Source organism: Blennius ocellaris (assembly GCF_963422515.1).
Source record: "Blennius ocellaris genome assembly, chromosome: 20".
Taxonomy (NCBI): Eukaryota; Metazoa; Chordata; class Actinopteri; order Blenniiformes; family Blenniidae; genus Blennius; species Blennius ocellaris.
The window spans coordinates 1,926,872-1,996,592 of NC_137669.1; the positions used below are offsets into that span (position 1 = coordinate 1,926,872).

Sequence of the window (69,721 nt, forward strand, 5' to 3'; positions counted from 1 at the left end):
GGGTGGTGTTGGAGGTTAGGAGGGTGGTGTCTATGAAGAGGGTGGTGTTGGAGGTCAAGATGGTAGTGTTAGAGGTGAAGAGGGTGGTGTTGGAGGTGAAAGGGTGGTGTTGGAGGTTAAGGTGGTAGTGTTGGAGGTGAAGAAGGTGGTGTTTGAGATTAAGAGGGTGGTGTATCTGAAGAGGGTTGTGTTCGAGGTTAAGAGGGTGGTGTTCAAGGTTAAGAGGGTGGTATTGGATGTGAAGAAAGTGTTATTGGATGTGAAGAGAGTGGTGTTGGAGGTGAAGAGGGTGGTGTTGGAGGGTGTAGCAGGGGACTTGGCACGTGTCTTCAGTCGGTGGATTGTGACGGTAAACTGCAGGAAGTTCAGTATCTGAGACGCTGTGCTTGATGTTTCATGACAATCCTCTCAAAGGCTTAATATAATATTAATATATAGATAAGAATACACATATAAAATACAGTAAGATAAGAATAATATACACAGCTTTAAGTGTAAACATATGAGTGCTGGTCCTCCCCATAAACCCGGTTCAACGGCAGGATAATTCAGTTGATTTTGGCCCTGATTCTCTCCTCTTGACAATCTTAAGAACGCTCAGATCATCATAAAATAATCTTATCAGATTTTCCTGCAGTGTGTGGTGTGTTAAGATTGCTCTCATCTGCTTGGAAGGGTGTCAGGACCGCTCCCATCTGAGATCGGGGATATTCAACATGTGGGATTGTTTTGTTTTTGTCTCATATTAGTTATTAGCTGAATATCATGTTTTTGTCTCATATTAGTATGTGAGACAAAAACATGATATTCAGCACCACAGATGTTGTGTACAGCAGGCGCTCAGTGTAAAATAAGGCACCTTGTGCAGCTGTGGATCCACTGCATGCCTTATTATAGTATTGCGGAATAAAAAATAAAAAAAGACAACATTACAGGCACGTGTAAGGAATTGCATATTTATTTAAATATTGGCAGATTTTTTTCAATTCCCTAAAAACATTTTTAAGGAAAGAATGAGAGAGCGAGCGTGAGAGAGAGATAAGTGGACGTCACTACACGCCATCCTGAACAAGTTCAGACTTTTACTGTCCCTGTGGGGATATTTGTTTTTATCAGCGTGTACATCATTATATGTATTGGGTGTATTTAAGAGTGCTAATGTGTAAATAAAGCTGCAGTGAATCCATTTGAAAACTGACACGGGGGAACCTCGGGTAATGTAGGAATGGACAGAACAGGATTTGAATTTTTTTAGGAAATGTTCTGCCTGTACAGCAAGATAAAGGTACTGTGTAATTTAAGTGAAATTGTGGAAAAACGTTGATGTTGTTGATGATCTCAACTGTGAGGACAGAATCTAAAACAAAAATGCAGAAAATCACGGTGGATGATTTTTAAATAATTAATTTCCATTGTATTGCATGACAGAAGTATTTGATGGCCTATCAACCAGTAACAATTGAGGCTCCCACAGACCTCTTGGTTCTTCTTTAAGAAGCCCTCCTGTTCTCCACTCAATACCTGTATTAACTGCACCTGTTTGAACTCGTTACCTGTATAAAAGACACCTGTCCACACACTCAAGCAAACTCCAACCTCTCCACAATGGCCAAGACCAGAGAGCTGAGCAAGGACATCAGGGATAAACCTGTAGACCTACACAAGGCTGGGCTGGGCTACAGGACAAGAGGCAAGCAGCTTGGTGAGAAGGCAACAACTATTGGTGCAATAATCAGAAAATGGAAGAAGTTCAAGACGACAGTCGACCTCCCTCGGTCTGGAGCGCCATGCAAGATCTGTCCTCGTGGGGCATCAATGATCATGAGGACAGTGAAGGATGAGCCCAGAACTACCCGGCAGGACCTAGTCAATGACCTGACTAGAGCTGGGACCACAGTCTCAAAGAAATCCATCAGTAACACACTCCGCCGTCATGGATTAAAATCCTGCACTGCCCGCAAGGTCCTCCTGCTCAAACCAGCGCATGTCAAGGCCCGTCTGAAGTTTGCCAATGACCATCTGGATGATCCAGAGGAGGAATGGGAGAAGGTCATGTGGTGTGATGAGACAAAAGTGGAGCTTTTTGGTCTAAACACCACTCGCTGTGTTTGGAGAAAGAAGGATGAGTACAACCCCAAGAACACTATCCCAATTGTGAAGCATGGAGGTGGAAACATCATTCTTTGGGGATGCTTTCTGCAAAGGAGACGGGACGACTCCACCGTATTGAGGGGAGGATGGATGGGACCATGTATCGTGAGATCTTGGCCAACAATCTCCTTCTCGTACATCTCGTTTGGGAGGTCTGCTCACCTGACCATAACGACTGCATTGCACCACCACAGGAGTAGGTGCAGGTACCGGCAACAGGGCCAAAGCAGGTGCCCGGGACCCAGTGGCAGCTGACGGCTTTGGTGGGCGTCCAGGTCTCGGGGGCTGCGCCACCTCCACTGGCTGCTCTGGCACAACATGGGCAGATTTCAGTCCACTGAAACCTGGATCTGTTTACCCCCCATGTCCACCACAAAGTTCTTCAGTCCCACCTCCAGGACATGAAATGGGCCATCATACGTTGGCTGAAGTGGTGAGCGGGTCATGCCGTATGAATACGTACTTAGCTGCCATCAGGTTCTTTGGGACATAGGACTGAGGCAGGCAGTGATGTGCTGGAACTGGGATGAACCTGCGGGCTGACTCCTAGAAGACTGGCGGCCTCGCTGTAACCAACCAGGGTTCAGATGGTTCTGGCAGGAACTCTCAAGGGCTGACCAAACACCAGCTCTGCAGATAAGTGGAGACCCTCCTTCAGGGCTGAATGCAGGCCCAACATGACCCATGGCAGTCGGGCGACCCAATTGCTGTTCGTGAGGGTGGCTCGGAGAGTGGCCTTCATTGTGCAATGGAAACGCTTCCATAGTCCATTGGCTTGAGGGTTGAAAGCTGTCATCTGGTGTAGCTGCACCACCAGGCCTTTAGAGGCCGTCCAGCTCCTGACGTCCTCCTGAAGACCACATCCTGTAGCTGTAAACCTGTGGCAGCTGTCCTGAAGGCCTGGACGTTGGTATCAGTCTGCTGGTCGCTGGCCATGGCAGCATAGGCCACTCCAACATGCACAGAGTTCACGTGTGCCCGGGAGAGGCAGTCAGCCACAGCATTGTCTTGCCAGCCACATGCTGAATGTCTGTGGTGAACTCTGAAATGGCCGAAGATGGCACTGCTTCTGCCCTGACCATGGATCCGAGGTGTTGAACATGGCGAAGGTGAGGGGCTTATGGTACACAAAAGCAGTAAACTTCCGGCCTTCCAACAGAAACCTAAAATGACGGATGGCGTGGAAAAGAGCCAAGAGTTCTCTGTCAAACATGCTGTATTTCCTCTCATAGTCACGCAGTTGTTTACTGAAAAAGGCCAGAGACTACTACGCTTCTGCCTCCCACTGTTCACATACTGCCCCCACTGCGTATTCTGAGGCATCGGTGGTGAGTGCTACCGGTGCTGTTGGAAATGGGTCCACAAGCATGGCGGTGTTGGAGAGTGCAACCTTGGCCCCCTCGAAAGCCAGGAACCTTTCTGCAGACCAGTCTATGTCTTGCTTGGCCTTTTTGCCCCTCAGCGCTTCCACCTTAGCTGGTAAGGGCACCGCTCCCTGTGAGGATACATGGTGGCCCAGAAACTCAATTTCTGACAGCCCAAAACAGCACTTAGCTGGGTTCACGATCAACCCCTGTTCATTGAGTCTCTCAAAAAGCTGCCACAGGTGTAACAGGTGTTCCTCAGGTGAGGTGCTGGCCACCAAGATGTCATCCAGATATACAATCAGAAAGGGCAAGCCCCTTAATACAGAGTCCATCAAGCACTGGAATGGTTGTGCTGCACCTTTCAGACCAAATGGCATCCATCGAAACTCAAGAGGTCCAAAAGGCATGATCACTGCTGTCTTGACCATGTCCTGCGGATGGACCGGTACCTGGTGGTAACCGCTCACCAAATCCACCTTGGAAAAAGTCACCTTTCCTGCCAGGTGGATGGAAAAATCTTGGACGTGTAGAATGGGGTATCGATCATTAGCAATCACCGGTCGGTGTTTACAGTGTATGACACCAATCATGGAAAAAAATCACCCCAAAGTAAAACAGAGTCTCAGCCGAGTGAAGACAGAGGAAACCATTAACGCATTAAAAAATGACTTAATGGCAATAAACTGGGAAACTGTTTACAAAGAAAAAGATATAAACTCTAGAAATATTCACATCATTATATGATTAAAAACTGTCCAATTAAACAATACAGCAGAAAACAAAAACATATGGATTGACCCTGGATGACACAAGGATTACAGAATGCTTGTAAAAAGAAGAATATACTATGCAGACAATTCATCAAACTGTTGGAACACAGCCTTAAGCCTGCTGGTTCCTCCCGGTCCTTTGATCCTATACTTGGTTGTTTAAAAAGGGTCTCAAGACAGCGAGATGTTTTACTATTTATTTAGCAAATAAAGTAAAGATAGCCATATGTAATGTGCAACGCTGGACCTCAACGTCCCACACAGGAGGACCAGCAGTGTCCAACTTCCATGGTTGGACATTTTTCTTCTGGGTGAGGGCCACACCCCGACAATAGGTTGGGCTTCAACCATTGGTGGAGGTAAAATCACTGCTTGGTGTGACGTCAACTTCAACAATCTAAATATCAGGAGTGTAGTCATGCCAAGAGTTAGGTGATGTCGCCCTGCCATTTGTCTTCAACAGCGTGGTACTGCCCCTCAGTGTGGTACCACTCCTCTTGGTCCTGGGGTCATACGTGGGGTAGTTTCGGTTATTTGATAAAAAATAAATAAAAAAAAGATGTGCTAAATAAACTACATTTGATTACACATTTATAGAATTAATAATACACACATTTTCTGATTAAGAAAAAGAACTCAATGTTCTGAAAAAAAACTGTTCAGAAAATATTCAAATTAGGTTGGAGGCTTGGAAATAAACTGGAAATTAGCACATGAGCACTTTCAATGGAATCTCACAAACACAAATATTCCCTTCAAACTGATTGTTCTTCTTGGATATGTTTAGGATTCTATGTCGTTAAGTGATTCCGTTTCCTCGGATATAATATCGATTCTATATTTTTTTCTCACATTTTCATTACTCTATGCCTATATGTCTATATCTTTCTGTGTTGTGTCGTAGCACACGGTATCTTTTACATGTCCGGGTTGCTGATTTGATCCTCTTCGTGCAGGTGATGTTGCTGTATTTATTTATGTTTTTTTAATGCGTCTACTTTTAAATGTTTATGATTCTAATCTTCATAAAATGTGTCTAAGTATATATGTCTATGTGTCTGTCTGGTTCTTCCTGGAACGTGTCAACCGTTTGTCCTCGCCCAGAGGCTCCAATTGGCTGATTCAGGAGACAAACTGGAGCTTTGGCGCTCATTGGCTGTCGAGTTGCCTCCTGAAATTCGAATTTGTGCCGGGCTTGTTTTTGTTCAGAGAGAGAAGCAGAAAGAAGCCGCGAGGGGAAGCGGAGAGAAGCGGTGAGGACAAGCGGAGAGAAGCCGTGAGGACAAGCGGAGAGAAGCCGTGAGGACAAGCGGAGAAAAGCGGTGAGGACAAGCGGAGAGAAGCGGTGAGGAGAAGCGGAGAGAAGCCGTGAGGAGAAGCGGAGAGAAGCCGTGAGGAGAAGCGGGGATAGAGAAGCTTCCAGCCGCTCGTGGTCAGCGGCTTTCGGAAAAGATGGATCCGTTCACTGAGGTGAGAGAGTGCGGATCTGGTCTCACTTTATATAAAACCTTCATTCTTTGAACAGCAGTGCAGCATGTTGATGGTTCCAGTTACATTAAAGTATGATCCCTGTTAGCAACATGTCGCTAAAGTACCCGTTGTCCTCTGGATTCAACTGGTAATGTCAGTGTGTCTGAGTGTCGAATGAATTAGAATAATGGCAATACATTTTCATTGTATTGCGCTTTTAAAACAGTCAAGGAAGTGAACATTTCATTTAAAGCACACAGCAATGATCATGTTAACACTGGTAATGAAAGTTAAGTCGCACAATGTGTCGAAGAGTGCAAAAATATACACAAGGCAATATTTTGAGTTTATTGTTTAGGGTGGGGTCCTTCAGATCAATGAATGCTGAACAAAGTCCTTCAGACTAATTAATGCTGAACAAAGTCCTTCAGATCAATGAATGCTGAACAACGTCCTTCAGATCAGTGAATGCTGAACAAAGTTCTTCAGATCAGTGAATGCTGAACAAAGTCCTTCAGATCAGTGAATGCTGAACAAAGTCCTTCAGATCAGTGAATGCTGAACAAAGTTCTTCAGATCAGTGAATGCTGAAGAAAGTCCTTCAGATCAATGAATGCTGAACAAAGTCCTTCAGATCAGTGAATGCTGAACAAAGTTCTTCAGATCAGTGAATGCTGAAGAAGGTCTTTCAGTCCATTAATGCTGATGGTATATGTTGGGACTGACAGCCGACTGACAGATGTGTGATTCTTGATTTGTGGATTAACAGTGAGGTGCTTTCAGAGTCAGCAGTGAGTCAGTCCTGAGGAATTTTGCTCCATGTGACCTCAGTTTTTCCACTGGAGGAGCTGCTGGGTGTGTTGTGACCTGCTCCGTTAATGCTCAGTGCAGTAACGCTGAAGGGAGGGCGTGGAAAGAAAACGGTCATATTTACTTGGTGCCTGTCCCTTCCTCTCTGCTGGAGAGAGTCTGCTGTTGGTTCTGCTTGACAGTCCTTCACTGTCTTTCGCCCGGCCACCGCCCCCTGGTGTCCCTCAGCCCCTCCCTGCTTGGCCTCCTCACGGTTCTGGAGGCTGTACATGGCGGCCGGTCACATGTCTCAAGTGGCGAGTCCTTTCTTGTAGCAGCGGTTCGGGACTTCAGAGCGTCGCAATGCCTTTAATCATCTAAATCAGGGTGTCAAACTCATTTCCACCGAGGGCCACATCAGCAACATACTGGCTGCCCTCAAAGGGCTAAATGTAACTGAGACAGTATAAATGTAACTAAATGTAAAGAAATATAATGTAAAATAAATGTAACAGCTCCTTAATTATAAATAACTCTGGCTTTATTACTTATTCATACTACAAATATTACATATGCACTTGCATAGATGTAAAAAATATATTTGCTGGTTCCTCTGTTAAAGGTATAGTAGAGGATTTTCTTCTTCCGGGTGGATCATCAAAATAATTGGTCCTCCCAATTGTCAATCATTCTGGTGATATATGACGTAAGCCCGTCGTACGTGCTCGTCCCTGCGCGCAGCTCACTCCACACGGTTCTCATCATGCCGGTGGCCGACCCGACGCATTATTCTCGGACATTTTTACACAGTTTCACCCCCTCTGGTGCAAATCTTCTTGTAAAGTGAGCTTATGTGAGCGATGCCGACTTGTGACTTGTAAACAGAGCGTGCACGAGGAGAACTGGGCTCGTGCATGTCTCTCGCACGCGTTTTAGTAGGCGTTCCGTCTCGGGAGCAGGTACAGCGTTGCGCATGCGCATTTTTTTCAAAAGGTGGAGAGGGCGGTTCTTTCCAAAAATTCCTGAAAATCCTCCTGTATACCTTTAAGTCTAACTTTGTCATACTTCGCTCTGCTTGGTGTCAAAATGTGGACTTATATTGTCTCTTTGACAACCGACACGCCTCAGAACACAAAAGACAGCGTTTTTTTCTCCTTGAAGCACAAACATGTATTCTCCTTCCCATCTTTCATGAAACAGCTTTTCACCTGCATCAATTTTTCTCTTCCTGGACATTTTAGGATCATTTGCGGTTCTCAATTCTACTTGTTGAAAATTGCATTGATGTTTATACACTGCAGTCTTCACGGGTAATATAACATTTATTTATTTATTTGATCGAGACAACACACATTAATAAACAATACAAATTGCACAGAAATTGTAAATGTGCCAGATTGTAGTAAAACTACAAATGTACATGTTTAGCATTATAAAGATAATACAATCGTCATGCGTTGTGGGAAATAGTTTATGGTCAATGCAGCTTTACACAGAAGTGGCGAGCTCGAAGAAACAAACCTCACTACTTGATAAAATTATATTTTACTGTGGGGGCAAACGTGCATAAACAACAGTCAATTTTGTTTTTTTAAGCGGTTTAAATTTTTTTTATTATTATTATAATTTTTCTTGTTAACGCCGCTCTGCCCGGGGCTTGTGCTGCGGCTGAAGGGAGCAGTCGCTCTGCCGCGCAGTGCACCTCGTTGGGCCCTCGTCCCGCCGTGTCAGTGCTTCAAACACAGCAGGGGAGGGGGGGGGGGGGGTTTGCTTCTCGCCACCGCATGGGGTTTCTCATGGGGGGGTTGTCCGCCGTCTGGCGGAACACGGGTTGGTGTGGGGAACATCTGGATGTGGACAGAACTACTTCCTTTTTTTTTGGAGTGTGAACTTTTATTTTGACATAAGGTCAGCTAGATTTTCAAAGTAAGTAAAAATGTAATCATATCAAGTTAAAAAAATAATCTTGGAGGTCTGAATCCGTGTCACGAGTCACAGAAGAACAGGAAGGAGAGCTTTTCTGGAGCGAGGATAGTCTTTGAACTTCTGCTTCAATCTCTGTGGTGGTGAATGGCTCGGGGTCCAATGGAGCAGATGGTGAAGAAGGCAAAAGCGAATGCCGGTAGCGACCACACGGCGACGGCATATCCACACCACTCTATGATCTCGCACAGGACACCCACTCAAACATCCCCCCATAGGGGATCCTGTAGACGCGCTCTCCAGGCTTCCTGAGGCTACGCAGCACATGATCACTGTGGATGTTAATGATCATTCCACACACAAACAGGAGAAAACCTGAGAGACACATTGAACAAGAGACGTATTGTCCTGCTCCTCACAAGTCCACTTAATGTCTGCTGAGGCTCGGCGTCCCGCTCTTCTTGACGGATGTCCCACCGGGTCACGGAGGTTCTTGGATAGAGGAAACTTTTTTTTTATTATAAAAAAAAAGACATTTTTAAATACATTACAGTCATTCCAATGTGCTTTTACAGAGAAAATAGAAAAGCCCAACATATCCACATGAGCAGCAGGTTTGTTTGTGACTGTGGAAAGAAAAACTCCCCCAACAGGGAGAAACTTTGTAGAAACCAGAGTCAGAGGTGGAGGAATTCTGCTGACCGGTTGGGGTGAAAGGATAGAGGAGGGGAGGGGAGAGGAGAGGAGAGGAGAGGAGAGGAGAGGAGAGGAGAGGAGAGACAGAGAGATAGACTTGGTGGGGAGATACATACATGCAGAACTACTTCCGCGTCAACCAAAGCACATGTAATTACCGTATTTTATAGAATGTTTGAACCTGCGCTTACATGTTCCAATTAGACGTGCACCCCAAGGCTTGCACTGACCGTCTGTTAGGAACAATATGGTATTTATTTTAAGACAATCACACCTTTAAGCCCTTGTGGGCCACATTTGTCCTGCGGGCCTTGAGTTTGACACGTGTGGTCTCCAGCTTGTGGTTGGGAAACTGGTGGTGTTTTGGGGGGAGAATAGTGGCGAGGTCGATGTGGATTCTGTGCAGTCTGCACCGAGTGAATGTCCAGACAGACGGTTCCCTGTGTAGTCGACTGCAGCCTGTTTGTGCCTGTCTCTGTAGAAACTCTTGGAGCGGACTCGTGCACGCAGAGAAAACCTGCAGAAGAAGTTGTCGGAGCGTCCGGCAGCGGCGGGGGCCAAGCGCCTCAGAGAGCCTCTGGGAGAAACCAACAGTCTCCTGAGCTGCTCTGCTGCACATCAAGGTGGTTGGAGTCTCCTATTCTCTTCTCTGCCCTCTCTCCTCTCGTCTCTGTCCTCTATGCCTTCTTTCCTCTCTCCTCTGCCCTCTCTCTTCTCTAACCTCTGTCCTCTGTCCTCACAGTCCCTCAGGTGTCCACCAAGCCGTCGTCCTCTAAGCGCCAGTGTTCTGGGGAGACCCTGCATCCTGCCGATGGGGAAGAGAACCAGCACCCTGCGGCGGTCCGGTCTGTGGTCTGTCTGCTCTCAGATTGTCCCACAGACAAGAAACCCCCGTTGGGTCCGTCCGGTGGCCCGCCCCGCTCCTCCTCCTCCTCCTCCTCCTCCTCCTCCTCGGCTCGAGCTGCCTTACAGCCAGAAGCAGAGCCCATGGTCACATCAGCTCCTGCTGCTCCCCGCAGGGAGGTACAGGAGGAGGAACCTGCTCCCTCTGCTGCTGGCATGAAGTCGCGTTTGCAGAGGCTGATGGAGCAGAGGAGGTGCTGGGACGGAGATGGTACGTACCACTACATTTGAACCCGTATCTGTTTTCTTCACACTGATGGTGGTTTCTTCTAAAGTCAACACGACTTTACATGACCTAAGCCAGTGTTTTTCAACCACTGTGCACACTGGTGTGTGTGAAATGATCCAATTTCACATTTTTTCTAAAGAAACATTTACTCTCACAGCTACTGTGGCAACCGCCACAGAACAATTGCTCTGAGTTGAGATTCTATTCTGCCAGCTGAACACCAGAGGCTTTCATTTTGACCTGAACAAACACAATCAGAACTTCATAACAGGATGAGACTCCACACAACACATTTCTCACTCATGGTTGCACACCAACATCCAACAAACCAAACTAGATGAAATAACTAACTCTCTGAACCGAGGAACAAAAACACAACACAAGCACAAACCAACACACAACAACCTCAACAATAACCCTCAATAACCTCTGGCAACACATAACCTGAACTCCCATCATGCCCTGCAGCGACCAACTCCGTGATGCTACAATACTCTTCACCACTAGAGGGCAGCACAGAACTTTGCTGGTGAAATGAAAGTTAACAGAGTCAGTGTGGTTAATCTCCACCTCCTGCTACCATCTTGTATCAAAGTACTGTGTCAGTGACAGTGATGGAGAAGTTTTTGAAAAGGAAGAATGTGAACCAGGATCTCAGTTCTTCATCCATCAGGTCCAGGTTTCACACTGAGGGAGTAAAAATATAAAAAAAGAAATTGGGAAATACTTTTTTCTGTATTTATTTGATTCCTGTTGATAAAACTTTGATGAGAACGACTTTATATTGTTAATAGAGGCTACAGAGTTTCACATTTTAACATTTTCGGGTGGTGGTGTGCCTCCAGATTTTTCCAAAGAAAAAAGTGTGCTTTGGTTCAAAAAAGGTTGAAAAACACTGATCTAAGCTATACTATCACACACACACACACACACACACACACACACACACACACACACACACACTTTCTGCTGGATGGCTGCAGACTGATCGGGGAAGGCGTGTTGAAAGGGTTAAATGGATGGACAAGATGAGATGCTAACTGCTCTGTGTTTGCAGACGTTCCAGAGGCAGACGACGAATGCCCCCCCCTGTCAGTTCGGAGCAGAGCAGTGGAGGTCCCAGCAGTTGTTGCCCCCCCCACTGCTTCTTCAGAAGCCCCGCTGGGCAGAAGAGGCAGGCTGGCCCACCTTGCTGCCACCATCGGATCCTGGGAAGACGACCTGAGCCTCAAGGAAAAGCAGGGAGAACCCTCAGGCCCTGGGTTCACCGTTCCAGCGCCCCCGGGGGCAGCTCGCAACAAACACGGTGCAACAAGTTGTTCAGCGGCAATTGGCAAACAGGTACGCCAACTCCCGAGTCCTGTTTACCCGGCAGCCGTGCTCTCCCCCCACTCCAGTTAGTAGTCCTTCTGCTAATGCCAGGGTAACAAACATGGGGGCCTCCGTAGTGGACCCCAGTGAATTTGATCCCTAATAGAATGTTGTCATTAAAGAAGTTTACAAAGTCATTACTGCTCAGAGTTAAAGGGATATGAGGTTCGACAGAGCTGGGACTTTTTGTTAGTCTGGCTATAGTGTTGAAGAGAAATCTAGGATTGTTCTTATTTTCTTCTATTAAGGAGGAATAGTAGGTGTTTCCTGTTTTGCGAAGGGATTTTTTATAGATTAACAAAGCATCTCTCCAGGCTGTTCGAAATACTTGACTATAAAGCCAGTTAATGTAAATTAACAGAGGGTTGTGGGGAAAAACCGTGAGTTGATCAATGTCAATATCGTAAGTGAGGACATGATCAAGCATGTGATTAAGATAATGAGTGGGTTCATTCTCTTTCTGTAAAATCCAATCGTGTCCATTAATGAGCTAAATGCATTGTTATGGTTTTCATTGTCAACATCTACATGAATATCATAGTCACCTACTATGATGACTTTATCTGAGCTCAGTACTAAAGTCGAGAGTCTGAGCATTCAGAGAGAAATTCCGAGTATGGTCCAGGAGGACGGTACACTATGACATGACATGATATAAGTAGAACTGGCTGTTATGTTTTTCGGTCATAATGCACAAGATTTAGAGTGAGATTATCAAAGGATTTCTGGTTAGTTTTAGGTCTGGGATCGAGAAGAAGACTTGAGTTATAAATAGATGCTACTCTTCCTCCTCGTCCAGTATCTCGGGATATGATGATTAACACGAGTGGTAGGAGTTTCCTCGTTGAGGCTGAGATAGTAATCTCTTTTTAACCAGGTTTCAGTGAGGGTAAATAAATCAAATTTGTGATTTATGATCACTCGTGGTAATATGATGATGTATAGAATGTTCAAATTATTGAGTTAATTTCATTTCTGTGATTCGTTGATTTATTTCCAACCTGGCCGACCTGAAGGAATGACGAGGATACCGTGTCAATCGACAATCAATAACGTAGCATGTCCTACTGATCCTGTAGGTCCAATGTAATCCAACGTGGAGCTTCTTGTGCTCGGTTTGTAATCAGAACTTCTCAACATCTCGTGTCTGTAAAATCAGAGAATATCACCTCGAACTGTTTCGTGTTCAAACAATGAAACCGTCTCAAAGCTGCTTTTCTTCAGTTTCAAGGTTGAATCATTTTCAATCATTTGCTTCTCAAACAATCTTTCTCTTTGCATGTTATTCCAGCAGACTTCAGATGGGGGTGCTCCATCCAAACCCCAGAGGACCCCTGCCTCATTCCAGACCCCCATCTCTTCACCCAGCCACCAGAAGCCACCGGCCTCTTCAGGCAGCCCCCAGAAGCCCCTGGCCTCTTCTTCCGGCTCTGAGAAGCCCCCTGCCTCTTCATCCGGCCCCCAGAAGCCCCCGGCCTCTTCATCCGGCTCTGAGAAGCCCCCTGCCTCTTCAGCCGGCCCCCAGAAGCCCCCGGCCTCTTCATCCGGCTCTGAGAAGGCCCCCGCCTCTTCATCCAGTCCCCAAAAGCCCCCAGCCTCTTCATCCGGCCCCCAAAAGCCCCCCGCCTCTGAATCCCAGAAGTCCCCCATCTCTTCACCCGGTCCCCAGAAACCCTCTGCCTCCTCCACCTCAGTGGCCCGAAGCCCCCCCACAGGTCTCCGGGCCCAGATGGGCCCCTCTCCTGGTGAGTTGAAGATGTTGAGGATTGGGTTTTTATTAATGAACCAGTTTGATTGATCTGAAAGGATCAGTGTTTGCGCTGAAGCGCCACACAGATTTAAGTCAATAAACATGAAAAAACGAATTGAAAACTAATGTCGATGAATCAATGTAAAGAGTCTTGACGCTGGGCCCTGAGGGACACCGTCGGCTCTACCACTCCTTGCTCTCCAAACTTAGTTCTCCTGTTCAAGACCAGATTTATTCAGGTTTTCTCTCGCCTCACTTTTTAATCTCCAACATTTGTGCTTGAAATCAGAACAAAAGTTTTCTTGTGAAAAGCATCCAAATGTGTAAAGAAATGTATCTAGAAAGGAAACCATGTGAATCCACCTCCACCTAACCCTAGCTCTCCTCTTCCACCCTAACCCTCCACCTTGACCTAACCATATACGAGTCTCAACCTGTTCACTGCAGATTCACTTTCTGCTCTTCACTGGCAATTATCATTAATACAACCACAGCTACAGGTTGGACTTGACGTAGAACTCTAACCTGACGTCGAGCTCGGACCTGATGTAGAGCTCTGACATAGAACATAAAGCTGTGACCTGATGTAGAATGTAGGGCTGTGACGTAGAAGATAGAGCTGTGAGGTAGATTGTAGAGCTGTGACCTCATGCATAACGTAGAGCTCTGACGTAGAATATAGAGCTGCGACATAGAACATAGAGCTGCAATGTAGAGCTGTGACATAGAACACAGCTGTGACCTGATGTACAATGTAGAGCTATGACATAGAGCATATTGTGACCTTGCGTATAACGTAGAGCTCTGATGTAGAATATAGAACTGAGACCTGATGTACAACATAGAGGTGCAACGTAGACCTGTAATGTAGAACATAAGCTGTGACCTGATGTACAATGTAGAGCTGTGATGTAGAACATATTGTGACCTCACGTATAACGTCGACCTCCGACGTAGAATATAGAGCTGTGACGCACAACATAGAGCTGTGACCTCACGTATAATGTAGAGCTCTGACGTAGAATATAGAGCTGAGACCTGATGTACAACATAGTGCTGTGATGTAGAACATCGAGCTGTCACCTGATGTAAAATGTAGAGTTGTGACGTAGAACATAGAGCTGTGATCTCACATAGAACATAGAGCTGTGATCTCACATAGAACATAGAGATGTGATCTCACATAGAACATAGAGATGTGATCTCACATAGAACATAGAGATGTGACCTGATGTAGAACATAGAACTCTGACATAGAACATGTAGCTGTGACCTTATGTGCAATATAGAGCTTCGATGTAGAACATAGAGCTGTGACATAGGACGTACAGCTGTCACCTGATTTGGAGCTTCTTGATTTCACTGTAAACAAAAGATTCAGATGTTTGATGAACAGAAATTGGAAGGTGAATAAATGTCAGTTGACTCCGCAGCTGTCAAGTCCTTCCTGGAGCGCTTCGAGGAGCAGGTCCACCACTCGCCCTCCACTGGGAGGGCCACCCAGACCAGGACCCCCAGTGGGTCCCCCAGCACCAGGCTTCTGCAGGACAGGCTGAGGCCAGTCAACACCAGCACTGCTGACCTGACTCAGAGACAGAAGCTGGTAGGACACACACACACACACACACCCACACACACAATGGCTTCCATTAAGAAGTTCTGTGATTTCAGGAGCGAGAGGCTGAGCTGGCTCTGATCCGGAATCGTTTCCAGAAGGGAAGCAACATCTGGAAGAGCAATGACAAACAGATGCAGAATAAAACCAGCACAGACCACCAGGCCGGACCGGCAGAGTCCAGCAGCGCCACACAGGTGAGTTTTGCGCTGTAGGAGCTTGTACCCCTGGTAAACATACCAGGATACCTGTTACCTGGATGAACTAACCCAGACATTGTGGATCCTGATCAGCATTAACATGAAGCAGGTTATCAAATCACCAGTTCAACCCAGAGTTTCCCTTCAGGATCAACATGTTCACATGAATGTAGGGCTGCTCGATTATGGGGGAAAATCATAATCACGCTTATTTATACGATTATGGAACAGCATTTATTGAACATACTTAAAAAAAACTCTCCTGTTGAATATATAAACGTATCTTGTAATGTAGTCGTAAAAAATCAACTGTTGTACTGCATTCAATCTTTTTAAAACGACAAATAAATTACTTTAGATACTAATATAAACTCCAGTAACTAATCCTGTTGCTTTACATTATATGTTGATACTTTGGCCGTCCTGTGAGGCAGCGAGGCGAAGTACTGAAAGCCAAGTAATGCTAGTCGCCACTGTTAGCATTACTTAGCTTTAAAATGACACGGAACCTAAACCACTGATGTAACACACTGTCATTGTCGTCATCAATATACATTAGTTTACGGCAGGTATAACAATGGCGAGCACACGCAAGAAACTATACATTCATCACTTTTTTGGGAAATTTAAAAGTAGTAACTTACCGCTAAGTAGCTAGCTCCTTCTCATTCGGGTTAAATGTGTCGTCATTTCTTGTCTGACAGGCTGCACTGGAAATGCCTGAGAGTGGTGGTCCTGCAGCCAAATTCGCCTCTCAGAACGAAAACACCACATAATTGTTTTTCCTCGATTATATGAATGTTGAGATCGTCTTGAAGTCCATCCAAAATCGTAATCATGATTAACATTCGATTAGTCGAGCAGCTGTACAAGAAAGGAGCGGAGCTTGCAGCGTGTGACCAATCACAGAGGGAGAAACCCTGCAGAGCAGCTGACTTCACCATAGAGGAGCAGTGATTCTCTGAGAATATGAAGAATTCAAACACAGCTGCTGCTGCAGCCAAAGCCAGAACATTCCTGACCTGTTAACCTCTAACCTGTTCACTTGGTGAGACTAGAGCACATTAATTCATGGGAGAATAGAACCAGACACTTTCACTTTATCACAGCAGTAAGGTTCCAGGCAGAGCGTCCTCACTGCTCTTCTTTTACTTCATGTTTTACATCCAGTACTTTGGAAGCTGAGTTTCCTCCGTGTGAGTGTGTTTCATGTTGGAATATGAATTCATCACTGCGACGACAGGAGTAGTTCTGTGCTCCATAAATTCCCGTTTGTGCAGTTGTATCAGCGTGAGCATTATTATTAAAGCTCATTATTCCAGATCAACCCTTGGGGGCGAAACAGACTTGGAACAAGTCAAGAATAAGAACAAAAACATCCTTCAAAGCTCAGTGACCAGGATTGATTGGATATTGTCAAAGAGATAGTTCTAAATACTTTCTCCTCTCCTCTGCAGCTCAGTGCTGAACCCACCAATCACCATCATTTAAGAATGGGCGGGGCATTTTCCAAGAGATCTGATTGGTCAGGAGGTGGAGCTTCACACTCACTGTGATCTTATCCAGAACATATCCTGCTCCGGAGCAGGTTAGACATTCAGAGTCAGTTACCACGGTGATTTATCATGGGAAGAAGTGAACCAGCGTCGTAGTATGGAAAACCAGATTTAATCCTGAAGTTACCGCCATAAGAGTAAACCAGAGTTAATCCTGAAGTTACCGCCATAAGAGTAAACCAGAGTTAATCCCGAAGTTACCGCCATAAGAGTAAACCAGAGTTAATCCTGAAGTTACCGCCATAAGAGTAAACCAGAGTTAATCCTGAAGTTACCGCCATAAGAGTAAACCAGAGTTAATCCTGAAGTTACCGCCATAAGAGTAAACCAGAGTTAATCCTGAAGTTACCGCCATAAGAGTAAACCAGAGTTAATCCTGAAGTTACCGCCATAAGAGTAAACCAGAGTTAATCCTGAAGTTACTGCCATAAGAGTAAACCAGAGTTAATCCTGAAGTTACTGCCATAAGAGTAAACCAGAGTTAATCCTGAAGTTACCGCCATAAGAGTAAACCAGAGTTAATCCTGAAGTTACTGCCATAAGAGTAAACCAGAGTTAATCCTGAAGTTACCGCCATAAGAGTAAACCAGAGTTGATCCTGAAGTTACCGCCATAAGAGTAAACCAGAGTTAATCCTGAAGTTACTGCCATAAGAGTAAACCAGAGTTAATCCTGAAGTTACCGCCATAAGAGTAAACCAGAGTTAATCCTGAAGTTACCGCCATAAGAGTAAACCAGAGTTAATCCTGAAGTTACTGCCATAAAAGTAAACCAGAGTTAATCCTGAAGTTACCGCCATAAGAGTAAACCAGAGTTAATCCTGAAGTTACCTGGATAAGAGAAAACCAGAGTAAACCAAAAGAAAACTGGTTTGTAAATTTTATCACTGCAGTCATGTGGATTTCTTCCGTCAGTGGATGTTTTGTTTTCACATTTATTATTTATTATTGTTTCAATAACTTCTATCAAATTGTTTTTCTTTATAAATTGCTTCCCAGTTATACAGTTGTAGTTCAACAAAAAGTTTATTCCTGAATTACTCAATTAATGTTGCACTATGCGTAGTAATCTTGCTGATCTGGTAATTTTGGGAAATAAATGATAACTGAACAGTGGATTTAGAATTCTTCTGTCTTTTGGTGTTTATTTGGATTGAGCAAGTTGATTTCAAAATCGCCACAAACTAACTCAACTTCAGATTAGTTTAGAGAGATATTCCTCCATCCATTCTTTAAATTCGCCTATATTAGAACCTGGTTCCTGTAAAGGTTACTCACAGCTCACTGATTATCACTGTCCACCACTGCTGACCTTTTTTCCACCAACATGAATTCAGACATAATTCAGACTCTTTCAAGTCAGATGATTCAGACTCTCACAGGTCGGTAGATTTAGACTTGGGTCAGTTGATTCACACTCTGGTCAGTGGTTTCTAAAGCTCTCAGGTCAGTTGATTCAGACTCCCACAGCTCGGTTGGTTCAGACTCTAGGGTCAGTTGGTTCTAATTCTCTGGTCGGTTGATTCAGACTCCCACAGCTCGGTTGGTTCAGACTCTCGGGTCAGTTGATTCAGACTCTCAAGTTGATTGGTTCAGAATCTCAGGTCGGTTGATTCAGAGTCTCAGGTCCGTTGATTCAGAGTCTCAGGTCCGTTGACTAAAGCCCCGTTTCCACCGCACAAAAAGTGCCGGCCTAGACCGGTCTAAACCCCTCCAGTTCGCGTGTCACGACAGGAATGCGGTCTAAACCGCTCCAAAGGCGACCGCTTTTCCGCTCCCCTTCCGTTGGGGTACCAGGACCATGGAACGGGTCTGAGGTTGAGGAGCCGTCTGCTGATTGGTCAGTGATTTACTACACGCCCTCAATATGTTAATGTGTCGGCTGAATCCTCTGCTGTCAGTGTGGTCAGCTGTGCTCTGGTTGTTTTTATTTTCATTTTCTTTTCTTTGCTGCTCAACTTTAGTGTTTGTTGTGAAACAGCGACTTGAGGCAGGGGGAGACCGGGGGGAGGGACTTTGCATCACGTTGGAGTTTTCTGTTTGCAGCATAGCGCTCGCTGTGGCGTGGATGCGCGTCCGGGACACAGGAGTCTGGAGCTTTGGGCTCCGGCACTGATCGCGCTCCGACAGCTCCGCTTCCCAGAGGCGGTCAGCGTTCTGTTCAGCCGCGGTCAGTGGCGCTTTATCGCGGGGACGGACCGCGGAAGCCATGAAAAGGAGCTCGGAGCTCGGAGCTCGGCGCCTCCGTGTTCCGACGCTGAGCTGCCGGACCGCGATCAGCGCCGGAATGGAGTGCCTCCTGCGTTTGAGCAGAAAGCTCAAGACTCCCGTGTCTGAGCCTCAGACAACCGGGGGGAACGCTCCGGCCACTTGCCCCACACCCGAGCGCTCGAGTGCGGGGCAAGTCGCCGGCAAGTGGCCGGAGGTTTCGCTCTCTCACAAACACGGAAGCGGCTGTGGCTCTGCCGCTGCAAAAAATAACCGCTGCAAAAAGTAACAGCGTTTTTTTTTTTTGTTGTTTTTTTCCGCTGCTAAAAATAACAGTGCAAAGTGGAGGATGTAAACAACAACAGATGATTCACAAGATCTAGATCTGACGACTTTCTTTTCTGTGGTAATGTCACATTTCTGCGGAGCTCATAAGCCCCGCCCACTTTTATAGCTCCTCTCTGCAGTGGAAACGCCACCCAAAATCTCGGTCGGGGTCTCTATTCCGTACCGCTCCGCTCCGTCCCGGCGCTTGTGTGCGGTGGAAACGGGGCTTAAGAGTCTCAGGTCCGTTGATTCAGAGTCTCGGGTTGATTGGTTCAGACTCTCGGGTCAGTTGATTCAGAGTCTCAGGTTGATTGGTTCAGACTCTCGGGTCAGTTGATTCAGAGTCTCAGGTTGATTGGTTCAGACTCTCGGGTCAGTTGATTCAGAGTCTCGGGTTGATTGGTTCAGACTCTCGGGTCAGTTGATTCAGAGTCTCGGGTTGATTGGTTCAGACTCTCGGGTCAGTTGATTCAGAGTCTCGGGTTGATTGGTTCAGACTCTCGGGTCAGTTGATTCAGAGTCTCAGGTTGATTGGTTCAGACTCTCGGGTCAGTTGATTCAGAGTCTCAGGTCACTCAATTCAGACTCTTTTAGATATTTGTTTTGGTGCTCCACTCTGGTCAATGTTTGAATTCACTTGATTCACTTTGACTTCACTTTCTGGAGTCAAGTTTGGCAGAGTGTCTACAGTTCAGTTTCTGGAGGCCTGCTGGCAGGCTGCCCTGTAGAGCATTGCAGGTTGATTCTGATCATGTGATTTATTTATTTATTTATTTTCCTTTCAGGAACCTACAGAGAGTGAAGAGACTATGCCTGAGTCAGTGGATGAACCCACAACAAAAACATACAGTGAGACCACCACAGGTACCTTATCACACCTCAGAGCCCGTCTTTCCTCCATCATATCAACATTTGATCTATTGGTTCATGTTTTTTATGTCAGAAGATTAACCCATTAGAGTCGCAACTGATCAAATTTCACTTCATGAATCAAAGCTTTGGATATCAGGACAGAAATCAATAATCAACCTCATCTGGAATCAGATATCGATTAATCCCATGGTAAAATATCAAAGTTACACAATTGATAAAAATAATCTAGTGTGTGATGGAGAACGTCCTGAACGCTAGACCATCTGTGACTCGAGGTTTCTCTCCAATCTGATTGGTTAGAACATGGTTTAAGCGCAGTGTGGCTCATGTTGAGTTTCTAGGAACTTATGCTGAGATGTAACTAATACTAAGATGTAATACTGAGCTGTAACTAATACTAAGATGTAATACTGAGCTGTAACTAATACTGAGCTGCAACTGTCCTCACACTGTAACAGGCACGGCGCTGTCGTCTCCGCCGGTCTGCTCGTCCAGCCCTTCGAGGTCTGTAGGGTCTCCAGAGGACAGACCAGACCAGGGGAAGCGCTCCATCACCTCTGCTATCATCAGCCAGCTGTTTGAAGGAGTGCTGGACCAGACGGAGGAGGAGGAGGAGGAGGAAGATGCTCTGAACATCTCCTCCATGTCCCTCCTCGCTCCGCTGACTTCTGTGGTGACGAGTCCAGACAGAAGACTGATGGTGAAGGTTCACCTCTTCCTCTTCTCTTCTTCTTCTCTTCAACTCCTCTTCTTTTTACCAAAAAAAAATCATTATTTGGAGTCACTGAACAAATACAAAACTTTCATCTTAAAATCTTAGAAGTGATCCTCTTTTTCTTTTTTAAATAAAGTCGAATGAATAACCCAAATGCAGAACATGCACAACAGAACATGGGGTGTTTCACACTTTCAAACTATGGAAAATAAATAATTTCAACGAAAGATAGACATTTTGGGGGAAATTAACTTTTTCCACTCTTTCCAGATTTTTGTAAAATTTTGCTTTCTGTAGCTTTATTGAGAAAGTGATTCTCTCCAGTACAAAGATTTCGTAGGTGATATGCCATTCACGAACAGATGGGCCATCTACTTTAAGCCATTTTCTTGTTATTGCCTTTCCTGACACGAGAGTCAGAATTCCAAATAAGCACTTGACATTTGTATTTGTGGGTGTGGATTGTAGCAAGCCAAAAAAAGAGTTCTTTCCTGTTAAATAAAATCTTTTTTTTCCAATTGTAGCCACTATTTATTTGTGGATCATGTGCCAGAAAGTAATTACTTTACTTTTAAATGGTGCTCGTTGAGTTAAACTACTGAAGTACCTTATATAACCTTGAAATTATTTGGAGCTCCAAATCTTCCCTGTAAGCACTGACAAGAACTTTCAGTATTTGATTTTCAAACACTTTTTGTCCATTAAAAATGAAAGGTGTTTAAGGGAAGCCGGACCACGTGGAATCTATAGTGTTCACTGTTGTCTAATCTTACTCTTTCCTCAATTTGTCAAAGCTGCTCAAAGTTCCTTTGAGAAAGAAGTGGCAGTTTCTTAAAGCTCACATGAGACTTATTTGGGTAAAACTCAAGGTCATGAGCACACCATCCCAACATCTTCACCTCTTCCATCCAACCCCCTTGATCCATAACCAAGTTTTGAGACCTAATGTGATCCTTTCGTTTCCTATTTCCATCAGGTATTTAATCAGTGTTTTGTCTCTTAGTCGTGCCTGTATTCGAACTTCGCCAGAGACATATGGTCTCCGATCCTAGGAAAGCCTAACTTTGACCAGCATTCCTCTGTTTTCCTGATTATTTTTATTCCACTGGTGAATCTGATTCAGGAGGGACGCTGGGTTCCTGAACACTATCACTGGGATACCCCCCCCCCCCCCCCCGCCACCAGGTCCGCCTTGCCTCCGCTGCCGAGTTGTAGATCTCGGTGCCATCCTTGTGGAAGGGATGCGGGGAAAGGAGTTGAAACCGTGTATTCATTTCCTTCGGAGCGGTTTTGGCTTCAACATTCTCCATTTCCGTAACACTTTCGGCCCATAGTCATGGTCCAGATGTAGCCTTTTCCCATCCAGATCCCTTCCGATGTTCAGTTTGGGGGAAGCTCCAAACCTTTAATTAGGAGGTCTTCCATGAAAGCCGCCACCGAGGAGAGCAATGCAGCCTCATGTGGACCTCAGACTGTGGTCATGATGCCACACAAGACATGGAAGGGAAGTTGGTTACAATGGTGTTACGGTGAAAAGCGGGAAAAACAAATGACAATGGAAAACTGCTTCTAAATTGTATATCTGATGCAACTGACAGAATAGCACAGGAGCTCTGCAGCATCTCCAGAGCCGTGGCTCCGCAATCGCAGATTAAATGATCTCGTTCCCTCGCATTATTAACTTATTATATCGTTCCCCCACGTTATTCTTATTTTTTCTCTATAAGCACTCCGGGGCTCCGTGTTTGCTGTAGATTTCAGAAAGCCGGTTCAGCGTCTCTTCCGCCTCGTCGGTAGTTATGACTCCGCCCCCAGCTGATGACGCGTGAGGCCGCAATCTGGCCCAGCAACGATATGGGGCCGACTAAGCACCTGTTTAGACCTTGATTGGCTGAGGCTTTAGTGTTGGAAAGACTGGAAAAGAAACAACTGGTTCTATGTCTGGCCCCGGCCCCGAACTAGTACCTGGTTCTTTCCGGTGGAAAAGCCCCCTATCGCTCCTCGATAGCTCATCTTCTGCTGCGCTGAACTGCTGCTTCATGCCTCTTTATCTTCTTTATGCAGACCTCCACTCCAGCTCACTCCTTCCTCCTGAAGAACCACACTCCAGACCGAATGTCCAGACCTACCCAGGTCCAGGAGACTCTTCAGGTCCAGGAGACTCTTCAGGTCCAGGAGACCAGCCAGGTCCAGGAGACCAGCCAGGTCCACAGCTCGTCCTCAGACAGTGTGGAGACCTGTGAGGACGACCTCAGGCTGCCGTACAGGTCAGAACCGACTATACCTTCGCTAACCAGGCCACACTCTCACCAACCAGGCCACACCCTCACCAACCAGGCCACACCCTCACCAACCAGGCCACACCCTCACCAACCAGACTACACCCTAACCAACCAGACTACACCCTCACCAACCAGACTACACCCTAACCAACCAGGCCACACCCTCACCAACCAGACTACACCCTAACCAACCAGACTACACCCTAACCAACCAGACTACACCCTCACCAACCAGACTACACCCTAACCAACCAGACTACACCCTAACCAACCAGACTACACCCTAACCAACCAGACTACACCCTCACCAACCAGGCCACACCCTCACCAACCAGGCCACACCCTCACCAACCAGACTACACCCTCACCAACCAGGCCACACCCTCACCAACCAGGCCACACTCTCACCAACCAGGCCACACTCTCACCAACCAGGCCACACCCTCACCAACCAGGCCACACCCTCACCAACCAGGCCACACCCTCACCAACCAGGCCACACCCTCACCAACCAGGCCACACCCTCACCAACCAGGCCACACTCTCACCAACCAGGCCACACTCTCACCAACCAGGCCACACCCTCACCAACCAGACTACACCCTCACCAACCAGGCCACACTCACCAACCAGACTACACCCTCACCAACCAGGCCACACCCTCACCAACCAGACTACACCCTCACCAACCAGACTACACCCTCACCAACCAGGCCACACCCTCACCAACCAGGCCACACTCTCACCAACCAGGCCACACTCTCACCAACCAGGCCACACTCTCACCAACCAGGCCACACTCTCACCAACCAGGCCACACCCTCACCAACCAGACTACACCCTCACCAACCAGGCCACACTCACCAACCAGACTACACCCTCACCAACCAGGCCACACTCTCACCAACCAGACCACACCGTCACCAACCAGACCACACCGTCACCAACCAGGCCACACTCTCACCAACCAGGCCACACCCTCACCAACCAGGCCACATCCTCACCAACCAGACTACACCCTCACCAACCAGGCCACACTCTCACCAACCATGGCCACAATCTCACCAACCAGACTACACCCTCACCAACCAGGCCACACTCACCAACCAGACTACACCCTCACCAACCAGGCCACACCCTCACCAACCAGGCCACACTCTCACCAACCAGGCCACACTCTCACCAACCAGGCCACACCCTCACCAACCAGGCCACACTCTCACCAACCAGGCCACACTCTCACCAACCAGGCCACACCCTCACCAACCAGGCCACACCCTCACCAACCAGGCCACACTCTCACCAACCAGGCCACACTCTCACCAACCAGGCCACACCCTCACCAACCAGGCCACACCCTCACCAACCAGGCCACACCCTCACCAACCAGGCCACACCCTCACCAACCAGACTACACCCTCACCAACCAGGCCACACCCTCACCAACCAGGCCACACCCTCACCAACCAGGCCACACCCTCACCAGCCAGACTACACCCTCACCAACCAGGCCACACCCTCACCAACCAGGCCACACTCTCACCAACCAGACTACACCCTCACCAACCAGGCCACACTCTCACCAACCAGGCCACACCCTCACCAGCCAGACTACACCCTCACCAACCAGGCCACACCCTCACCAACCAGGCCACACTCACCAACCAGACTACACCCTCACCAACCAGGCCACACTCTCACCAACCAGGCCACACCCTCACCAACCAGGCCACACCCTCACCAACCAGACTACACCCTCACCAACCAGGCCACACCCTCACCAACCAGGCCACACTCTCACCAACCAGGCCACACTCTCACCAACCAGGCCACACTCTCACCAACCAGGCCACACTCTCACCAACCAGGCCACACTCTCACCAACCAGGCCACACTCACCAACCAGACTACACCCTCACCAACCAGGCCACACTCTCACCAACCAGGCCACACTCTCACCAACCAGGCCACACTCTCACCAACCAGGCCACACCCTCACCAACCAGGCCACACTCTCACCAACCAGGCCACACCCTCACCAACCAGGCCACACCCTCACCAACCAGGCCACACTCTCACCAACCAGGCCACACTCTCACCAACCAGGCCACACTCTCACCAACCAGGCCACACCCTCACCAACCAGGCCACACTCTCACCAACCAGGCCACACTCTCACCAACCAGGCCACACTCTCACCAACCAGGCCACACCCTCACCAACCAGACTACACCCTCACCAACCAGGCCACACCCTCACCAACCAGGCCACACTCTCACCAACCAGACTACACCCTAACCAACCAGGCCACACTCTCACCAACCAGACTACACCCTCACCAACCAGACTGCACCCTCACCAACCAGACTACACCCTCACCAACCAGGCCACACCCTCACCAACCAGGCCACACCCTCACCAACCAGACTACACCCTCACCAACCAGACTACACCCTCACCAACCAGGCCACACCCTCACCAACCAGACTACACCCTCACCAACCAGACTACACCCTCACCAACCAGGCCACACCCTCACCAACCAGGCCACACCCTCACCAACCAGACTACACCCTCACCAACCAGACTACACCCTCACCAACCAGGCCACACCCTCACCAACCAGGCCACACCCTCACCAACCAGGCCACACCCTCACCAACCAGGCCACACCCTCACCAACCAGGCCACACCCTCACCAACCAGGCCACACTCTCACCAACCAGGCCACACTCTCACCAACCAGGCCACACTCTCACCAACCAGGCCACACCCTCACCAACCAGGCCACACTCTCACCAACCAGGCCACACCCTCACCAACCAGGCCACATCCTCACCAACCAGGCCACACTCTCACCAACCATGGCCACAATCTCACCAACCAGACTACACCCTCACCAACCAGGCCACACTCACCAACCAGACTACACCCTCACCAACCAGGCCACACCCTCACCAACCAGGCCACACTGTCACCAACCAGGCCACACTCTCACCAACCAGGCCACACTCTCACCAACCAGGCCACACCCTCACCAACCAGGCCACACTCTCACCAACCAGGCCACACTCTCACCAACCAGGCCACACTCTCACCAACCAGGCCACACCCTCACCAACCAGGCCACACCCTCACCAACCAGGCCACACTCTCACCAACCAGGCCACACCCTCACCAACCAGGCCACACCCTCACCAACCAGGCCACACCCTCACCAACCAGGCCACACCCTCACCAACCAGACTACACCCTCACCAACCAGGCCACACCCTCACCAACCAGGCCACACCCTCACCAACCAGGCCACACTCTCACCAACCAGGCCACACCCTCACCAACCAGACTACACCCTCACCAACCAGGCCACACTCTCACCAACCAGGCCACACTCTCACCAACCAGGCCACACTCTCACCAACCAGGCCACACTCTCACCAACCAGGCCACACTCACCAACCAGACTACACCCTCACCAACCAGGCCACACTCTCACCAACCAGGCCACACTCTCACCAACCAGGCCACACTCTCACCAACCAGGCCACACTCTCACCAACCAGACTACACCCTCACCAACCAGGCCACACTCTCACCAACCAGGCCACACTCTCACCAACCAGGCCACACTCTCACCAACCAGGCCACACCCTCACCAACCAGACTACACCCTCACCAACCAGGCCACACCCTCACCAACCAGGCCACACTCTCACCAACCAGACTACACCCTCACTAACCAGGCCACACTCACCAACCAGACTACACCCTCACCAACCAGGCCACACTCTCACCAACCAGGCCACACTCTCACCAACCAGGCCACACTCTCACCAACCAGGCCACACCCTCACCAACCAGACTACACCCTCACCAACCAGGCCACACCCTCACCAACCAGGCCACACTCTCACCAACCAGGCCACACCATCACCAACCAGGCCACACTCTCACCAACCAGACCACACTCTCACCAACCAGACTACACCCTCACCAACCAGGCCACACTCTCACCAACCAGGCCACACTCTCACCAACCAGGCCACACTCTCACCAACCAGGCCACACTCTCACCAACCAGGCCACACCCTCACCAACCAGACTACACCCTCACCAACCAGACTACACCCTCACCAACCAGGCCACACCCTCACCAACCAGGCCACACTCTCACCAACCAGGCCACACTCTCACCAACCAGGCCACACCCTCACCAACCAGGCCACACCCTCACCAACCAGGCCACACTCTCACCAACCAGGCCACACCCTCACCAACCAGGCCACACCCTCACCAACCAGGCCACACCCTCACCAACCAGGCCACACTCTCACCAACCAGGCCACACTCTCACCAACCAGGCCACACCCTCACCAACCAGGCCACACCCTCACCAACCAGGCCACACCCTCACCAACCAGGCCACACCCTCACCAACCAGGCCACACCCTCACCAACCAGACTACACCCTCACCAACCAGGCCACACCCTCACCAACCAGGCCACACCCTCACCAACCAGGCCACACTCTCACCAACCAGACTACACCCTCACCAACCAGACTACACCCTCACCAACCAGGCCACACCCTCACCAACCAGACTACACCCTCACCAACCAGACTACACCCTCACCAACCAGGCCACACCCTCACCAACCAGGCCACACCCTCACCAACCAGGCCACACTCTCACCAACCAGGCCACACTCTCACCAACCAGGCCACACCCTCACCAACCAGACTACACCCTTACCAACTACACTCCACCGTCAACAACCACGCTACACCCTCACCAACCAGGCCACACTCTCACCAACCAGGCCACACCCTCACTACCAGGCCACACTCTCACCAACCAGGCCACACCCTCACCAACCAGGCCACACTCACCAACCAGGCCACACTCACCAACCAGGCCACACTCACCAACCAGGCCACACTCTCACCAACCAGGCCACACCCTCACCAACCAGACTACACCCTTACCAACTACACTCCACCGTCAACAACCACGCTACACCCTCACCAACCAGGCCACACTCTCACCAACCAGGCCACACCCTCACTACCAGGCCACACATTCACCACATGAAAACACTTTAAGGCTCAGCAATTAGTCATTTTTGGATCATAATCTAATTATTTACAGATTACAATGTTAAAAAGGTGAAAATAGATTTTCCCGTTAATTGGTGTTACTACGGCAATACGATCGTGGTGTCAGCCGACAGAACCTGATTGAGTCTCAGGTCAGTGGTGTGGAGCTTGTGCGGCCTCGCTGATACCAACAAAGACCAAACCACTTCCTGCTGTTAAATCTTTGTAAAGTTTGCATGAAGACGGCAGCGTGACCTACTAGTTTCAGCACATTTATTATCACACATGCACCGGAGCTGAAGCAGTGTGTTGCTGTGCAGGCTGCACAGGAAAATGATGCTGCGGCTGAAACACCGTCAGCAGGTATTCTTCATGAAGACTGAAACACCTTCATCTTCACCTCGAACTCACTGAATTATGTCTAGGATGTAATAATTCTAGTGTTTTTAAATGGCTGTATCTTTCTGTGAAGCGCTTTGGTCTTTCTTGGTGTTGTTGTAAAGTACTATACAAATAAACTGATTGATTCACTCCAGAGGAGGGGTTTAAGCGTCTCTCCAGAGGGGTGTTAGTCACTCCAGTGGGGTCTCTCCAGAGGGGTGTTAGTCACTCCAGTGGGGTCTCTCCAGAGGGGTTTTAGTCACTCCAGTGGGGTCTCTCCAGAGGGGTGTTAGTCACTCCAGTGGGGTCTCTCCAGAGGGGTTTTAGTCACTCCAGTGGGGTCTCTCCAGAGGGGTGTTAGTCACTCCAGTGGGGTCTCTCCAGAGGGGTTTTAGTCACTCCAGTGGGGTCTCTCCAGAGGGGTGTTAGTCACTCCAGTGGGGTCTCTCCAGAGGGGTGTTAGTCACTCCAGTGGGGTCTCTCCAGAGGGGTTTTAGTCACTCCAGTGGGGTCTCTCCAGAGGGGTTTTAGTCACTCCAGTGGGGTCTCTCCAGAGGGGTGTTAGTCACTCCAGTGGGGTCTCTCCAGAGGGGTTTTAGTCACTCCAGTGGGGTCTCTCCAGAGGGGTGTTAGTCACTCCAGTGGGGTCTCTCCAGAGGGGTGTTAGTCACTCCAGTGGGGTCTCTCCAGAGGGGTTTTAGTCACTCCAGTGGGGTCTCTCCAGAGGGGTGTTAGTCACTCCAGTGGGGTCTCTCCAGAGGGGTGTTAGTCACTCCAGTGGGGTCTCTCCAGAGGGGTTTTAGTCACTCCAGTGGGGTCTCTCCAGAGGGGTTTTAGTCACTCCAGTGGGGTCTCTCCAGAGGGGTTTTATAGTCACTCCAGTGGGGTCTCTCCAGAGGGGTGTTAGTCACTCCAGTGGGGTCTCTCCAGAGGGGTGTTAGTCACTCCAGTGGGGTCTCTCCAGAGGGGTTTTAGTCACTCCAGTGGGGTCTCTCCAGAGGGGTTTTAGTCACTCCAGTGGGGTCTCTCCAGAGGGGTTTTATAGTCACTCCAGTGGGGTCTCTCCAGAGGGGTTTTATAGTCACTCTAAAGGGGTATTAGAGTCACTTCATGGGGGTTTGAGTCACTCCAGAGGGAGTCCCTGCAGAGGGGTTTGAGTCACTCCACAGGTGCAGTTGGAGTGCTCAAATCCATGCAGTCACCAGAGTTGGGCTGAGTGCGGCTGGAGCAGACGGCACAGGGTTGAAGATGGTTGTGTTGTCACACGGACCAACGCAGAGGCAGAGAGTCTGTTCTGGCCTTAACCAGGTTTCTTTTTGCTTCAGCATCGACGCATACAGGTCGACGAGACTGAAGGAGACCGAAAGGCCCAACATCAAGCAGGTCATCGTGAGGAAAGAGGACGTTTCCCAAAGAGCCGGGGGGGCCTCAGGAGCTGGCGGGCCACAAGGAGTTGGACTCTTCAATGTCAAACAGAAGATGAAGGTGAGAATCATCTACATCAGAGGAAGTTGGTGTACCTGTCTACTGCTCACACCCCCAGTCTCTACTCCTCCATCTTGCTGATCCCGTCTCTGTCCTGTGTGCAGGTCCTGAGCAGTGAGATGAACCTGCAGCAGACGGTGATCCACCAGGCCAGTCAGGCCCTGAACTGCTGCACTGATGAGGAACATGGTAAAGGTTCTGAGGTGGAGGCTGAGGCTGAGCGGTTGCTTCTCGTGGCCAGTGAGTTCATCATCATCATGTCCCTCTGTAGCGCCTCCTGCTGGTCTCCTCAGATCTCACCTTCTTTCTCATGATGTCTGCAGCCGAGAGGAGAGAAGCTCTGAAGTCTGAACTGGACTGCCTCCGTGGGAGGTCCGCCGTCCCTCCTAATCCCACGCTGGCTTCCAGAGGCTCCATCAGCCTGCAGGAGCTCCGCCTCCCTCTCAAAGCCGATTTTGTCTGCTCCACCGCCAACAGACCCGGTAGAACCTCCACCGACCTCATGTTCCCTTGCTTCTCTTCATGTTCCTTTTCTTTCATGTTCCCTGTCTTCACCTCATGCTCCTTCTCTTCCATGTTCCCTTACTTATGTTCTTTCTCTTTGATGTTCCCTTACTTCTCATTATTAGATACAATTTTATCTACACTCTCTAGATTCTGCATGTTCCTAACTGTGGCTCGATGAGGAAACAACAGATCTGAGATAGTTAAGAATTAACACAATTATTTATTAAACAAAGACATTCTCACCACATGGTCAGTTTCTACAGGGACAGCCGTGCTCATCCCAGCTTAAGAGATTCAGATTCAGAGAGTGATTCTGAAGAAACACCCTAATTTATCAACTCTGGGTCCATTCTTCCTGGGAAGTCCTTGAGGCTGGCTCCAGTTTGCAAAGTGGCATTAATGAAATAGAAGAATTCAAGTTTATATAATCTAACATCATGTTCCTTGCTTCTCATGTTCCTTCACCTCTCCTCATGTTACTTCTCTCCTAATGTTCCCTGATGCTTTCAGATTCCACAAGACACTCGTTCTTCATCCTGCTCCGGTCCGGAGCTGAGCGGATCGTAGCCACTCCATTAGCCAGCACTCACCGTGGCCTGAGTGGAGACACACTGACTTTCTCTACCCAGTTCACACTGTGAGTCCTCTCTGACCTCGACCCCTCCCCCCTCTGACTCCTCCCTCCCTCCACCCTTCGACTTCCCCCTCCGACTCCTCCCCCTCCACCCTCTGACTCTTCCCCATCTACCCTCTGACTCCTCCCAGTCCACATCCACCCCCCCAATAGGGATTCCTCTTCAGAACAAAGTGAAGCTTTAAAATTAATCGCTCAGATTCATGTTTACTGTCCACTGACAATAAAATCTCTTCTCTTTAGGCCAGACGCCTCAAGTGACTTTGAAATCCACATGCAAGTTTACTGTTTGGTATGTTGGATTAACACCATCTGGCACTCCTTAAAAGATCAATCAATCAATATACTAGTTCTTTAACTTCCACTGTCTGCAACTGTAGAGTTTAAATCAGTCGCTTGCTCCATGTTAGCATAGCTGCTCACTCCAAGTTAGCATAACCGCTTGCTGTCTGTGTAGGTGCAGAAACGTGAGCCGTGCACTGACAAGAAGAAGAGAACCAACAAGTCAAAGGTAAGTGGCCTTTTTTTGCGTGCGTGCGTGCGTGCGTGCGTGTGTGTGTGTGTGTGTGAGAAATATTCCCATTTCTATTTACATGTTGGGAGGTGTGCACTGGTGATGCCTTCCACTCAGGGGCATGGCATCACCTGCTCAAAAAAATAAAGGGAACACATCCTAGATCTGAATAAATGAAATATTCCAATAAAATACTTTGTTCTTTACATAGTTTATTGTGCTGGCAACAAAATCACACAAAAATTATCAATGGAAATCAAATGTATTAACCCATGGAGGTCTGGATTTGGAGTCACACTCAAAATGAAAGTGTAAAACCACACTACAGGCTGATCCAACTTTGATGTAATGTCCTTAAAACAAGTCAAAATGAGGCTCGGTAGTGTGTGTGGCCTCCACGTGCCTGTATGACCTCCCTACAATGCCTGGGTATGCTCCTGATGAGGTGGACCATGGTCTCCTGAGGGATCTCCTCCAGACCTGGACTAAAGCATCTGCCAACTCCTGGACAGTCTGTGGAGCAACGTGGGGATGGAGTGAGTCCTGATGTCCCAGATGTGCTCAGTTGGATTCAGGTCTGGGGAATGGGGGCGGACCAGTCCATAGCATCAATGCCTTCATCTTGCAGGAACTGCTGACACACTCCAGCCACATGAGGTCTAGCATTGTCTTGCATTAGGAGGAACCCAGTGGCGAATTTGCCAATCTTGGTGTTCTTTGGCAAATGCCAAACGTCCTGCACGGTGTTGGGCTGTAAGCACAACCCCCACCTGTGGGCGTCGGGCCCTCATACCACCCTCATGGAGTCTGTTTTCTGACCATTTGAGCAGACACATGCACATTTGTGGCCTGCTGGAGGTCATTTTACAGCTCTGGCAGCTCCTCCTGGTCCTCTTGCACAAAGGTGGAGGTAACGGTCCTGCTGCTGGGTTGTTGCCCTCCTGCGGCCTCCTCCACGTCTCCTGATGTACTGGTCTGTCTCCTGGTAGCGCCTCCATGCTCTGGACACTACACTGACAGGCACAGCAAACCTTCTTGCCACAGCTCGCATTGAGATGCCATCCTGGATGAGCTGCACTACCTGAGCCACTTGTATGGTTGTCGACTCCGTCTCATGCTGTCACTAGAGTGAAGCACCGCTAGCATCCAAAAGTGACCAAAACATCAGCCAGAAAGCAGAGGAACTGAGAAGTGGCCTGTGGAACCACCTGCAGAACCTCCTTTATTGAGGATGTCTTGCGAATTGCCTATAATTTCCACCCGTTGTCTTTTCCATTTGCACAACAGCAGGTGAAACTGATTGTCAATCAGTGTTGCTTCCTAAGTGGACAGTTTGATTGACTTGGAGTTGCATTGTGTTGTTTAAGTGTTCCCTTTATTTTTTGGAGCAGTGTATATCCGTATTATTTAGAAGAACACTGAGCACATGAACTGGTATATTTTGCTCACATCTGGATGAAATCATCCCATTCAATTTTTGCCTTTTGTTCTCCTTCAGGCTGTCACGCCAAAGAGATTCCTGCCAATTACTGTAAGTTTACTGTTCCAGATGCTGATTTGAGTTATGATATGAGTCTGTTAATCTTTTAATCTGTCTTGAATCTGTCTCCTACAGAGAACAGCACACACTCCAGGTATGTGAAGCTCTCAGATGAATCTCGGCTCACATTTTGACAGTCTTTTTCTTTATTTTCTGACTCTTTACTTGTTTTACATTGTACATTTCTTTCTTTCTAGAATCCTGCTTTGCTCACTCTTGATAATAATTAATATATTTTACTTGTCGGCTCCTTTCGAAACACCCAAGGTCACTTTCAGGAGAGCTAGACTAAATGATTAATCTAACCATTGTTTTTTTTATGGTGGTGGTGGTAAAGGGAGGAGTTCAGAGAGGTTATAGAGGAGGTCAAAGGTTATAGAGGAGTGTGGAGGTGACCAGTGGTCTAGTGAGGATGTGTAGGGATTTCTTACCTCATAAGGATCACTAGGAACCATTTATGTTGTGTTATGCTATCGATCATGACTAATAATTATCAAAGATAGTTATTAATTATGTTATTGAAATGTAATCTGATGTGTATCAGAACCTCGGAGTTCCACCTGTCTTAACAGGAAATGATAGTCAATTCAGTTCTATCAGTCTCATAAGATATACTAAACAGTTAATCAGGAGTTTGAATTAATAGTTAAATTAATTACAATTACCAGAATTAACAGTAAAGCTTGAAGGATTTTGGAGTTCTTGACACAGAAGAGTCGACATTTCATTCTCCTTTGTGCTCATTAATAACACAGCAAGTATGATTCCAAAACTTCTATTTATTTATAATGAAAACAAATAAAACACAAATTCTAACTACACAGAGAGAGAGAAAGAGAGAGAGAGGCATGCAGACCATGTGTCTGTGGCAGAGCTCGAGGAAGCATCAGGAAAATTGTCGGGGAGAAAAGGAAACCCATTACTGTTAAGAAGCTAAATTGGATCACATGTTACAATATAGCATTTAGTCCGCCAGAATGCATTAGAATGAACCTTTTAAGGTCTATTTTTTCAAAATCTTCCTTGGAGGGAAGCCTCCCAGACCCCCGCAGTGCTGGTCGCTGCTCAAATATGTTTTGGACACCCAGATATTGTGGGTGGAGACCCAGAACACCCATCTCTGCCTGAAACCATGCTCAAGAGTGTCTGTAGCTCCTGGAGGTGTTCATCCTGTAACCGTCTTTCCTGTGGTTCTGCAGTTGTGGCCAGTCCAGGAGGTCCTCACGCTGTGCGCACCAGTAACTTCATCCTTGTGGGATCACACAAACTCAATCTGTCGGCCATCGGGAAAAACAAGTTTCCTCTGGAGAAGGTAGAAACTGAGAGTCTATCTGTTTCTCACCTCACCCAGTTTAAAGTCTGTCTCTGTCTGAAACCTCTGGAAGAAGAACCTGGAGGTGAAACCTCTTGAGATAAAAACTCTGGAGGTGAAACCTCTGGAGATAAAAACTCTGGAGGTGAAACCTCTGGAGAAGCGATGGAGGTAAAAGCTGCTCTGTCCTCTTCAGGTTCCCTTCCTGTGTCCTCTGGAGGGACACGTGTTCCTCAGACTGCAGTGTGAAGTCAACTCCCGGGTGGAGGAGAGGGGCTTCCTGGTGAGTACAGTAGGAAGACTTCAACTAGCTTAACTTAGACACGTTTACACTCCAAAAGACAATATTCTGGACAAGAGAGGATTTAAACCACCTGTATACTTGACGGCAGCAGCCAGAAAGTGACGAGCCTGGTGTTAAATTACACATCTCCCGTTTGTGCCTCCAGACCATGTTTGAGGATGTGAGTGGATTCGGAGCCTGGCACAGGAGGTGGTGTGTGCTGTCAGGATATTCCATCTGTTACTGGACGTACCCCGACGACGAGAGGCGGAAGGTAAGTCAACGGACTGCTCTGATTCCTCCATCACCTCCACCACAGTTAATCTCATCCCTCCGTCATCACCTCCACCACAGTGGATCTGATTCCTCCACCACAGTTGATCTCATCCCTCCTCAATTACCTCCACCAGGGTGGATCTTATTCCACCATGGCCTCCACCACAGTGGATCTGATTTCTCCATCACCTCCACCACAATGGATCTGATTCCTCAATCACCTCCACCCGGGTGGATCTTATTCCACCATGACCTCCACCACAGTGGATCTGATTCCTCCACCACAATGGATCTGATTCCTCAATTACCTCCACCAGGGTGGATCTTATTCCACCATGACCTCCACCACAGTGGATCTGATTCCTCCACCATAGTGGATGTGATCCCTCCGCCTCCACCGCAGTGGATCTGATTCTTCTTATTCCTCCATCACTCCCACGAGGCCAGTGACGATAACACATTTTTCTGGATGATATATTGTCCAAATTATTACCGATAGACAATATGATTAACATTTTTTGAGACACAAATTAACCACAAATGTGATGAGACTATAATATATAAAAATGCAGCTATATCCTTTCAGATGCAATGAACTTTTATTTCGATTTTTTTACCATTGTAATTGGAATGTCCAGAACTTAATTTAAATAAATAAAACAATAAAAACAAACTCCAATTGAAAAATAGCCACAACCAAAAACTGTATGATACAACTTGTCTGTTAAGAAAAAGCCCACTCAAATACACCCCCCAAAACAATGAATAATAATACTATTAGTAATGATAAAAAACAAACTCCCAGCTGGGAAAACGGGGTCTGGTTCTGCTTTCGGTGATCATTTTTTTGTATTGCCACCACTTTCATACAAATTGGCATTGTATGGGCTCACCTTGCTCATTTGGTTGAAGCCCAAATATTCCCACACCGAGTCCCTGGCAACAGTGGCATTTGGCTATGTAATCATCTGTTTTCTTCTAAATTCTACTGAGGTGCTACGCTAGCAGCTAGAGATGGGTCAGATCCGATCCAGTATCGATATCGGGTTCCGATACCGACACAATTCACGGATTGGAAATTTCCGATCCAACCTGTGGAGATTTACGATCCATCAAGCTTTGTCTGCTTTTCTGTTGCTGAAATGACTCCGCAAGTGTTTCTCTGCAGGATCCTCTGCTCGCTGGATGCAAACCGTGGAATGGATTTCCTGAACAGAGGCGGGTCTCAATGATACTCGGGAGTCATGAGTCAGGAAATTCATTCCACAGTTTGCAGCCAGCTGGCAGGCTACTGTCGTTGTACTGCGGATTTCCAACTTTTCATGACATGTTCGCTGTTTGGACGTATTTTACGCTCAAAACACGGCAAAGCATCGACATGGATGTTTGCTCAGCCGTTGTACGGCGATGTGCTCTGCCACCAGACGTCAGTGTTGTAAAACTCCAGCTCACCGAGGAGAACACTTTTGACATCAAAACAATGAACAGCAGCTCCTCTGCTGTAGGGGATCCATGCCTCCGTGAAGCTGCGTCCTCCTCCACACCGAACTCTCTGAAAATAGTCCCAATCATTTGTGCTGCGTTCGAGCTGGAAACACTGCAGTTTCTGTTGCTAAAGAATTTCCCCAGGGATTAATGAAGTGATTCTGAGGTTTTAAAGCTATAACTAGTTTATTATGAGATGATGATGTACCTCAGACCCCGACATTGTCCAAATGGAACAAAAATACTTTGTGCTGCTTCCTTTGCTTCCTTTTCTGACCTTTTTGACCTTATTCCGGAAGTTTGCGTGGGCGCCGCCATGCGCGTAATCACACTTCCGGTTTAGCCCCGCGCTACTTGATTCGCGATACCAGTCTCTTGAATTGTTTCCAATTTTAAGGTACTTTTAAGCTAGTTTAAAGCTATCAGAGATGGCCGGCGTTAATTGCGCAGTGCGTGGTTGTCACAATAGCTGGATAAAAAGGAAGCTAACTCTGTCGCAGCTTTGTTTTGAGCACCAGAAGAAGAGGTCTGAGTGTTGTGGTCCTGTGTTTACCTTGCACTGCCCCCCTACCAAGGACGAGGATCGGCGAGCTTGGCTGAAGGCGCTGAATTTAGAGAATCTACCGAAGTTTCCTTTCGTCTAATTTCCTCTAATTAGCAGAGTCAGAAAAACAGAGTTTTACAAATGGAAATAAAATATAACAGACTATTGGTGCAACAGAAAGTATAATAAGAGATAAAGTAGCTGTACTTTAGTTTTTACATTCATGCTTTACTGTTCTCAGTTTTAGAATAGACTAGACTACATTATCATCATCACATGTCTGGGCCTAAGGTGATGGTAGTGAGCATTAATTAAAATCTTTTAAAACAACACAACTATCAAATTATTTAACAGCTGTCTGTGTCTTTCTCGTGGCTACTAGAGGAGTGTGAATATTACGTACATTTGTTTGATTTGTCATCTATAGCTATTCATTTGCATGGTATATAGCCAACATATGTTTATTTTGTTACAGTATTTAGATAGTTGCTTATTACTACTGCTACTCGATTGGCCTTTTTGCATTAATCTGCTATTTCATATTGATTTTGTTGTGTCTGCTAATAGCAAATAGCTTGATGGTTATTTCTGTTCCTGCAGCAGCTCAATATTTCCTGACATGGACATGCTGCATATCTTTACAAAGCATGTTTTGGGTAGTTTTTAGTCGCTGGGTTTGTTTAGCAGATGCCTTAATTTCCTAAGCAAGACGCGGCTTAATAATCGCTGGACCGGCTGGAAGCTAACTAGTTAGCAACGTTAGCCTGTCGTCTTGTAAACACTACCAACTCCGCGCTGCAGCACTATAATGACAGCATGTAGCACTGGACACACTCTGATTTAGACTGTAGTCTGTAATAACTGTACCGTACTGTAGAGAGGAGTTTATTACAGCCTCTTATAAAATCAACAACAATGATAAGAATAATATTGAAGCAAAGAGAGCTCCAGTATTGGCAGATATTCAAATTTGAGTATCGGGATCCCGATCGCAAGTGAAACACTGTGGATTGTTGCATCCCTACGAACAGCCCTACCTCCCTCCACAAACACAAAGATTCTAGGTTACTGACAGGAGGGTACACTCTGGTCATCCCACTGTGCTGTAGAGAGGCGCATCACCCAACACTGACTGATCAGAACTCTTATTCCTCTGCCAGAGTCCCATCGGTCGCATCAACCTGGCCAGCTGCACCAGCAGGGCGGTGGAACCAGCCAGCAGAGAGTTCTGTGCCCGACCCAACACTCTGGAGCTGATCACCGCTCGACCTCAGAGGGAGGACGACAAGGAGACGCTGGTCAGCCAGTGTACCGCCACCATGTGTGTGACCAAGTGAGTCTTCATCAGCCAGGACGATCCCACTGCAGCCACAGAAACAATGTTGTCATTATGTCACACTCAATCAGTGGATCACACAGAATGTTGTAAGGATCACAGATTCTTTGGTCCTATGCTTAGTTTTTTCAAATAAAGTCCAAACAACTTAAGCAGAGACAAATGCGAAGTGCAGCGCCGGGCCTTGGACATGTCTCACGCAGGAGGACGACCAGAGTGGCCAGTTTCCGTCTTTAACATTTTCCTTCGGGCTCCACACCGACCAGAGGATGTGCTTCAGCACAATTGGTCAATTTTGTCATGGCGTATGTTGCCAACAGAAGCTAGTCGTCCTTTGGCAACATGCGTCATGAAAGCTGTGTGGATGTATTGTTTTCCGGGATAGCCAAGTCCTAATCTGTTGTGCCGCCATCATTTGTGAGGCTGATGGTGGAACAACCTGATCCTGGAATGAACAGTCAGAATTTCCAGTGTCCAAGCATAAACCAGGATTATAGTGTTGCGAAATTAATATCCTGCAAGAAGTCTTATTGGCTGTGTGCTCAAACAGACCAATCGGAGATTTTCCCTTCATGACCCACCCCCAGTAGATTACATCATCTTTTTTCCACAGATGATTTTCTTTGCTGAACACACCACATGCTGGGGTTTTAGAATTCCCTCATTCTTGGACCCGTTTTTTCAAAAATAGTTTTCTCGCTACTAAACACCGCCTTGTATGGATGATCGGCCAAAACTGGCTCATTTACATGAACTGGCGTTCTCGTGTGGATGGACCCTCAAGCCCCCTGCAGACTCCCTTTTTGAAGCCGTAAGAACAAGAAGAATGTTCGACTGACGTCAGCCAGCTGCCGAAAAAAGGCTTTTTCTGTCGGACTGTGCAGGCCACGCCCCCTCTCTGCAGGCCACGCCCCCTCACAGCGACACATCTGTGAAGTGGCATTTTAACTTTTCAACTGCACAGCTTGTTTCTCGCCTTCAGTGCTTTCAGAAATACATTTCTCTGAACTGTTTCAGTAATAAGAGCATTTTTGTCCGAGTCGCTTTTCGTGATGCATTGAGGTGCATCACATAAGCCTGCACTCTAACATTTTAATGAGCTGTGGCGCTCAGACAGAAGTGATGTTACAAGCTAAATATGATTATAATATGATTGACAGTTATTATTTTATTCATTATTTTATTTGATAGGGACAGTGCATATTAATGAACACCTGAAAAACAGTGTAAATATGCCAGATTATAGCAAAAAAATGCTAATTTCCATCTGTTGTCCCAAGGCAGGTGAGATACAGGAAACATAAAATATAAAATACATTTACAATAAAAAATAAATTTTACAAACATTACATACTGTATATTAAATAGCAGACAGTTAAAAGTGTTCACAGACTTGGCTTTCTTTCAGCCACAGTTTAATGTGCAGTTTAAATGTTGACAGTGTGGTACATTCTCTTATTGTGAAGGGAAGACTGTTCCAATAGTGACTCCCTTTGACAGACGGCACATTAAGTCCAAAAGCAGTACGTCTGTGTGGCACCTCACAGTCCCCACGAGCAGTGGCCCTGGTGCCCATTACCCTCACCGCCTCAGGGTTTAATAAAATCCTTTAGTGCAGGAGGAGCAAGTCCGTGTAAAACTTTAAATATAAAACAGGATTTTTTTTTTAAATGAACAAAGTTATTGAAAGTAAAAAGATTATGGTTCTCTAAAAGCCTACAGTGGTGAAATGAGTTTGGTTTTTGGTCATAGATTTTTACAGGTTTTTAAAAAAGAGATTGGCTAGGTTTTATTGTGGTGCCAGCAGCAAGTGACCAGGAGGTGATACAATACTCAATGTGGAATATAATCATAGTGTGTAAAAACATCTTTGCAGTATTTAGAGTCATAAAAGGCCTAATGTGTCTAAAATTCTGTACATTAAAATTGACTGTGTGTGTGAGCCGTTTGATGTGCTTTTTAAAAGTTCAATTTGGATCCAGAGTCAAGCCTTGGTATTTAAATTCGCTCACTATGTCAAGCTGGACGCCATCCAGGTAAACATTAGACTGCCGGAGATGGCAAGGTCTTTTACTGAACATCATGCATGTAAGTGTGAGGCCTTATTGACCCAGTTGTGAATACGGGTCATTGCCCAAGTTAAAATTTGAGAGGCCTCCTGTGGTGTTTTTGCTTTGGTGAAAACAACAGCATCATCGGCATACATTTGAATATTTAAGTCAGGGCAAACATCAGCTAAATCATTTATGTAAATAGAAAATATAATAGGTCCCAGAATGCTGCCTTGGAGGACACCTGCTGGACACTTGCGATATTGTGTGTATCCAGAGATGGATACACATTGTTGTCTGTCCGATAAGTATGATTTGAACCAGAGCAGTGTTTCATGTGGACAGTTTTGAAAGGAGGACATGGTGATTTACTGTATCAGAGGCCTTCTTGAGGTCAACGAAAACAGCCCCTACGCAAGAATTTCTATCAAGAAGACCTTTGATCTTCTTCACAAACAAGCAATTTGCAAACTCTGTTTCATTCAGTTGTTTTGCTACCCACTTTTCAGAGATTTTACAGATGGAGTGGAGTATGCTGATTGGTCTATAATTAGACAACTCTGTTTTGTCTCCATATTTAAAAATAGGGCTGATCACTGCCAACTTCCATGCTGTGGGCACAACACTTTCTTTAGAGATACATTTATCAGATGAGGACTCTTTGTGTTGTTTTAAAAAAATGTGTTAATTCCAAGGGTGTCTTTGGATTTTGAGCATTTTAGGGAGTTGATGACAGTTCGTCCAGAAGGAGTTCGCCGAAGGAAATTACGCCATTTTGTTTCTCCACACTGCCGAACTTTCTTCTTGTTCTTATGGAGTATTAAGTGGCCTTAAAATTGAAGTTCAGTGTTTTTCCCCAAAATCAGCCTCAGTCCTGAATGGGATGTTGTTGGACACCTGACTCCTCCAGAATAAAATGAGCTTTAAAGCAGCAGGAGGTCTACCTTTCCTACTTCTTTCTGTTTCTGTTTCCTCGTGTGTTTCTGTTTCGTCACGAGTTTTGGTGTCTTCACGTGTTTCGTGTCTTCGCGTGTTTCTGTAATTTCACGTGTTTCGTGTCTTCGCGTGTTTCGTGTCTTCGCGTGTTTCCGTGTCTTCACGCGTTTCCGTGTCTTCGTGTTTCGTGTCTTCACGTGTTTTGGTCTCTTCACGTGTTTCTGTATCTTCACGCGTTTCTGCTTTCACATGTTTGCGCCTTCACATGTTTGTATATCTTCACGTGTTTGTGCCTTCACGTGTTTATGTATCTTTGCGTGTTTGTGTCTTCATGTGTTTGTTTACCTTGATGTATTTGTGCCTTCATGTGTTTGTGTATCTTCACGTGTTTGTACTTTTGCGTGTTGACACTGAAATGTTTGTGTTCCCATTGTCTTCCTGCAGAAACTGGCTCAGCGCTGACACCAAGGATGAGAGGAACCTGTGGATGAAGAAACTGAACCAGATCCTGACAGACCTGCGGATGTGGCAGCCTGACGCCTGTTCCAGGCCCCAATGACTCTGTTCCAGGCCCCAATGACTCTGTTCCAGGCCCCAATGACTCTGCTCCAGGCCCTAATGACTCTGCTCCAGGCCCCAATGACTCTGCTCCAGGCCCCAATGACTCTGCTCCAGGCCTCAGACAGCCTGCTTCAGGCCCCAGTGACTCTGCTCCAGGCCCCAATGACTCTGTTCCAGGCCTCAATGACTCTGTTCCGGGCCCCAATGACTCTGCTCCAGGCCCTAATGACTCTGCTCCAGGCCCCAATGACTCTGCTCCAGGCCCCAATGACTCTGCTCCAGGCCTCAGACAGCCTGCTCCAGGCCCCAATGACTCTGTTCCAGGCCTCAATGACTCTGTTCCGGGCCCCAGTGACTCTGCTCCAGGCCCCAATGACTCTGCTCCATGCCCCAATGACTCTGCTCCAGGCCTCAATGACTCTGCTCCAGGCCCCAGTGACTCTGCTCCAGGCCCCAGTGACTCTGTTCCAGGCCTCAGACGGTCTGTTCCAGGCCCCAATGACTCTGCTCCAGACGCTAATGACTCTGTTCCAGGCCCCAATGACTCTGTTCCAGGCCCAAGTTTCAGGGCTCAGACTGTCTGTTCCAGGCCTTCCAGGTAACATGTCAGAGGATGAAGCCATATGTTTGAAGCATTTAGCTGCAGAGTGATGTTTCAGTTTGATGTCTTTTTACTGCACGAATCTGTTGTATTAATGATTTAACTGCATGTCAATGGTGAATTAAAGCTTTGAAGTTTATATATTTGCTTTGATACTTCAAATGGCTGCATGGGAGCTTTATTTTCACATTACTGCTACTAGTGTCTTCTAATGTAAAACACAGTCGTTATATATGATGAGGACTCACTCTCAGACCGTACTGCAACACACTTTAAACATTTTGAAGATTAAAATATAAAATGTTGAAAAAGCTGTCTGATGTTTTGTTTTCAAAAATACTGGAAATAATTTCATTTAGGTTAAAGGGGTTAATGCCCCTGCAGACTCCCATAAGGACCCATAAGAGCAAGAAGAAAGGTTTGGCTATGACGTCAACCAGCTGCTGAAAAAATGGTTGTTTTGGCAGATTTCATCCTCCGTGAAGAAGCTGTGGAACTCATAGGCCACGCCCCCTCTCAGTAGGCACACATCTGTGAAGCAGTGTTTTAATTTTTCAACCGTACAGCTTATTGCTCGCTTCCATTGTTTCCAGAAATACACTTAGCTGAACTGTTTAAGTAATAAAAGGCAAAAGTTTGTGCCTGAGCCACCGTGATGGTTCGCTTGGTCATTTTGTTCGGCAGGACCCCGGAGTGCTGAACATTCTTCTTGTTCTTATGGACTATGAGTGTCTGCAGTGTCATTGTTCCCTCCTGCCTGGTTTGGGGAGGTGTGTGACAAGGAGGTCACTATAATAGGTATCACACACGGTTTCCTTGTTGGTAGGTGTGTGTGAAGACCTGCTGCAGTGTTCAACTGAGCTGAATCTGAGTGTTGCTTTTGATAGGAGAGAGGTTAACTGACTCCAGGTGTGTGTGTGTGAGAAGCGTACCATGTGGGAAGTTAACTGACTCCAGGTGTGTGTGAGAAGCGTACCATGTGGGAAGTTAACTGACTCCAGGTGTGTGTGTGAGAAGCGTACCATGTGGGAAGTTAACTGACTCCAGGTGTGTGTGAGAAGCGTACCATGTGGGAGGTTAACTGACTCCAGGTGTGTGTGGAGCGTACCATGTGGGAAGTTAACTGACTCCAGGTGTGTGTGTGAGAAGCGTACCATGTGGGAAGTTAACTGACTCCAGGTGTGTGTGTGTGAGAAGCGTACCATGTGGGAGGTTAACTGACTCCAGGTGTGTGTGTGTGTGTGTGTGAGAAGAGTACCATGTGGGAAGTTAACTGACTCCAGGTGTGTGTGTGTGTGTGTGTGAGAAGCGTACCATGTGGGAAGTTAACTGACTCCATGTGTGTGTGTGTGTGTGTGTGTGTGAGAAGAGTACCATGTGGGAAGTTAACTGACTCCAGGTGTGTGTGTGTGTGTGTGAGAAGAGTACCATGTGGGAAGTTAACTGACTCCAGGTGTGTGTGTGTGTGTGTGTGAGAAGCGTACCATGTGGGAAGTTAACTGACTCCATGTGTGTGTGTGTGTGTGTGTGTGTGAGAAGAGTACCATGTGGGAAGTTAACTGACTCCAGGTGTGTGTGTGTGTGTGAGAAGCGTACCATGTGGGAAGTTAACTGACTCCAGGTGTGTGTGTGTGTGAGAAGCGTACCATGTGGGAGGTTAACTGACTCCAGGTGTGTGTGTGTGTGTGTGTGAGAAGCGTACCATGTGGGAAGTTAACTGACTCCAGGTGTGTGTGTGTGTGTGTGTGTGTGAGAAGCGTACCATGTGGGAAGTTAACTGACTCCAGGTGTGTGTGTGTGTGTGTGTGAGAAGCGTACCATGTGGGAAGTTAACTGACTCCAGGTGTGTGTGTGTGTGTGTGAGAAGCGTACCATGTGGGAGGTTAACTGACTCCAGGTGTGTGTGTGTGTGTGTGTGAGAAGAGTACCATGTGGGAAGTTAACTGACTCCAGGTGTGTGTGTGTGTGTGTGTGTGTGAGAAGCGTACCATGTGGGAAGTTAACTGACTCCAGGTGTGTGTGTGTGTGTGTGTGAGAAGCGTACCATGTGGGAAGTTAACTGACTCCAGGTGTGTGTGTGTGTGTGTGAGAAGCGTACCATGTGGGAGGTTAACTGACTCCAGGTGTGTGTGTGTGTGTGTGTGAGAAGAGTACCATGTGGGAAGTTAACTGACTCCAGGTGTGTGTGTGTGTGTGTGTGAGAAGCGTACCATGTGGGAAGTTAACTGACTCCAGGTGTGTGTGTGTGTGTGTGTGAGAAGCGTACCATGTGGGAAGTTAACTGACTCCAGGTGTGTGTGTGTGTGTGTGAGAAGAGTACCATGTGGGAAGTTAACTGACTCCAGGTGTGTGTGTGTGTGTGTGTGAGAAGCATACCATGTGGGAAGTTAACTGACTCCATGTGTGTGTGTGTGTGTGTGTGTGTGAGAAGAGTACCATGTGGGAAGTTAACTGACTCCAGGTGTGTGTGTGTGTGTGAGAAGCGTACCATGTGGGAAGTTAACTGACTCCAGGTGTGTGTGTGTGTGTGTGTGTGTGAGAAGCGTACCATGTGGGAGGTTAACTGACTCCAGGTGTGTGTGTGTGTGTGTGTGAGAAGCGTACCATGTGGGAAGTTAACTGACTCCAGGTGTGTGTGTGTGTGTGTGTGTGTGAGAAGCGTACCATGTGGGAAGTTAACTGACTCCAGGTGTGTGTGTGTGTGTGTGTGAGAAGCGTACCATGTGGGAAGTTAACTGACTCCAGGTGTGTGTGTGTGTGTGAGAAGCGTACCATGTGGGAGGTTAACTGACTCCAGGTGTGTGTGTGTGTGTGTGTGAGAAGCGTACCATGTGGGAGGTTAACTGACTCCAGGTGTGTGTGTGTGTGTGTGTGAGAAGAGTACCATGTGGGAAGTTAACTGACTCCAGGTGTGTGTGTGTGTGTGTGTGAGAAGCGTACCATGTGGGAAGTTAACTGACTCCAGGTGTGTGTGTGTGTGTGTGTGAGAAGCATACCATGTGGGAAGTTAACTGACTCCAGGTGTGTGTGTGTGTGTGTGTGAGAAGCGTACCATGTGGGAAGTTAACTGACTCCAGGTGTGTGTGTGTGTGTGTGAGAAGCGTACCATGTGGGAGGTTAACTGACTCCAGGTGTGTGTGTGTGTGTGTGTGAGAAGAGTACCATGTGGGAAGTTAACTGACTCCAGGTGTGTGTGTGTGTGTGTGTGTGAGAAGCGTACCATGTGGGAAGTTAACTGACTCCAGGTGTGTGTGTGTGTGTGTGTGAGAAGCGTACCATGTGGGAAGTTAACTGACTCCAGGTGTGTGTGTGTGTGTGTGTGAGAAGCGTACCATGTGGGAAGTTAACTGACTCCAGGTGTGTGTGTGTGTGTGTGTGGAGCGTACCATGTGGGAGGTTATCTGGCTTCAGGTGTGTGTGTGTGTGTGTGGAGCGTACCATGTGGGAAGTTAACTGACTCCAGGTGTGTGTGTGTGTGTGTGTGGAGCGTACCATGTGGGAGGTTATCTGGCTTCAGGTGTGTGTGTGTGTGTGTGTGGAGCGTACCATGTGGGAAGTTAACTGACTCCAGGTGTGTGTGTGTGAGAAGCGTACCATGTGGGAAGTTAACTGACTCCAGGTGTGTGTGTGTGTGTGAGAAGCGTACCATGTGGGAAGTTAACTGACTCCAGGTGTGTGTGTGTGTGTGTGAGAAGCGTACCATGTGGGAAGTTAACTGACTCCAGGTGTGTGTGTGTGTGTGTGAGAAGCGTACCATGTGGGAAGTTAACTGACTCCAGGTGTGTGTGTGTGTGTGTGTGAGAAGCGTACCATGTGGGAAGTTAACTGACTCCAGGTGTGTGTGTGTGTGTGTGAGAAGCGTACCATGTGGGAAGTTAACTGACTCCAGGTGTGTGTGTGTGAGAAGCGTACCATGTGGGAAGTTAACTGACTCCAGGTGTGTGTGTGTGTGTGTGTGGAGCGTACCATGTGGGAGGTTATCTGGCTTCAGGTGTGTGTGTGTGTGTGTGGAGCGTACCATGTGGGAAGTTAACTGACTCCAGGTGTGTGTGTGTGTGTGTGTGTGTGTGTGTGTGTGTGGAGCGTACCATGTGGGAGGTTATCTGGCTTCAGGTGTGTGTGTGTGTGTGTGTGGAGCGTACCATGTGGGAAGTTAACTGACTCCAGGTGTGTGTGTGTGAGAAGCGTACCATGTGGGAAGTTAACTGACTCCAGGTGTGTGTGTGTGTGTGTGAGAAGCGTACCATGTGGGAAGTTAACTGACTCCAGGTGTGTGTGTGTGTGTGTGAGAAGCGTACCATGTGGGAAGTTAACTGACTCCAGGTGTGTGTGTGTGTGTGTGTGTGTGTGTGTGTGTGTGTGTGTGTGTGTGTGTGTGTGTGTGTGTGTGTGTGTGTGTGTGTGTGTGTGTGTGAGAGAGAAGCGTATCATGTGGGAAGTTAACTGACTCCAGGTTTGTGTGTGTGTCTGTGTGGAGCGTACCATGTGAGAGGTTATCTGGCTTCAGGTGTGTGTGTGTGTGTGTGTGTGTGTGTGTGTGTGTGTGTGTGTGTGTGTGTGGAGCGTACCATGTGGGAGGTTAAGTGGCTTTAGTTGTGTGTGTGTGGAGCGTACCATGAGTTAATTGATCAGGAGTCCCTTCCTCACTCCTTAAAAGGAGCATTTGCATGAAGGAGAATGTGTGAGAATGACTTTGATCTTTGTAAATTATTTTTCTTCCCAATGCACTTTATTTATGTTTTTGGTTTTGAGTAAAAATATATCGGGAAGTTTATGAAGATGGTCAGTCCAGAGGGGCAGAGCTAATCATATGAAAGGTTATGGCCTGCATGTGTATAGCAGAGTGAGACAGAGTGAAGACCAAACGCAATCTGTGAAGGACTGAAGCCTTGGTAAAATACTGCTGGTTTTTCTTGTTTTCCTGAACTAGACATCCAAACATTTTGTTTTTTGATCGTATTTCTAAGCAACGGACTGGACGAAGATGGTAAAATGGTAAATGGACTTCACCTCTATAGCGCCTTCCAGCTGCATGAGCAGCCCCAAAGTGTTTTACATCATTCAGCACATTCACCCATTCATTCACACATTCACACACCAATGGAGGCTGCAGTCATCAAGCTATTCTCAAAGTCATATTGTCAGGATGAGTTTGTAAAAACACCCAGAATGCAACAAACAGCTATAAGAGGCGTTTTTGGGACATGTTCCTGTATTTTTAACCAGACGTTTTTGATATTATTGGCTTTAGGATGAGATTGTAGTTATTATTGTTAGTGTTAGCTTTTGTAAAAAAAATTGACATTTTTATCATGTAGGCTCAATGCCACAATAGTTAAGCTTTAAAGTTTAAATTTAAAGGTTATTGTTTCACTATATTACCAGTTTTGCCCACTCATGATGAACTTGAGCTGAATGTGGAACTTTAACATGAGTTTAACATCCCTGAGCTTCGGTTTAATTCAAATAACATGAATATATCGCCCTCTGCTGGTCACAGTTGTTAATTGCAAATTGTGAAAGCTATTCCCTGATGAATGCCACAATGGCTGCAGAACCTCCCACTCTCAGGCTCTCTTCACTGTCAGACAGGAAGTGCTCATTCAAAATAAAAATGGAACAGACTTAAATGCCGAAATGCTTGTGGAAAATTAAGAATGCGTTAATTAGTCAACAATGCCACATCAAAAGCGACTTTCTTGAATGTACATACAGTGCCATTTTATCTATATAGCATGTGTATTCTGAGTATTTATGCCAATAAATGATTGTATATTATACTATTTCTGAATGTATAATATAGGATCATTTATGGCCACAAATGATAATATAATATACAATTGTTACGACTGTGGTCGTATTTGTGTGATTGTGTGTGTGTGTTGCAATATTATGTTGCGCTCCAGTAGCTCCTAGGCTGGTGTGTAACAACAATCAGTAATAGTATCTTCAATGCACTATTTTTGATATGAGAAGGATGCAGCAGAGCTTGTGACTTGAACAGTTTATTATTACGATGTGAAAAATCATAGGTCTATACTCCAGCATTTTAGAGTTTAATTCATTCATTTTTTATTTCAAACATGCACAAAATCAAATAAACAGTTCATAATAATCAAACGATATCTCACCGAACAACGAAAGAAGTATAACTTGTCAAATCCCACCACCCTCCATAAATACTAGAATGTTTGTTTTTATTGTATAAAGGTGGGTGATATGTACAACTAGCTCACAAAAGTGAGTAAACCCCTCACACATCTGTAAATATTTAATTAATCTTTTGATGGGACCCTGAAGAGACGACACATTTCTTCAGTGTCCCATTGAAAGATATAAATGTTCACAGAAATGTGAGGCGTGTATTCACTGTATTTCATTAAGATACCTTATGATATATACGCCTCAAGTATGTTTATATTATAAATCAGCTTGAGGCCAGTCAGTTAAAAATGCTTTGTCTTAAAATGACTTATTTTATAAGCCAAGATTTCATAGCTATTGTTGTAGTGTTCTACCATGTGATACATATGATGTAATTTCACTGTTATTTAAACTGCATACACTATTACTTTAATTATATTACTCAATTTTCCATTGTGCCTTTTCTTTTGTCTTATTCTGTGTTAGTAGCCATTATTCATTAATTATTGTGCTGTTTTCGTGCTTGTTCTGCTGGATCACATCGATTTACACCTGGTGGAATGTCAATAAATATACTACCTTACCTATGAGATGCCCAGTGTACAGTTGAAGTGAAATATGGTGAAAGTACTCCATAAAGCAGCAATAAAAAGAAAACACAAAAAGTCAAAACAATTTTATTGTTCTTTATTCAGTCATCTGTGTGGCATTTGAAATATCCTTGATAATGTCTTGTCATCAATTCCTTTACAAAATGTTCACATCTCCAATATTATAGAAAGCAAATTTAAATGGCTCGAAAAGTGATTCATTTTCCGACTCGTCCAGGATTACTGGACTCCACAGGAGACTTTGTACTGCAGACCAGCCTCGGTCTGTTCCTGCTCCTCATGTCCAGAACTGAAGGTCCTGTTTCTGCTCCTCATGTCCAGTACTGAAGGTCCTGTTTCTGCTCCTCATGTCCAGTACTGAAGGTCCTGTTCCTGTTCCTCATGTCCAGTACTGAAGGTCCTGTTCCTGCTCCTCATGTCCAGTACTGAAGGTCCTGTTCCTGCTCCTCCGTGTCCAGTACTGAAGGTCCTGTTCCTGCTCCTCATGTCCAGTACTGAAGGTCCTGTTCCTGCTCCTCCGTGTCCAGTACTGAAGGTCCTGTTCCTGCTCCTCATGTCCAGTACTGAAGGTCCTGTTCCTGTTCCTCCATGTCCAGTGCTGAAGGTCCTGTTCCTGCTCCTCCATGTCCAGTACTGAAGGTCCTGTTCCTGTTCCTCCATGTCCAGTACTGAAGGTCCTGTTCCTGCTCCTCCATGTCCAGTACTGAAGGTCCTGTTCCTGCTCCTCCATGTCCAGTACTGAAGGGTCTGTTCCTGTTCCTCCATGTCCAGTACTGAAAGGTCTGTTCCTGTTCCTCCATGTCCAGTACTGAAGGGTCTGTTCCGGTTCCTTCATGTCCAGTACTGATGGGCCTGTTCCTGCTCCTCCATGTCCAGTACTGAAGATCCTGTTCCTGTTCCTCCATGTCCAGTACTGAAAGGTCTGTTCCTGTTCCTCCATGTCCAGTACTGAAAGGTCTGTTCCTGTTCCTCCATGTCCAGTACTGAAAGGTCTGTTCCTGTTCCTTCATGTCCAGTACTAAATGGTCTGTTCCTGTTCCTTCATGTCCAGTACTGAAAGGTCTGTTCCTGTTCCTCTATGTCCAGTACTGAAGATCCTGTTCCTGTTCCTCCATGTCCAGTACTGAAAGGTCTGTTCCTGTTCCTTCATGTCCAGTACTAAAGGGTCTGTTCCTGTTCCTTCATGTCCAGTACTGAAAGGTCTGTTCCTGTTCCTTCATGTCCAGTACTGAAAGGTCTGTTCCTGTTCCTTCATGTCCAGTACTGAAAGGTCTGTTCCTGTTCCTTCATGTCCAGTACTGAAAGGTCTGTTCCTGTTCCTCCATGTCCAGTACTGAAAGGTCTGTTCCTGCTCCTCCATGTCCAGTGCTGAAAGGTCTGTTCCTGTTCCTTCATGTCCAGTACTAAAGGGTCTGTTCCTGTTCCTTCATGTCCAGTACTGAAAGGTCTGTTCCTGTTCCTTCATGTCCAGTACTGAAAGGTCTGTTCCTGTTCCTTCATGTCCAGTACTGAAGATCCTGTTCCTGTCCCTCCATGTCCAGTACTGAAGATCCTGTTCCTGTCCCTCCATGTCCAGTACTGAAAGGTCTGTTCCTGTTCCTCCATGTCCAGTACTGAAGATCCTGTTCCTGCTCCTCCATGGCCAGTACTGAAAGGTCTGTTCCTGTTCCTCCATGTCCAGTACTGAAGATCCTGTTTCTGCTCCTCCATGTCCAGTACTGAAAGGTCTGTTTCTGTTCCTCCATGTCCAGTACTGAAAGGTCTGTTCCTGTTCCTTCATGTCCAGTACTGATGGGCCTGTTCCTGCTCCTCCATGTCCAGTTCTGAAGATCCTGTTCCTGTTCCTCCATGTCCAGTACTGAAAGGTCTGTTCCTGTTCCTCCATGTCCAGTACTGAAGATCCTGTTCCTGTTCCTCCATGTCCAGTACTGAAAGGTCTGTTCCTGTTCCTCCATGTCCAGTACTGAAGGGTCTGTTCCGGTTCCTTCATGTCCAGTACTGATGGGCCTGTTCCTGTTCCTCCATGTCCAGTACTGAAGATCCTGTTCCTGTTCCTCCATGTCCAGTACTGAAAGGTCTGTTCCTGTTCCTCCATGTCCAGTACTGAAAGGTCTGTTCCTGTTCCTCCATGTCCAGTACTGAAAGGTCTGTTCCTGTTCCTTCATGTCCAGTACTAAATGGTCTGTTCCTGTTCCTTCATGTCCAGTTCTGAAAGGTCTGTTCCTGTTCCTCTATGTCCAGTACTGAAGATCCTGTTCCTGTTCCTCCATGTCCAGTACTGAAAGGTCTGTTCCTGTTCCTTCATGTCCAGTACTGAAAGGTCTGTTCCTGTTCCTTCATGTCCAGTACTGAAAGGTCTGTTCCTGTTCCTTCATGTCCAGTACTGAAAGGTCTGTTCCTGTTCCTTCATGTCCAGTACTGAAAGGTCTGTTCCTGCTCCTCGATGTCCAGTACTGAAGATCCTGTTCCTGCTCCTCCATGTCCAGTACTGAAAGGTCTGTTCCTGTTCCTTCATGTCCAGTACTAAAGGGTCTGTTCCTGTTCCTTCATGTCCAGTACTGAAAGGTCTGTTCCTGTTCCTTCATGTCCAGTACTGATGGGCCTGTTCCTGCTCCTCCATGTCCAGTACTGAAGATCCTGTTCCTGTCCCTCCATGTCCAGTACTGAAAGGTCTGTTCCTGTTCCTTCATGTCCAGTACTGAAGGACCTGTTCCTCCATGTCCAGTACTGAAAGGTCTGTTCCTGCTCCTCCATGTCCAGTACTGAAAGGTCTGTTCCTGTTCCTCCATGTCCAGTACTGAAGATCCTGTTCCTGTTCCTCATGTCCAGTACTGAAAGGTCTGTTCCTGTTCCTCCATGTCCAGTACTGAAGATCCTGTTCCTGTTCCTCCATGTCCAGTACTGAAAGGTCTGTTCCTGTTCCTTCATGTCCAGCACTAAAAGGTCTGTTCCTGTTCCTTCATGTCCAGTACTGAAAGGTCTGTTCCTGTTCCTCCATGTCCAGTACTGATGGGCCTGTTCCTGCTCCTCCATGTCCAGTACTGAAAGGTCTGTTCCTGTTCCTTCATGTCCAGTACTAAAGGGTCTGTTCCTGTTCCTTCATGTCCAGTACTGAAAGGTCTGTTCCTGTTCCTTCTTGTCCAGTACTGAAAGGTCTGTTCCTGTTCCTTCATGTCCAGTACTGAAAGGTCTGTTCCTGCTCCTCCATGTCCAGTACTGAAGATCCTGTTCCTGCTCCTCCATGTCCAGTACTGAAGATCCTGTTCCTGCTCCTCCATGTCCAGTACTGAAAGGTCTGTTCCTGTTCCTCCATGTCCAGTACTGAAAGGTCTGTTCCTGTTCCTCATGTCCAGTACTGAAAGGTCTGTTCCTGTTCCTTCATGTCCAGTACTAAAGGGTCTGTTCCTGTTCCTTCATGTCCAGTACTGAAAGGTCTGTTCCTGTTCCTTCTTGTCCAGTACTGAAAGGTCTGTTCCTGTTCCTTCATGTCCAGTACTGAAAGGTCTGTTCCTGCTCCTCCATGTCCAGTACTGAAGATCCTGTTCCTGCTCCTCCATGTCCAGTACTGAAAGGTCTGTTCCTGTTCCTCCATGTCCAGTACTGAAAGGTCTGTTCCTGTTCCTTCATGTCCAGTACTGAAAGGTCTGTTCCTGTTCCTCCATGTCCAGTACTGAAAGGTCTGTTCCTGTTCCTTCATGTCCAGTACTGAAAGGTCTGTTCCTGTTCCTTCATGTCCAGTACTGAAAGGTCTGTTCCTGTTCCTCCATGTCCAGTACTGAAAGGTCTGTTCCTGCTCCTCCATGTCCAGTACTGAAGATCCTGTTCCTGCTCCTCCATGTCCAGTACTGAAAGGTCTGTTCCTGTTCCTTCATGTCCAGTACTGAAAGGTCTGTTCCTGTTCCTTCATGTCCAGTACTGAAAGGTCTGTTCCTGTTCCTCCATGTCCAGTACTGAAAGGTCTGTTCCTGTTCCTTCATGTCCAGTACTGAAAGGTCTGTTCCTGCTCCTCCATGTCCAGTACTGAAAGGTCTGTTCCTGTTCCTTCATGTCCAGTACTGAAAGGTCTGTTCCTGTTCCTCCATGTCCAGTACTGAAGATCCTGTTCCTGCTCCTCCATGTCCAGTACTGAAAGGTCTGTTCCTGTTCCTCCATGTCCAGTATTGAAAGGTCTGTTCCTGTTCCTTCATGTCCAGTACTGAAAGGTCTGTTCCTGTTCCTTCATGTCCAGTACTGAAAGGTCTGTTCCTGCTCCTCCATGTCCAGTACTGAAGATCCTGTTCCTGCTCCTCCACGTCCAGTACTGAAAGGTCTGTTCCTGTTCCTCCATGTCCAGTACTGAAAGGTCTGTTCCTGTTCCTCCATGTCCAGTACTGAAAGGTCTGTTCCTGTTCCTTCATGTCCAGTACTGAAAGGTCTGTTCCTGTTCCTTCATGTCCAGTACAGAATCCAGGTCCACTTGGCCAGCAAATAGGTGCATGTTCACTGTTCTAGGCACTTTGCTGCACGTCTACAGTCACCACCAATCCTTGATTCACACGTTTCCTCTGGAAAAGACAGACAGAAAAATGATCTTTCCAACAATCATGAATAGTATTTGACCAACAGAGACTGTGAAACAAGACTCCTCTTCCACCTTTTGTCTCCCCACCTGGTGGAGTGACGTCCAATCTGAAAGAAATATCAGTGCACTGCTCTTCTTAAAACATACATAAATACCTAAAGTGATCTATTTCAATGTTCAAACACAAGCAAGACCCTATTAGGGTTTTTAATTCGTCCACACTGACATTATATTAGTCATTTCAAGAAAGATTCATTCTTGGCTTCACAACCTTACAGACATTTGAACTCAACATTGTGTGAAAGAACAAGATAACAAAGCAAAACAGCACAAGACAACACAACTTATATAAAACTAATATTTTTTAATGAACATTTGATAATGTTTACCAATATAAGTTGCATGTCACAGTGAGCACCATTTCTTACAGAGAGCAGGGAGTGAGCAGATTTCCACACAGGAACCACAATGGCAGCTTTGATTGTAGCATCACTCTAATGTAAAGGAATAATTTGAATGAAAACAGTGAAAATGCTTAGAATTAGAATCTTCTTGAAACTCAGTATGACATGGTGTACTTACAGGTAAAGTTTTCAGTGTGTTGCAGGCTGTTGGTTGTCGCCATGTTGGCACGTCACAGAGATCAACCACAAAAATGCTTTCCCCTATGCAATACATGGCAAATGTAAACACATACCCATATAACATATACATGAAAATAAAAGAGAACATTAAAAGCAGCCACTTTTATCAAATGCTAATGGTTTAATGTTACTCCTGCATTTGATATATGTTAATTTCTTTACTACAACTGATTAAGGTTGAGCTATTTTAATGACTTTAGATACTAATAAACTAATAAACTAAAAAAACTACAGTAATGTATCATGCTGCTTTACATTACATGTTGATACTTTGTCCTGCGAGAACCTCGCTTCTCTAAAACGTTCACAAGCTGAGAAAAACATGTTTTCTACTTCATTGCAATGCATTAACTACTGCATGGAGGGTTGTACTTTTTACAAACTGTTTCACCCATCGGATATACGAACAGTTACTTTACATTATGTACTGATAAAAGGTAAACCTCGGGTGCTTTATTGATAGCCACCGTTAGTATTACTTAGCTTTAAAATGACACCTAACCAAAACCACTGGTGTAACACGCCGTTATTGTCATCATCAATGTATGTTAGTTTACGGCAGATATATAACGGCAAACATACGCAAGAAACCATACATTCATTACTTTTTCTGGGAAATTTCAAAGTAGCAACTTACCGCTAACATGTAGCTTGCGCCTGCGCATTCGGGTTAAATATGTCTTCATTTCCTGTCTAACAGTGGAGGAAGCCTCACAGTGGAGGAAGCCTGAGAGTGGAGCTCCTGCAGCCAGACCCCTCTCGAATGCCATGACTTGGACAATGACTTGAGTTTTGGCTATGCTAAAAAAAAAACCCCACTGTATTGTAGCGTCCCGCAGGACATTAGGAAAATCACGACGTTCTTGTCAGCAAAGTCGCTTTATTGCTTCCAGAACCTGGTTACTGTAGGCCGTAACCACGCCAACACAAATAAAGAATGTCCAACTAACCAGGCTGCTCTCTCGCTCATTCACGTCTCTCCCCACTCTCTTCAGGCCGACCCCCACAGCACACTTGACCCGCCCCTATTCTCCACCCGCAGCCACTCACATTTCAACGGTGCATTCACTGAACAACAAAACAATCGGAACCATCAGAACATCATTAATAGACAATAAACTCACAACTATATTACAACTGCAGAAATATTACACTGCCCCCCCCCTTACTGAATCCCTCGCACCGAGGGATCACACAAAAAGTCTCTAAGGTACCCGGAGGGTCTTTGTCAGTCTCTGGGGTCTCCGGGAAGGGGGAACAAGGGGCCGTATCTGCGGTCCTGCAGCACCCTACAGCTGAGCAGCAGGTGGGCTTAGGGTTGAGGGGGATTGTGGGGGATCAGAAGGGGAAACAGTCCATGGTTCTGGTGTTGTGGCTGCTCTGTCTCTCTGGGGGGGGTTTTGCCAGGGGTCCCGGTCGCTGGATTGGGCGTGCATAGCCTCTGTACGGTGCCAGCCTGTCTCTGTGAAGGGCCCCCCGTCTTCCCCGGGGTGGCTGCTGAACCCTGTACACCACTTCGCCAAGCTTTTCCAATACTTCACATGGCCCCACCCAATGGCAGTCCAACTTAGGGCACCGACCCTTCTTTCGCTTCGGGCTGAACACCCAGACCAGGTCACCAGCCTCAAAGTCCCGCCCTCTGGCCCTCACGTCATAGTTGCATTTTTGCCTCATCCCTGCCTTCTCCAGCTGCTCATGGGCAAACATGTGAGCTGACTCCATCCTGTCTTGGAGCCGCCTGGCAGATTCTGGTCCCGGTGGCACCATCGGTGCATCCACAGGTTTTCCAAACGCCATTTCTGCCGGGGTCCTCAGTTCTCATCCCAACATAAGCAGGGCGGGTGTGCATGCTGTGGACTCGTGTACAGCAGACCTGTAGGCCAGCAAGACAAGGGGGAGGTGCATGTCCCAGTCTTGCTGGTGTTCTGCAGTGAGGATGGCAAGTTGTTTCACCAGCGTTCTGTTGAACCGCTCAACGAGGCCATCACTCTGGGGGTGTAGTGGAGTAGTCCGGGTCGTTTGCATTCCAAGGCGCTCGCACATGGCGGAGAAAACTGCAGAGTCTAAGTTCCTCCCTGGTCGCTATGGAGAGTCTCGGCAGCCCCAAATCTGGAGAACATCCCTTCGACAAGCATGTCAGCCACAGTCCCTGCTTCCTGGTCAGGTATGGCGTAAGCTCCAGGCCACTTTGTGAAGTAGTCCATGGCGACCAGGACATAATGGTTCCCCTTGTCTGTGCGTGGGAACGGATCCATAATATCCACTGCTACTCTCTCCATAGGGGCCCCTACTGCCACCTGCTGGAGCGGGGTGTGGGACTGGTCCGGGGGGCCCTTGTATGCTGTGCAGAGGTTGCAACGACGGCAAAAGTCCTCCACATCTCTCCCGAGCCGGCCCCAGTAGAAACTTTGTCGGAGCCGACGGAGGGTTTTGGAAACGCCAAAATGTCCCGCTCCAGCTGTTCCATGGCAGGATTTTAACACGTCCTCTCTTAGCACCATGGGGACCACCACCTGCCACTTACTCTCTCCTGTAGCTGGCTCCTTCCAGGCTCTCTGAAGCACTTCATCCTTCACTCGGAGTGCAGTAAACTTTTCCTTCATTGCTGCCCTCTGATGGAAGCTGGACGCTACTATTGGGTTAAAATGTTAAGTTACAGTATCATCAGCACATGTTGATGTGTTATTGACGGACCGCCTCAGGGCCAGCAAAGTTTCCAGTGCTGGTCTTCCTGTCGTCATTGAAATGAGCTTGACTGATTGGTCCATGGGAAAGTGGTGATGACACATGTTATTATCTGCTACTCTGTAGTGATGGCGGGTAATTTAACAGCAAGGTTGGATGATACGATAGTGAACCTGCTTTGGGGACCTTTTTCAGTTGTGAGTAGACGAAGACTGACACCAGAAATGGATGAGCTAACTCAGACCAACAAAGGTTTTGTGCAGCATTTTACAAGCAGGATGGATTGGACAAGTGATGGTGAGTGTGTTTTTTTTTTCTTTTTTTACTTTCTCTGGATTAGATTGGCACTGCTTTGGCATTTGGTGCTGTTTTTTTTTTATTGTAAAGTGGTGTTTCCCATACAATCGTGCACACAGACAGACAAGCAGGCATATAACCGTATAACCCAGATAGAAAACACAATAACCACACCATATGTTAAGATCAGTTAAAGAGTTTTGAACGTCCTACTGCACTTGTAGGCACCATTCAGTTCTCAGCCAATCAGGGGCTACGCAAGTCACAGCCTGTCGATTCAGGAGAAGCACATGTGCGTGGTTTTCCCAGTCTGAATGAACCGAGAGGAGAGGCAGCCACGCAGCGAAAAGAAAAGATAGAAAGGAGAAAATAAACAAGTGAAACAGTGAGAAAGGATAGTGCCAGCACTTACCTCCTGCAAGTCTGGAGCCAAGACCAGACAGAAGAGACGTCAAGGAGAGTCAAAATCATATGAAAAGTGCTACCGTGGTCCATGCTAAAGCTAGCTCTGTGTCCCGTAGGCTAAACTCCCGCGCTTTACCTGCCGCTGAAAGCGAGAAGCCGTCATGGGGAATCTAAGATGGCCGACAATATGTCCGCTTCCTTACGATCGCCGCCATTTTGTTTTGCCATTTTGATCCGAGTCACCACCACAGCGCCACTGTCGGTGGGAGGCAGTAGTACATGGAATATGGCTGCTTCCTGCAGGTCGCCGCCATGTTTTGTTTCAAGGCGCAATCACAGCTCCACTGTCGGTGGGAGGCAAGAGTACATGATCCGCAATGCAGCTGTGCTCCTCCAGAATTGAAACCCTGCCAGTGCGGTATAATAGTGGCGGTGTACGGTCGCTGACATACTTGTTCTTGGGCGCCGACATACTTGTTTGTGGACGCCGCCATTAGACGCCATGCCAGACTGTTTTCATCATCCGACTGTGACAAAACAAATAAAAACATAGTATTAACTGGTGTTCATTACATCCCTTATCATGAAAAGTATTCTTTTAAACAGTATTACTGTAAAACAGCTGAAATAAACATACTATATAGTTCCCAATGTAAGAGCACCACCTAATAGCAGTGCACCTCCCTTTTCCAAAAATTTGGAAACACGAAGAAAGAACAAACATCACTGATTGGTAAATACTATAAATACTACAAAAAATACTATATATAAAATATTATAACTATGGACTGATATTTTGTATGCATTTTCAAGATACTCCGTATGACAGAAGGATGGATGGATGGATGTTACAAAGTGTGTTAATTCTGTTTCAATGTATCTGGTAAGTGAGTATGTTCACAAACAGCAATTTTAACACACGTGCGAAAATGATATATCACAATATAATGTAGTGATCACAGAGCTGGTCGCTGCTGTGCATGATGTGAGTTGTTTGTCATGTTCGAAAGGTTATTAGGAGTTACATTAGGTTTTTATAGTATGTTTATGGTTGTGCTGTGTTGTTTTTTTGTTCCTTAGTTCATGTAGTTCATAAGTTCATCTAGTTTCATCCAGGTGAAAACAAACATGGCGGACCCATAGTGGTGTGTTCATTAGTTGTGGGTAGAAGAAGGTGTAGTGTGAAGTGTCCTCCAGCCTTGAATTTGTGTGTGATTGTCAAAGTAAAGCCCTCAGTCATTCAGCTGGTACAGCAACTGTCTTCATCTCAAGTGCTTCTTCCACATCGTCTGCCACAATAAATGTTACTGCATATTGCAGTATAGATTTTAGGCATATTGCCCAACACTAATAGACACACACGTATGGAGGTATTATTGGTGAAAAATGTTTGTGTACTTATAAAAGTGATTTGTAGTTGTGTACCATGAGTTGTGTATCTGTAGAATTGTTTTGTGTACCGTTAGAATTCTTTTCTCTCCACAAATACAATATCACACTTACAAGTCACAATTTATTAATTATAAGGGGCACAAATCCTGTTTTACACGTCACAGATAAAAAAAAAACTATCATGCTGATATTTTTCCTCCAACTGTTGCAATAAACCTGGTGAAAAACATATTTGTGCACCTGTATCGATGGGAAGTTCTTCCACACAAGCCACAGATTGTTTTCTTCAACTACAAGTCACACATCGTGGTTCAGCTGAGATGCCTGGTGAAAAAGGCAGTGCTTATCTGAGATTTGACTAAAACACAAAATCGATATTGGCCTGGAGTTAAAACCGCTGTATCACCTTTTAATAAACGGGTAACAAAAGCCCACTTCCAAATGAGTGGGATTGAGAGATTACATGACAACAAAAACGAGTGTATCCACAAAACTTTCTTCACTTCTGTGGGGTCTGTTTACACGACACCAGTATGTGGACCCACTATATCCACAAAGTTTTTAATCTGGCTCCCAAGGTGGAAAGAGTCTTTTACGGTCACTATTTCCTCCCGCAGAGACTGATGGAGGCTATAAGAGCTCTGACTGCGCATGCGCACATCTCTCCCCCTCCCCTTCCTTCTGCCCATCCAGGTGAAAACAAACATGGCTGACCCATAGTGGTGTGTTTTATAGTTGAGACTCTCCCTAGATAGCATCCGATGTCTCATCAGTTGAAACGGATGTCGGGTTCTCTCCATTTTCTTCACTTTTACAGTTGTCCCTCACTGAACGCGCATTGTGATTAGCTAAGGGTAGGGGGGGTGGATAAATGACCTTTTTTCCCAAAACCTTCGTGTAACAGGTTTATTTTGACCTTATTTATATATAAAACACACAAGTAACCTGCATTTTCAATTTTGGTTCTGCTACTGCCTGCTACTGGCATGTTTTGATGTACTGCGTATATCACACTTTTGCACGCTTTTTTCAGCTATATATGATAATGGACAATGACTCTGTCTCAACATTGTGTACAAATATAGTGATTACTTGTTTTATTTTGTTTATTTATGAACTAAAAGGTATGGTTTATACTAGAACACACCAAAAAAAAATCAATAGCATGCACATTATTAATGATTATAATGGCTGAACAGACAGTCTTTCCATCGCGGCACGGAATTCTGTCAAGGTAACAGTGGATCTGTCAGTTGTTTTCCCCAAAACTATCTTGAGGTTGTTGCCAAATTGTTCTGGTGTTAGCATTGTTCTCTTTCGTCCCACAGTGGCAAATATTCTGAAAACTTGGCTACTTCTACCTAAAATAAACAAATAAAACATTGATTAGCATGACAAATGTGTGAATGTAATATATGATACGTTACTGTTGAGCCATTAAATCACAAAACTTGTCAAAAGTGGCAAAATTCGAGAAATTCGCCCAAAACGCGGTTTTCCTTATATGGCCAGTAGCAGGCAGTAGCAACCTGAAAATCAAAAAATGATATTATATATGTGATTTGTATATAAATAAGGTCAATTTAAACCTGTTACATGCAAATTCTAATTTTATCCACCCCCCCTACTAAGGGACTGTAAACTCGTGACGGCCAAATGAAGCTTCAATGAAGATTCATGAACCACTTTCTATATGTATTGAAGCCACTAGATGGCACTGTCTGTTCAATACATGTTTGAAAACACCCTTCATTGACAGTCTTTCAGCCTCTATCTTCAAACCAAGAGTTCCACCTGGTGGAGTCAGAAAATATAGACAGTGGTTCATGAATCTTCATTGAAGCTTCATTTGGCATCACTACTGTAAACAATTGTCAATCAATCTCCTCCATGCTGTGTCTCCTGTACAGTACAGAAAGCATTTGGGTTGCCAAATTTACATCACTGTCTGATTGCTAGCAGTGTGACTCTGAATGTTTGCAAGTTTTCTCCCCAACAAATCCCACAATGTTGATGAAAAGGCAGAGGAAGATGCTAACCATTGCACAAAAAGTTGGACTTCTGGACATGCTGAAGGAAGTTAGAAGTTATGCAGTTGAAGGGCACCATTACGGAATAAATGAATCCTCGGTTCGTTACATTAAGAAGGAGGAAAATAACAGGAATGTCAGCTGCAATAAGTTTTAACAAGGATGCAAAAAGGGTTGTAACTGTCCGCAAAAGACCATTGAAAGGATGGAGTCAGCTTCAGCCTTGTAGATCAGTGACAGCAGGAAAAAGAACATTACACTGGATTCCAACATCATCCGCACAAAAGCTAAAAAGCTTTATGAAACCTTTGCTGACAGCGATGGCATTCATGACAGCGAGGAGGAGGAGGATGCATTGCCTGCGCCATCGAGGAGTGCTTTTCATGCAGTACCAAGCCTATTTAATGCCAGCAAGGGGTGGTTTGACAAATTTCAGAAACACTTTGGACTTAAAAGTGTTTCTCTGTGCGGAGACCGCTGGAGCACAGGCATACTTGAACAACAACTTTAAAGCAATCATTGAGGAAGAGGGATATAGGCCTGAGCAGGTTTTTAATATGGATGAGACAGGCTTATTTTGGAAATTAATGTCCTCTCTCACCTTTATAATGCAGGATGAAGCCAACGCCCCAGGATTTAATGCCCCAAAAGATCGCGTGACTCTGGTTATGTGTGGAAATGCTACAGGATGTATGATAAAACCAGGGCTTATTTATAGGTCAAAAAATCCTCCAGCCCTAAAAAGAAAAAATAAGAATGCGTTGCCCGTTTACTGGATGCACAATGCAAAGGCTTGGATGACAAAAATGCTCAATCGGGATTGGTTCATACAGTGTTTCATCCTGGAGGTCAAGCATGATCTGAGAGGAAAAGGACTAGACTTGGAAGTGCTTCTGCTCGTAGACAACGCCGGAGGCCACACTAATGATCTGTCGTATGATGGTGTGCAAATCAAATTCCTGCCGCCAAACACAACATTGCTGATTCAGCCCATGGACCACAACATCATCACACTTTCAAGGCTCTCTGTAGGCGCAACACCCTGCAACATCTTGTTCAGGCTATGGACTCAGATCAAGATTTCTCACTAGAGGCCTGGCGTAAATACAACATTGATCTCTTCATACTCTTCTCTGGTTTGTGTTAAGCTTGTAGTCCACTTGCCTTTTCATACTTCCACAGGGTGTCCGAAACGTATACGTCGGGGAGCTCAATGTTTATGCTGCTGCCATGTCAGTGGTCTGGAAGCGTCCAAAATACACCATTGCATCATATCTCCCAAATATTCAGAGGGCCATTCAGGAGATGAAAACTGAAACTTTAAAAGCCTGCTGGAAAACACTGTGGCCAGAGGCAGTGCACAATCCGACCGGGTTCTCTCTTGATGAGATCCATCACTCTGCTGTATATACCAGGGCTGGGGGTAAACAATTATTTTTAAAACAATTATTTGGGTGATTATTTTATGAAATAGTCGACTATTCAATTCGATTCAATTCAACTTTATTTATATAGATAGATAGATAGATAATAACTTTAATCATCCCCGAAGGGAAATTGTTTTGTTGCAGCAATCTGGTACCTCGGAATGTTATAAAATACAATAGAATAGAATATAAGTGAAAGTAAGTAAAAAATACAAATATAAAAATATCTGGGTAGGACATAAAATATCTGGGTAGGACATACATTTAGTAAAACACAGAACGGAACATGGGCACTTAGAAATAACCATGAGTAATTATATTGAGGCTCTGACGGAGGTAGACGAGTTAAAAAGTCTTATTGCCGTGGGGAGGAACGACTTCCTGTAACGTTCCTTCGAGCAGCGGGGTTGAATCAGTCTATTGCTGAAGCTGCTCTTCAGCTTGTCCAGTGTCTTGTGGAGGGGGGGGGGGGGGGATTGTCCATGATTGCTAGCAGTTTTGCCAGCATCTTGTCCTCCACCACCTCCTCCAGGGTCCAGCTTGGAGCCAACAACAGACTCTGCCTTCCTAATCAGTTTGTTCAGTCTGTTGGCGTCCTTTGCCTTGATGCCCGCACCCCAGGACACCGCAGGACACCCCAGGACACCCCAGGACACTCCAGGACACCCCAGGACACCCCAGGACACCGCAGGGCACCCCAGGACACCCCAGGACACCCCAGGACACCGCAGCAAAAAAGATGGTGCTTGCAACGACAGACTGATAGAACATGTGCAGCATCTTGTTGCAGACATTAAAGGACCTGAGCCTCCTCAGGAAGTGAAGCCGGCTCAGGCCCTTTTTGTAGGACCTGTGTTGGTGGACCAGTCCAGTTTATTGTCCAGTGTGACACCCAGGTACTTCTAGGAGTCCACTAAGTCCACGTCCTTCCCACTGATGCTGACTGGAGAGGGCAGGGGCTTGTTCCTCCTGAAGTCCACCACCATCTCCCTGGTCTTCTCCACGTTCAGCAGCAGGTGCTTCTCCCCACACCACTTCACAAATCGCTCCACCAGGACCCTGTACTCCGCCTCCCCCCCGCCCCCAACACACCCCACAATGGCCGTGTCATCAGAGAATTTCTGCAGATGACGCGACTCAGTGCAGTACTTAATGTCAGATGTGTATGTGGTGAAGAGGAAGGGGGACAGTACAGTTCCCTGGGGGGCCCCGATGTTACTGATCAGACCACCAGACACACAGCTCTGTAATCTCACAAACTGCGATAGCACCAAATATAACACATCCTTGGTGATTTTAACAGAGAAAAGAGAAAAACCCAACAGATCCACACGAGCAAGCAGGTTTATTTGCGACTGTGGAAAGGAAAAAGTCCCTCTAACAGGAAGAAACTTTTGCCGAAGCCAGACTCAGAGGTGGAGGCATTCTGCTGACTGGTTGGGGTGAGAGGATAGAGGAGAGGAACAGACAGGGTGGACAGATAGATAGATTGGGTGGGGAGATACAAACCATGATTTGAGTATTTGGCAAGAAACAGACCCTGGTCCGGGTAGAAAGAGGAAGAGAGAGAGGTAAAGAGAGTAGAGAGAGAGGTGGGGAGGTTTTTTTTTGAAGGAGCCCAAACTGTAAGCTTTAGTAAATAGAAAAGTTTTGAGTCTCGCCTTAAAAGTAGAGATTGTTTCAGCCTCCTTAACTGAAACTGGGATCTGGTTCCACAAGACGGAGCTTGAGAGCTGAAGGCTCCGCCTCCCATTCTACTTTTAGAAAACCAAGGAACCTCCAGTAAGCCAGCACTCTGAGAATGAAGTGTTCTTCTTGAGAGATACGGGACTAACAGTTCTTTAAGATATGATGGGGCCTGGTTGTTAAGAGCTTTATAAGAAGGATTTTAAATTCTATTCTAGATTTAACAGGGAGCCAATGAAGCGAGGTTAGTATTGGAGTGACGTGAACTCTTGCTGGTCCTTGTCAGGACTCTTGCTGCAGCATTTTGAATTAATTGAAGACTTTTTAAGCAGTTATTTGGACACTCTGATAATCGGGAGTTACAATAGCTTACTCTCAAAGTAATAAATGTGTGGGTTTGTTTTTTGGCATCACTCTGAGTCAGCATGTTTCTAATTTTGTAAATATTGCGTAGGTGAAAGAAGGCAGTTCTGCAGATTTGTTTAATGTGTGAGTTAAAGGATAAATCCTAGTCAAAAATAATAGGGTTAATGGAGCATCCAGTGTCTATGGGAAACTTCTGGCAAAGTTAATTTGTCGAAAAAAATTATGTAATTGACTTTCCTTGTAAAGGAGATTCAGAAGTATACAGTTTAGAATAAAATGACCTAAATATATCATTTATCTTTTCTGGGTCAGAGGTCAGAGAGCCTGACTCATCTCGTGTCCCTCCTTTCCTTTTTCCTAGGTGGGCGTGTGCTGCATGCTGTGAGGTGAAGGAGTGCAGTGCTGATTTCCTGAGTGCACTCACCTGTGGCAGGGTGTGGCTTCACTCAACATGCACCTCTCTCTATAAAGCTGGCATCAGATGAAGACTTGGCACCGGACCGTAAAACTACCTACAGTTAGTGGTGCCTTGCTCTGCCTTGCCTCGCCTCAGTCTGTGTTAAATCTGTCTATCCTCTGCTGCAGTGCCGGACCCCACCCTGCTACACCAAGCTGCTGCCTGTGACTCCCTGACAACCTCCTTCAGGCTTCAGCACAACGCCACCTCCCGTGTTCTCCAGCACCGACCACGCCATTCAGCATTTGTTGCTTCTTTCCAGGCAGTGTGCTCCTTTAGTCTCCCGCTGGGTCCTTATAGTTTTGTTTGGGTGGTTCTTAGCTGGAGTAGTGTGCCTGTATTGGTGAGTTCAGTTTTTCTAGTTTAAAGTACCTGGGTTAGTCTTTAGTCCTGTCTCGTTAGAGTTCTGCTTTCCTGTGCATTTGGTTTGAGTTCTTTGCCTCATCACTTATTAATAAAGTGTTCTGAGAGTATTCCTGATTGCTGTGTTTCTGTCCGCACCCGAGACTGAGTTTGAACTGTGACATGAGTAAATGACCCTTTACTTTCAGTAATCCATTACTTGCAGTGAGTTTTAATGTTAATTACCAACCAGAAATCCCAACATAGTTTGCATTAAAAACAATCTGTTGATGTGGCAGTATTTTCTGTTTACATAAACAGCCTCATCTTGTGATGGTGCCGTTATGCGGATGTGAGTGCCATCAACGACCCCAACAACACCGCTGGAAACCCGCTATGTCCATGAATGCCCGTTTGTTTGCCTGCAATGAGTGAGCATCCAGTGGGAAGAGAATAAATTGTGCAACAATGTGGGGCTGTTGCCAGGTATTGCAATGTTGTGCTCACCTTCATCTCTGGCGTTATTGTGTGGCTTTGCTATGTCAGTGAAGTAAGATCATCCCTGAAGTGGTCGACGACAAACATAATTCCAGCACAACTGAGCCGGTAGTGTGTAATTAAATCACGGCCGTTAATCGGAGAACGTCTTTCCTTTCTGCTATCTTGTCTGTTTAAGAAACTTGTGTAGACTTCTTAAAGTCCTCCTCACTACTTTCAGTGGTAATCCACCTTAGGAGTCCTCTTGGGGTATACGATGCTTCTTTATCTTAGTAAGGAAAAATTCTAAGAAAAATCTTACATTTCGAGGAATTCTAAGGGTTTTCTTAAGAGTGACGTCACTAAGAGCTACTTTTAGCCTTAGGATGCTTCGTGAATACAGACACTGTTTTTTATGGCACATCCTGGGTGTGTGCTTGGGTCCATCCACACTCCACCTGCATTCCTCACACCTGACACTCAGGGGTTTTCCAGGCCCCGGGTGGACGTAGTAGGCTCAACTAATGCCTAACTCCATGAACTGAGCAAGAAAAACACAACACAACCAGTACCAACACTACAAACCTAATATAATCCCCAATAATGACAACTAATGCATGACGAACAGAAACTCCCATAATGCATTGTAGTGTGGTCCTTCACCATGAAAACAAGGTATTGGTTAAACAGGCAGTGTTCTCTCTCTCTGTCTTTCCCTTTCACTCTCTCGCTCTATCACACGTTGGCATGCTCAAGCCAGCCAGCATCAGCTAGCAATGCTAGCTGTAATGGGCTTTGCAAGATTTACTGCTTTTACTCGTTACGTCAAAGATTGAAAAGCATCTTTGAAAAAAGCTTCCCCTGACCCTGCTCTAAGCCTTCTGCAGTAGTTCCCCTCTAATCAAATGCCTTTGTTGACATAAAGATACACAGATTATGTGAGTAATCTGCTGAGTTAACAAGCAGAGGGTTTTTTTTATTTTTTATTTTTATACATGCAGTCTTTTATGTGCTGTCAGTAATAGTTGCAGGATTATTCCTGTGAGTCATGGTCTGACCCACATTGTCGTGCGCCCCCCCCACCCCCCCCCCCCCCAAAAGCTATGGCCAGCAGGCTGCCCTAATGCTGTTACATAACACCTGGATGAGGCTCTAATCAGTTGCATAAGCCAGTTATAGGTTCCTGCATCATTGGGGAAATCTCATACTGTCAACAAGGACCTTCTCTTCAGAGGCTCTCTCTCTCTATCGCTCTCTCTCTCTCACACACACACGCACACACCTGGCAACGCAGGTGGAAAAACATTCTGAGTGCAGCAACTTTTAAACGCTCAGCCCTGGTGGACTTCATTACAACCCTCTGACGCTTGTTGTCACACATGTAAGGTGTGAAGACACAGTACAGTCAGAGGCGCGTGATAATCTGATGTCGTGGCGGAAAGATTAGAACGTTTTTTACAGTCTGATCAAAGAAAAACTGACATCTGCTATTTATTGAATAATTGTTGAGGTAAAATACCATTAAGCGTGACTTCTTTCAGGTGAAAGCACTTTGACTTGTACACACGTTTTGTTTTTCAACATTCTGTTGAAAAATATTTTAAAAAACAAGTGATTAAAATATAAAGAAGATAAAATAGAATTTATCAATCGTTGTTCTATAAGTGTAAAAACACAATAAGTAATACATGAATGACAGAATCAGACGTTTTATCAATACTTGCACATCTTATGAAACTGGTCATTTATCACATAATATGTGGTGGTAAATAGTGCCACGTTAACTGCTATCTCTCTTTTGTTGAAACATCTCGTCTTTTTTCTGCTCTGGCACATGGTAGAACAGGTCTCACACAGAGTACCTGTAGACAGAGAAGGTTTCCTGTAAAACATGAGAAATGATGAGACCAGCGACTGCTGCTTCTGTAATGTTTAACTTCTCTCAGCCAAATCTATTTACACATTTACAACACATCGCTTTTCATGCATTGTGTTTTTTAACATTTACATATCATTTTGACAGGACAACATCCACAATATCAAAAAAAAAAAAGCCAAAATGAACACATTTTTCACTTCTTCAAAAATGCTAATCCTGGATTCAGTGTAGTACTGCATTAATATATTGCCATTCAGTAACTTAACTGAGCTACTATTTAGTTTATAACTATGGAAACAATCACATGAAACATAAAATGTATATTTAAACTTACTCATAGTGCAAATAAAACAACACGAGCATGTCAGGCTCCAGAACTACTGATTTCAGATAAAGACATGAGCTGAATCCCACTTTATCCAAGGCATTGTCGTTGTGACCTTGTGCAGAGCACTTTACCCACATTGCCCTATATGAAAGGTGCATGGAGTGGTAGTTGGAGGGGCCGTAGGCGCAAATTGGCAGCCACGCTTCTGTCAGCATGCCCCAGGCCTACAATGAAGCTTCCCACCACCGGTGTGACTGGTGTGAATGAATAATGGTTTCTGTATGTGTTTTGATTCACCTTGAAAAAAGCACTATATACAAGTACATCTCCAAAAATTTGAATATCATGAAAATGTTTTTTGTCGCTCATTTCTGAAAGTAAAACCTATATATGATATGGGCTCATGACATATAGAATGACATTTTTCAAACCTTTATTTCTTTAAACTTTGAGGATTATATCTTGCAGATAGTGAAAACCCAAAATTCAGTGTCTCAGAAAATCTGAATATTACATAAGGTCAAGATACAAAAGGATATTTTAAACAAAACTGTAAGGCTTCTGAAAAACATGTTCATTTCTATGTACTCAATACTTGGTTGGGCCTCCTTTCGCATTAATGCAATGAAGCGTGGCGTGGAGGGGATCAACCTGTGGCACTCCAGCAGGAGGACAATCTGGACCTGTGTGTGCTGACCACCATGCTGGAGCGGTGGTCTGGACTGACAGCGGAGTTAGAAAAGCTGTACAGTCGCCACTGCCGGGATGGGGAAAGCCTGGGCATATTCACCACTGACATCCACCTGCACGCCTGGCAGGCATATCCCAGCTTCTCTGTGGGGGCGCAGGAAGAGTTGGCTCGCCATGCATTCCTGCAAGGACTCACTCCCGAACTGCACCAACAACATGTCCGACTTGGTACACCCAAGACTCTGGAGGAGGGACTCCAGGAGGCAGAGTGTGCTGAGACCATCCTCTCCACACTGTGGGTGGGATCTGGTGCTCAACGCTGTGTCCGGATGACCGACTATGACCGGGAGGAGCTGGAGGAGGTCCGCCAGGTCCAGTTGCCAAAACCACTGTCCCCGCACAGGACGTCTTCGCCCAGACAGAGTCCACCCCACCCAAACTTCTGCTCCCACAGGTGTGGTGAGCCCGGCCACATCGCGCGCAACTGACCTGCCCCCACGCCGAGAGCCAGAGCTGCCATAACCGGAGGAACTGACAATGGAATGGGGAGCTGAGAGGATCC

At 46.4% G+C, this 69,721-nt stretch overlaps 1 protein-coding gene across 1 annotated transcript; it reads left to right on the top strand.

The window, feature by feature from the left end:
- Positions 1-5,524: 5,524 nt before the first annotated feature.
- anln (anillin, actin binding protein) lies at positions 5,525-42,961 on the top strand. The gene is made up of 23 exons (XM_080516533.1): positions 5,525-5,758; positions 9,648-9,789; positions 9,909-10,280; positions 11,356-11,639; positions 12,961-13,414; positions 14,853-15,022; positions 15,091-15,231; positions 20,110-20,188; positions 20,656-20,897; positions 22,977-23,179; positions 29,999-30,158; positions 30,263-30,398; positions 30,482-30,640; positions 31,176-31,302; positions 31,543-31,591; positions 31,757-31,810; positions 33,312-33,344; positions 33,429-33,447; positions 34,553-34,665; positions 34,862-34,948; positions 35,115-35,222; positions 38,414-38,586; positions 42,021-42,961. Exons 1-23 carry the CDS (start codon positions 5,741-5,743, stop codon positions 42,133-42,135), a joined length of 3,438 nt encoding a protein of 1,145 aa, XP_080372659.1. The 5' UTR covers positions 5,525-5,740; the 3' UTR covers positions 42,136-42,961.
- The last annotated feature ends 26,760 nt before the right edge of the window (positions 42,962-69,721 follow it).

Bases quoted from the DNA above. Each gene is read 5' to 3' on its own strand.
- anln (XM_080516533.1), top strand. The intron at 9,790-9,908 runs GTGGTTGGAGTC...CTGTCCTCACAG, and splicing joins CTGCTCTGCTGCACATCAAG to TCCCTCAGGTGTCCACCAAG. The intron at 11,640-12,960 runs GTACGCCAACTC...ATGTTATTCCAG, and splicing joins CAGCGGCAATTGGCAAACAG to CAGACTTCAGATGGGGGTGC.